Source organism: Papaver somniferum, chromosome 7 (assembly GCF_003573695.1).
Source record: "Papaver somniferum cultivar HN1 chromosome 7, ASM357369v1, whole genome shotgun sequence".
Lineage (NCBI taxonomy): Eukaryota > Viridiplantae > Streptophyta > Magnoliopsida > Ranunculales > Papaveraceae > Papaver > Papaver somniferum.
The window spans coordinates 959,223-1,031,311 of record NC_039364.1 but is presented as its reverse complement, the minus strand read 5'-3'; the positions used below and the strand labels follow the sequence as shown (position 1 = coordinate 1,031,311).

Sequence of the window (72,089 nt, the reverse complement as noted above, 5' to 3'; positions counted from 1 at the left end):
CGCTGACAAAGAAAAATTCCTTTGGAACTTCTAGCTACCTCAATGCCTAGAAAGTATTTTAATTTTCCCAAATTCTTCATGTGAAAGCATCTGCCTAGATATTCCTGAAATTTTCGAATAGCATCTGTGTTGTTACCAGCAATAACAAGATCATCCACATATACAAGAATATACATGATAATATTCCCATGACGATACAAAAATAACGAATGATCATAAGCACTAGTAGAAAACCCATAAGTACGCAAAGCAGCTGCTAGCTTAGCATACCAACACCGTGGAGCCTGGCGTAGACCATACAATGACTTACGAAGTCTAAACTTTGCCAGATAATCCCATACTAAAACCAGGAGGAAGTCGCATATAGACTTCTTCATTTAAATCCCATGAAGAAACGCATTATGCACATCCATCTGAACTAATTCCCAGTTATTTATTGCAGCAACTGCGAAAAGAGTTCTCACAGTAACCATCTTTAATGTGGAAGCAAAGTTTCAGTGAAATTAATTCCTTCCTTTGATGATTTCCAAAAACAACTAATCTGGCTTTGTAACGTTCAACAGAGCCATCAGACTTTCGCTTAATGCGAAAAACCCACATGCAACCAATTGCAGACTTGTTGGCAGGCAAATCTTCAATTGTCCATGTACCATTGGAAATAAGTGCAGCAATCTCATCCTGCATTGCCTGACGCCATCTTGGATCAGCCATTGCCTCTTTGAATGATTTGGGTTCAACATCAGTTGAAATAGCTGCAACAAAACAACGATGTGCAGTAGAAAATGCATCACAATTCACAAAATGAGTTATAGGATAGGGAGTACCTGAGGACTTGACTGGTATAGGTGAAGCTGCAAGGGAAACCAAGGTTGTGTTAGACTGCTTTGAGATACCCTGCCATTGGACAAAATCTTTGTGCCTAACATTCTCGAATTTTGTGCGTTTACCCCGGCCAAGTGCCTCATCTGAAACTGTAGTACAATGATCTCGACAATCCGTATCTTCTGTGAGAGAAGAAGTTACAACATCTGTACCAGACGCAGGCACAGTAGAAGAAGAAGTAGGCACTAAATCAATATGTGCATCATTCTCAGCAATGTGTGCTGTGTGATGTGCATCATCCAAGCAGACTGACGGAATATGAGAACTAATCTGTGGAGGTGTAGTATCAACAGGCGAGAGAGTAGCAGCGGAAGAAGAACCACCAGAAGCATGTGTATTATTGTAGTCAGTTGCAAAATGATCATCAGACAAATTGCTAGGAACTGAATCAGTGACCGCGTCAGAATACAGTGAGTGCAGTTTTTGAAGCTCATCATTATCCGCCAACGGGAAAGTATCTTCAATAAAATGTACGTCTCGAGACTGAAAGTAGTGACCTGTGTCAAGATCAAATAAATGCCAGGCCTTCTTTCCAAATGGATAGCCGAGAAATATGCAACGACGACTACGACTGCCAAATTTATCACCAGGATTGATATTTTTTGCGTAACAGAGACATCCAAACACCCTAAGAGAGTGAATAGATGGAGCCGAACCATACAGAAGATCATAGGGCGTCTTGAAGTGAAGAATACGAGAAGGGGTTCGATTAATTAAGTAGGCAGCAGTAAGAACACATTCTCCCCAAAAGTCAAGTGGTAAGGATGCTTGAAAACGTAGCGCACGAGCAACATTAAGAATGTGACGATGCTTTCTTTCCACCCTAGCATTTTGCTGTGGTGTCTTAACCACCGAGGTTTGATGAATAATGCCATTGTTTCGAAAATAAGAGGCAAGACCTTTGAACTCGGTTCCATTATCACTGCGGAAAGTCTTAACCTTTCGAGTAAACTGTCTGTCAACTAGTGCAAAGAAATTGGTTAACAAGGTAGGTACCTCATCTTTGGTTTTCATCAAATACACCCAAACACATCTAGAAAAATCATCGACAATGGTTAAAAAATATCTGGAGTTACAGGCACGATTTGGATGATAAGGACCCCAAACGTCGCAATGAATTAATTCAAATAAATCGACTGCCCTACTAGTGCTCAATGGAAAAGAAGTACGAGTTTGCTTGGCTCTATGACAGATATCACAAGCATGAAAATCTAACTGACTATCAACACAACCAATCTGAGGTAAAGACTTCAAAGCTTGGATAGAAGGATGACCAAGCCGTTTGTGCCATAATTCTGCTGCATTCTTCTCTAACACAACGTTGACACGAGCTGGTTTCCCCTTTATCAAGCAATACACAGCCCATCCATGAGCTTACCCATACCAATCCTCGTCCTCAAAGTATGGTCCTGTATAACACATTCAGAGTTAGTGAATTGGACACTTATATTATTCTTCTGTGCATGAGTAGCATGCGATGACGATAAAAGTTGAGAAACCGAGAGAAGATTGCATGTGAATTGAGGAACAAACAGCACATTGTGCAATATAAGAAAATCATTTAACTGCACAATGCCAATTTTGGTTGCTTGTATGCTGACACCATTAGGCAGACCAACCTGAAGAGGACTAATATTATAACAAGATGCAAACACAGTGTCATCACAACAAACATGGTTGGAGGCTCCTGTGTCAACAATCCAGATGTGACCACGCTTACCAGAGAGACGAATATGATTTGCAGTCTGCATCTCACCAACAATAGCGTTTGCCTTAGCCGCTGGTTGGTTACGGTGAGCTTGTGACTCGGTTTTGGGATAAGCTGTAGGTGGACGTCTGGGTTGACGACCATCTGGATACCCATGCTTCTCCCAACAGCGATCCTCAAGATGTCCATTATAACCACAATAGGTGCACTTCATTGCCGTGAGCAAGAAAAGCCATTGGAGAAACAATATCTTCCTTTGGCTGAGTATAAGAACGAACCTCTTCCTCTTGAATGAGACGAGAATACACAGTGTGCAGAGATGGAAGTGGTTCGGTGCCCAAAATACTAGAACGAACGTTAGCATAATAGGGTATAAGACCCATTAAAAACTCACGTACCTGATCATTGTTACGTCGAGTACGTAGAGTCAGATTAAGATCACAGGTACAACCTGAGCACTTGCAAGAAGGTAAGGCATCAAAGTCATTGATGTCATCCCAGAGTTTCTTCAACCTCCCATAATAGTCTTGGATAGACTCTCCATCTTTTTGTTTACAACAGGCGACATCAGATTTAAGCTGAAAAATTTTTATTCCATTGCCAAGAGAAAAACGAAGCCTGATATCTTCCCATAAATCAAAGGCCGTGTCACGATAAGAAATTGAGGAACGAAGAACTGGATCAATAGTGTTAAAGATCCAGGCAACAATCATGTAGTTTATAGTCCACCAGTCATCGAGGTCAGAAGAATCATCAGAAGGTTTTGAAAGCTTACCATCAATGAATCCGAGCTTGCGTTTCGCACCCAAAGAAATACGAAACCCTTTAGCCCATTCTTCATAGTTTGAACCTTTGAGAACTACATGTGTGATGATAGTCCCAGGTCCATCATTGGAGGCGAGAGTATATAAAGAAGACTGTTTGTTTGGTGGAGAGGAAGTTGAAGCTAGAATACGAGACATGTTACCGGACTCACGATACCATGAAGGTTTCAATAACCTAAAACAAGACAAGATAACCTAAGCAACGAGATAAGAAGGATAATTCCCTTGTGTTTTCATTGATAACAAAGACTCCTATATAAAGGAGTAGGGTTACAAGATATTCTAAAAGAGGTTACAAGATATTCTAAAAGAGGTTACAAGATGTTCTAAAAGAGGTGAATATCTTCTCAATACAAGTAAGTAGATATATACAAAGTATACAAGAATATACCCAATATTCACCTTTTTGAATCATGAGTTGAACCCCTTCCAAGGAATCACCAATATTTCTTACAACGGTTGGTGAATTTTCGTTGACTTTCTGCATCTTACGAGGATGATTCAAAAAACTCTTTAGCGACTGCATAACGCTCTCGTGAAAGGAAGACCCATGAGACTTCCCACTACTCGGAAATACGTGAACAAATTGGCCTTCTCACGTTCCAAGATCAATTCCTTCTCACGATTGAAATCCTTACTACTAGATTCGCCTAATTCACTGCCATCCTCATGATCCACATCAAAAAATTGTTCATGGGGCGAGAAATGAGAGAAAGAAGATTCCAATTGGGCAATTGGCATGGCATCAACGCAAAGAAACGAGTTTTCAAAATCTTGAGTTGTGCTAATCACCAATGCTGACTGATTTGTTTCCTCACACTCTGAATTTCTCATCAATCTTTTTGGAATATCGACGAGCACCTTGTGTACCAGAAATTGGCGGGGAAGGATGCAACTGAACAGACAACAAATTTGGAGATTTCTCACTATTATTAACCTTCCTCGACTCCAATGGGTTATCCTCGCAATTTTGAAAAATCTCACTTGATTCGTCAGCATGCTTTTCATTAAGAGTATAAGCTGGACCCTGCAGAACAAATCTTGTTTCACTATTGTGGGAATCCGCTTGCATAGCTATATTCCTGCTTGAGCTCTCAGCTTCCGGCAAGATAGCTGCGCCTTCAACCTCCTCAGGAATTGGTCCGTTGATAAACGGAAACATTACCAGATCAACTTGTTTTAATTTATTTTGAGCGTCAGTCGAATTGAGGATCCGGATATGCTTTTCTTTATTCTGGGGTTTACTATGTTAAAAATATAAGTTAATTTGGGGTCTTAAAGAGTGCATATGGGTTAAATATGAAAAGCCCAGAAGAATAGATTTATCCGGCCCAAAGGGAGAGCAAGAGTACGGGGCTTCCTTCTCCAGCATCTTCTCTAGTTTTCTAGAGATTTCTTTCTCTAGATTTTTCCAAGTTTTTAGGCACGTGTTTCTCTAGAGAATTTAGTCTCTAGACTGTTGCTGTAAAGACGGTCCACTTAGTCTAGAACCTTCAGTGCCTTCTCATGGTCGGTTAACTTAGCTATAAATAGGCAATGCTAGGTTCATTTGTAATCAATCCAAACCAAAGTGAGTGAAGTAAGAAAGCTAGAGTGAGAGTTAAGAGTGAGTGCTAGATAGCAAGAGCCAAAGTGCTACACTAAAACTTCTTGTAATATTTCATTTCCAAATTAATATAAGCCTCACCTTTCAATTAACCAACCTCTCTTCCTAAATTCGTTTCCATAAACCCATCACATTTCCGCATTGCGCCAACAAATTTGGTATCAGAGCCAACCTAGTAATCCTAAAACTCTACCCATGGCAATTAACCAAAGTATTCAAGGTTTCAATTATGCCCAAAGTATAATTCCAATTTTTGATGGTGAGAGTTATGATTATTGGAGTTTACAAATGAAAATATTATTCATTTCACAAGACTTATGGGATTTTGTAGAAGATGGTTATAAGATACCCGAGTCGGCAGAAGCTCTATCGTCATGGACGGATGCAGAGAAAAAGGAGTACAAGGAAAACAAGAAGAAGAATGCTAAAACACTACTATTTATACAACAAGGGGTAAGAAAAACTATTTTTCCTCGAATTTCGGTGGAGAAAACTTCGAAGGAGGCCTGGAATATTCTCAAAGTAGCATTCCAAGGATCAGAAAAGGTAATCTCCATTAAACTACAAAATTTATGGTGAGATTTTGATAATTTACTTATGAAAGAAAATGAAACTATCCAGAACTTCTTCTCAAGAGTTCTTGGCATAGTAAATCAAATCAGTAGTTTGGAGATACCATTGAAAATAAAAGAATGGTAGAAAAGATATTAAGAAGCTTATCATTCAAATTTGATCATATCGTCGCTGCAATTGAGGAGTCCAAAAATTTATCGACTCCTCGGTACACGAATTAATGGGTTCACTCGAGGCGCACGAGAAAAGGATAAATAGGTTCGCGGAGCAACCGTTGGAGCAGGCGTTTCAAACAAAAATAAATTTCAGTGAAAAGAAAAATACGGAAGCCAGAAAAGAAAGCTCCAGAGGGGGATCGTCATCAACATCACCTCACGAGAAAGGGTCGACATCAAATCAAGGGACCAAAAATTTCTACCGCGGACGTGGAAGAGGAAAAGGAGGTTACAGAAACAACAATCAAAGGTACGGAAAAAATTACTCCTCAAATCTCCGTTGCAATGTTTGCAAAAAGTTTGGCCATGCAACCGAAAATTGTAAATATAAGTGCACCAAATGTGATAAATTAAATCACATGGAAAAAGATTGTTGACTTAACGAAACTAACTATTCCGAGACAAATGATTCTCAAAATCAAGTATTTTATTCCTGCCTCACCTCGCAACAAGAAGCGCAAGGTATATGGTATGTCGACAGCGGATGCAGCACCCATATGACAGGAAACAAAGAATATTTCGTAAAATTGAAGGAGCAAGAGATTCCACCGGTCAAGCTCGGAGATGGAAAGTTTCAGAATGTTGAAGGAAGAGGAGTCATATCTGTACGTACAAGGTCAGGTAAAACTCGATACATATCTGATGTTCTTTATGTTCCTGGCCTAGCTCAAAATTTATTAAGTGTTGGACAACTTATAAGAAAAGGGTACTCACTACATTCCGAAGATGGAGAATGCACAATTTATGATAAAATTAACAAGCAATTGGTGGCAAAAGTAAAAATGTCAGGAAATTTTGTCTTTCCTTTATCTATGCCATCAATTGAAAATTGTGCAATGAGTACCAACCATATTGACGAAGGAAAGCTATGGAATTTGAGATACGGGCATCTCAATTACAGATCCTTAAAGGTTCTGAAATCAAAAGGCATGGTAATTGGTCTTCCCAATATCGACGGTGGAGATAAAGTATGTGAAGGTTGTATTGTTGGGAAGTTTCACAGACTTCCATTTACCAAGACATCGTGGAGAGCAAGAAGGCCCCTCGAATTGGTGCACGCTGATATCTGCGGTCCGACAAGAACAACTTCACTCAACAACAGAAGATATTTTCTCTTATTCGTGGACGATTATACCAGGATGATGTGGGTGTACATTCTCGAGAAAAAGTCCGAGGCATTCACTAAATGCCTAGAGTTCAAGGCGCTGACAGAGAAGCAAAGTGGCCATCAACTAAAGGTTTTCCGTACATACCGTGGTGGAGAATTTACTTCTAATGAATTTATCAACTATTGCAAAGAAAACGGTATTAAGAAGGAGCTTACCGTTCTATACACTCCACAGCAAAACGGCGTCGCGGAAAGGAAAAATCGTACGATCGTGGAAATGGCTCGGAGTATGCTAAAAGCAAGGAAGCTACCCAATAGCTACTGGGCAGAAGCAGTCAACACGACAATTTACATCCTTAACCGTTCTCCAACAAAGGCAGTTCTAAACAAGACTCCATATGAAGCGTGGCATAAGAAAAATCCCGAGGTAACTTCTTTCAGAATTTTTGGTTGCGTTGCATATTCACATATTCCATCTCAACACAGAGAAAAGTTTGATGAAAAAGGAGAAAAGCTAATATTCATCGGATATAGCGAGGAGTCTAAAGCCTATAGACTTCTAAAGCCTGATACAAAGGAACTGGTAATATCAAGAGATGTAATCTTTGATGAATTCAAAGATTGGGATTGGAATGATGAACCAGATAACCACGAGTATCCACTACTCATCGAAGAAGCGCCAACTCTGTCACACCAAGAAGAAAACACTCCACCAGCAAGCCAGAGATCTCCTAGTCCAACACAACAAAGTCCAAGTTCATCTGAATCAAGTGCCCCACCTAGAAAGGTGCGTTCCCTAAGAGATATTTATAATGTATCTAATTGTGCTTTTATAGCACTAGAACCTCAAAAATATGAGGAAGCGGCAAAAGAAGAAAAATGGAGAAACGCCATGGACGAAGAAATGCGAGTAATCGAGAAAAATAAGACATGGGAGCTCGTCAATCAGCCAATTGATAAAGAAATAATTGGTCTGAAATGGGTATACAAGACAAAATATAATGAAGATGGGTCAATCCAAAAGCACAAAGCAAGGCTAGTTGCAAAAGGATATTCCCAGCAACCAGGAATTGACTATAACGAGACATTCGCCCCAGTCGCTCGCATGGAAACAATTCGGATGGTGTTATTTTTGGCAACTCAACTCAAAATGAAAGTCTACCTATTAGACGTAAAGTCGGCGTTCCTAAACGGAGAACTTGAAGAAGAGGTGTGCGTTGAACAACCTCAAGGATATATCCGAAATGGAAAAGAAAAAATGGTATATCGTGTCCGCAAAGCACTATACGGTCTTAAGCAAGCACCGCGTGCATGGAACAGCAAAATCGACAAGTATTTCCGAGATAATGGATTTGAGAAAAGTCCAAGTGAGCCACCACTCTACATCAGAAAACAAGGTACGGACTTCCTAATTGTCTGTCTCTATGTTGATGATTTAATTTATGCCAGTACAAAACAAGAGATGACAGAAAAATTTAAGAAGGAGATGATGAAAGAATATGAGATGACAGACTTAGCACTTATGCGATATTTTCTTAGGATTCAAGTAAAACAATCTCCAGAAGAAATATTCATTTCTCAAGAAAAATATGCAGAAGACTTACTGAAAAGGTTCAACATGATGGATTGCAAACCAATTGCAACTCCAATGGGTACCAATGAGAAATTGGTAAAAAATGATGGAGCGAAAAAAGTTGATCCAACCTTATTCAGAAGTCTAGTCGGCTCACTGATCTACTTAACAAATACAAGGCCAGACATCGTCAATGCAACCAGTATTGTTTCTCGGTTTATGAGCGAGCCAAGTATACAAGAGAAAAAGATAATTATTTAACTGGCTTCACAGATAGCGATTGGGCAGGTTCTATTGAAGACCGAAAGAGCACATCTGGCTATGTTTTATGTATGGGAAAAAAAGTTATCTCTTGGAGTTCTAAAAAGCAAAGCACGGTGGCATTATCGTCAGCCGAAGCAGAGTACATAGCATCAACAAGTGCAGCATGTGAAGCAGTGTGGCTAAGAAGAATAATGACCGACCTACAACAAAGGAAAATGCAGCCGACGACTATCTACTGTGACAATATGTCTACAATTGCAATGACAAAAAATAAAGTCTTCCATGGAAGGACGAAGCACATAGAGCTACGACACCACTTCATCAGAGAGCTAGTAGAAGACAAGGAAATCGAGCTCCAATTCTGTCCAACACAAAAACAAAATGCGGACATTTTCACAAAAGCATTCACGGTGGATAAGTTCAATCATTTCAGAGAAAAGCTTAACATCACAAATTAAGAGGGGGTGTTAAAAATATAAGTTAATTTGTGGTGTTAAAGAGTGCATATGGGTTAAATATGAAAAGCCCAGAAGAATAGATTTATCCGGCCCAAAGGGAGAGCTAGAGTACGGGTTTCCTTCTCCAGCATCTTCTGTAGTTTTCTAGCGATTTCTTTCTCTAGATTTTTCCAAGTTTTTAGGCACGTGTTTCTTTAGAGAATTTAGTCTCTAGACTGTTGCTGTAAAGACGGTAGAATGACGGGAATAACTAAGGCAACATAAAATAAAGAACTTCTTCTTTGAATACAACCGTCCTCGGAAGATCTTTGATCAATAGAGAAGCTTTCAGTTTAACTTTAATCTCTTTAAGATCACTAAAATCCATATTTCCAACCGATCCAAACTTCATGAGTAGACCTTCAACGATTCCTGGTGATCAATGGTGAAAAGGAACCCCTACAAGAGAAATTCAAGCTATTTTATCAGATAAAATTGGGTTAGCAGCGTTAACGATGGCCACCACCGCATGAATTTAATTTCTCCGCTTAGGAACTCTATACTCTTCTGATTGATGATCATGTCATACTCTATTGGAGATGAGGTGATGAAGATTCCCATATCAGGACGATAAATCTGGATTTTGATTTTATCATGAGTATGAAAAGAGGCTTTAATTCGATCCTCCACCATTCTCCAATCTGTAGGTTCCTGATCCAGCTTGCATATAATACCATCAACCCACTTTCCGAAATTCCTAACTTGTCCTTTGAAGTTAATATCAATCCCATCTACTAACGGAGAAATAGAGTACTTCACCTGGTTATTAACGTGTGGTGGTATGTCCTTGTTAGAAATAGCCGAAGGCCAGGACTCTTTGGGAACATTAAATGCTCTCTTTTGATTCAGATGAATATTTGGTTGAATTGGATGGAGACATTTATCCCTAAAGTAATTTAGTAGAAGAACAAAATTACTCCACCCATAGGTTTTCTTTCCTTATGGAATCAAAATACGATGGATCTTTTCACCTTTGTTGCGAGTAAGCCAATTAAGAGAAAGATATATTCCCCTCGAGTTAGCACGACCAAGAATGAGGAAAGAAGCTTCATTGCCCAGTGATGTTCTCCAAAAAGGATAAGGTGTAGCCTTAAAACCAGCTCCGGCATCAGCAATGGAGTTAATAAGCCATTCTACTCTATCAAAAGGTACTGTACATCCATTGACATACCCATTAGACCTCTCGATAATTCTAAAAGGAGGTTTAGAATCTCTAGGGCAAACTTGAAACTCAAAGTTTTTATTATCAATTTTCAAGTACCTTGACTCCATATAACAGAAATGATCTACAACACTCGAAATGGAAAAGATTAACCCAAAACAGAGCCGAAATTTTACGAAGATTTCCACTGAGTCAATACCGGTTTAATCGCCCGATCTTCACCCTTATTATTTTAATTATGTATAATTCGAAAATACATATCTGGGGAGTTGGTGAAATCAGCTTCTAGAAACTTGAAATTTTATCTTCTTCTCATCGTTAAGAAAACAAATTAAGAAGTTAGGAAGAGACTGACTCTCTTGGATCTTCTATATAGTATTATAGGAGTAATGTATAAAATCTCCATCTCCATATCATTTGATGAAACTTCGAATTGAAGCAGCACTGTAAAGATTATATACTATTACGGCATAAGGAAGGGTGGGGGTAAGCCATGATTTCATAGAGTTCAACTGGTGAGGTACTTGATTAACAACGAGCGAAGGATACTGCTATTAAATTTTAATGGAGATGAAAGAATCAGCGAAGGATACTACCATTTAAAAAAAAAAAAAAAATTCCTGCTTGTGTTTAAATACAATAAGTACTAAAAGAGAAGAATAAAATATACAATTATTTGTGCCCAGAAATCACGTTCCAAAAGAAATGATCAGGAGAAAATCAATCAATAGAAACCTTTTTATGCTATTATTACTTTGATTGTTTTGTTTTCATTTGAAAAAAAGAGAAATAACTTTAATATGAGAAGAACACACAGATGCTTTGAAAATTCTTATCGAGGTGTAAGCTAGCAGTGTTCAGACTGATTTGTTTTCGGGTACTGGAAATCACCGTTTTCAATCCATCACATCCATATTGCAGATGAGATTACAGAGACGGAATTTTAGAAACCAGAATATATAGCTAAAGATCATGATGGAAAAAGTAATTATTGTTAAGTAATTTAGACCGTCTGATTTCATGGAAGAGCGCATTAATCAACATCTTTATGCCTCAAGTTCGGCGTATATCAAATTTCTATTAAAAATTATGATATTCGAACCAACACAAACTAGAGTTAAGTAGGAACCAATAATGATGGGAGGAACGTGCACCCCATGTTAAGAGCGAGTGCACATAGATGGACTCCACAAATACGCAGCGTCAGTCTCCTTATAAATTACTTAGCTAAGAAGGTTTCCTTTTAAAATGTATCTTGTTATAGGGACGGCAGTGTGATAATAGTGTGTCTCTAGTTGGTTAGGAGCAATGTAGTTAATATTGGATATCGGTTCATCTCAGCCGGGACCGATACACTGGTACGATTTTATATCGGGGATATTATCGTTGAAATATCGGTTCTAGATTTAGAGACTATAATTTTATGTTAAACATTTCTCCACACATTTTCGGATAAGATATAATAGATAACATCAATTTTATCAAAAAAACAAAAGAGTAACTTTAGTAGACTTGCTTCGAGAGCTAAATGCACCTCTACTACCACCTGGAAGACTTTCTTCGCCAAAATTACCCTTAAACTTTATAGAAAACGACCAATACCGTCTCATATCAGGAAATGTAGGAAAATTTCGTATCGACCGATACGGCCGATATTATCGGGCGAATATTGTATCCCCGATATCCTTCTTATCGTATCGTTCTGGGTCGATATCCGAAATATCCCCGATATATCGGCCGATACGGCCGATATTGACTACATTGGTTAGGAGGTGTCCAAATGGTTTTGTAAATTGTCTAGATTATCCTCCCATTTTTTAACCTAAATCAAAGTTAAATTGAAATTTTGTTTTCTTTCTTCTTCTCTTCTCCTCCCATCAACCGTAACCTCCATTAAAACTGAAAATTTCATCGTCTTCGATTAATCAGCGATTCGAAAATTAATCAAGTATAATGACTTATATGAGGTATGTTATGAAAAACTCAGTTAGGGTTTAGTTTATTTTGTTCAATTTAAGTTTAGTTTCTATCAGAAATTAGGGTTTTAGGTCAAAATTGAGATTCAAAATTCTGGGTTTATGTGAGTTACGGTTGATTTTAACTATATTACGAGCCGTAATTGGAGAATTTGATGTTGTTACTGTTCATAATAGTTCAATTACCAACCATATGTTCTTATATCTGAGAATTTCTTTAGTTACGGTTGGTAACCATTTTTATTTACCAACTGTAACTCAGTTACGGTTGGAATCGAGCATTTGGTTACCAACCGTAACTCAATTACAGTTGTGTTGATGGTGGTTGTTAGTTTAGAGTTAAAATCGTAAAACCCTAATCAGACAATAACGTCACAGAACTTGAGCAATAATGTCTCCACCAAGCACATTTATTGAACCCTTTAATATGTCTGCGAGAAAATTATTAAGATACCTTCTTTCAGTGTCCTATTAAAATGCCGCCCCTGTAATAAACCATATCGTCCCTGTAACGGGTTACTTGAAAATACTAATTCTTACGTATCTCTTACGTCCCTACGCGGCGTTGTTTTCCTTATAAACACCTGTTGAAGGAAACCACTAGAGTAGTGTGATGACTTTAGCTAGATGCCCCCCGTTAGTACTTCAAATATTGGAACCCCTAAGCTATAACCATCACACTTTTCGCTTACATTCATTGAATATATAATACATGCAATCTCTGCAGAATAGAGAAAATGCTGAACAAAGTTGTTGGTACCCAATAATAATATTATTGGGTATACAACTGTATTCAGAAATATTATTGTCCTGTTTTGAATCCAGTTCGGTAGTCAACGATGAACACAAACATTCCACCTAATGGGGAAGGTTTTTTGGGATTCCATATCCATTTCTCGTATTCTAGCCCCCAATTTTGAAAAACAAAAAACATTTGTCGTTTTTAGAAGCTGAAACTTACAAAGGTAAACTAGTAAGCCAATGGTACTAGAAATTTATTATTCACTCAGAGAAATTTTAACGGTGCACTACAGAATAATCAATACTGATCAAAGATGGAAGCACACAACAAAGCAGTAAAACAAGACGAATACACGGTGCACCAAGTTGCTAGCTAGTTATGTGATGATTAGTTAATAATCTGCAACTTAAAAGCAGTAAAACTACGGTGATGAAGATCTTCATAGTTTGTGTTCGCAGGGTGTCTGACCTAGATTTATCGATATCTGAATGTTGATCTCAGTATGACAACACGGCGGTGGCGGTGGGGGTGGCGGTGGTGGTGGTGTACAACAGCAACATTGTTCATACCAATTACTCATAATCTTATGTAAATTACTAGCATCAATACCGTCAGCTGCTACGCACTCTTCCCTTAGACTAGACAAGCCTTTTTCTTTACAGCTTTTCTCACATTTAGAGTTGTCAATGCAATCTTTTCCATCTGTACGCCTCAGCTTAAGAAATGTTTGTCCATAATTATATGGTACTTCTGTGCCATCGAAATCGGATCGAGGCGGGTGGTGATGGGGGGAGAGAAGCGTGACGTTGGTGATCTTTGACAGCAACACTTACATAGAAGAGATCCAGTAGTAGATATAAAGCACATGTTTTTATCTTTGACCATTGGAAGCCCCATGTCTGAATACTGTGCTGTACACCAGTTTGTACAAACACTGCAATCCACACTGGGGATGTTCTCGGTCTGTGAGTCCATGTACACATCTCCAGGTTTACATGTATTTGTCCACGCTGATGCCATCTCTAAAATTCACAGGCACCAATAGGATTAGATTAGAGTACTAATATATACGGACCGATTAAATATCAACCAACATTTAACTTAAAATGAAATAAAAGAAGCAGGAGTTTTGGAATCAAATCAGAAGAAATTAAAAAAAAAAAAGATCAACACTAACCTGTGGAGCAGACCAAGAGGTATATGAATATTGCAAACTAAAGCTAGCAAAGAACCCAAATGATCTTCTACCAATTACTATTTTCATCTTCACTGATTAGATCGAGTACTAAATATTTTTACAAAAAGGTTTTGGTTTTGATGTTTTTTGTGGATTCATAACTAGTATGCTATTTATAGCATGATTATAGAGGTGGGCGTAAATAAAATATGATTCATAAAAGTCTACTCTATACAGCTGTAGAATGTAATCTGGGATGTCGATCAGATCTCATTAACTTAGATAAAATGCTTAATTAGATTTTGATAGGTCAAACTAGAAAGAAAAATACTATTTAAATTATGGAAATTTTCAACAGATCTAGCATTAATTAAGTGAGGCTTTACTGTATCTGAGATATGATTCTTCTGTAATAATAACAATGGAAACCTAGCTAACTTAAAGCAACATAAGCCACATCCATGGTTTTAACGGCTTCTAACGGGGTATCATATTAATATATATTTTGGTATACCCTCAACCTAATTCGTATCCCAGTTTGAAGCTAATTAATTTGATTTTAGACACCAAGCATATGGTTATGAAGATTTTATCCAGAGTTTCAGACATAAAATCACACTTTTATACAGCTGAATTGGTTCCTGTCTTCCACTTGCTAAAAATTAATTAATACAGATCATCTATATGATTTTGAAAATCTTCCACCCCAGGAGTCATCAATTTATGATCTCAACAAAGAGTTTGGAAACTCCATTTGGTAAGTGCAAGCACTGTGGTGTACGCTGCTCTACATAGTAGATGAATGCAAATTGTAAAGTATCATGTCTTTGCATCCCATGTATAAAGGCGGATATTTTAATTTGAGTTGTTCCTGTAGCTACAAGTTATCCTACAACTACACCCAAATTTACTAAATCTAGTGAAGAAGATGAGATTCAACTCATTTTTATTAGTTTTTCACAAGATTCATACACAAAGGTTACAGCTAATGAACAAAAGAAAGAAAGAAGAAACACACTAGTACTGGAATTTGCAACCAAAACATCACCTACATAGTGATGCATGAGTGGACGATCATAATTAAGGCCGGGTGACCAGACGCATCCACAAAATGGCTATTGAGAATTTGCTATCGAATATCCTATTACCATCTAGAAGAACAAGAACAATATGTTTGGTGTGATTATGCATGACCCATTTATGAAGGGTGTTACTAAGGGCACACCAACGGATATTAATTTCAGATGCAAGCTTAGAGTCTCTTTGATGATTTCCTCCGCGAACAAGAACTTGAAACACAATGCATTTTGAGAAGTACATCTATCAATGTATTACTACAATAGAATACAAAAATCACTAATACCAGAAAAGCTAACATAAAAAAACAAGAGTGATTTTACTTTATTACAATCAATTTTCTCGAGTACAAAAAGCGATTATTCTAATCACAATAGAATCGATAATTCTCCAATATCCAAACCACCATTTGTCTTTTTTGAGGACCAGGACCAAGAACAAACCCCAAAATCCAACTCCGAACCCCAGAGAAATAACACCGTAAAACAGTATTCTCTCGTTTGCATCCTCTTTAACATCTTCTTGGACTTCAATTGTAGGATCAGTACTACATGGTTTTAAACCCCTAGAGTTATTTCCACACAATCCTTTGTTGTTCTCCAATGCATCAACAGGAGCATCCTTAAATGCATTCATATATGGAACAGGACCACTCAGTTCATTGTACGAAACATCGATGTTGGTCAAGCTAAGCATTTGATAAAACGATGATGGAATCGATCCGGAAAATTTGTTGTGGGATAAATTTAAACATTCTAGTTTGTTTAATTTACCGAAATCTGATGGTATCTCACCACTCAAATCATTATAACTAAGATCTAACAAAATCTGTAATGAATCCAAGTTTCCAATCTGGGGTGGGATGCTTTCATCAAAATGGTTTTTGCTCAAATTCAAATACAGTAACTTAGAACACTCCTCTAGTTGTTTGGGTATAGAACCAATAAGTTTATTTTTTGATAGATCGAGATACTGCAGGTTGGACAAAATTCCAATCGCAGAAGACAATCTACCAGAAAGCTTGTTATTACTTAAATTCAGCTCGATTAACGAAGACAGTTTCAATAACTCGGTAGGAATTTCTCCTACCAAGTTATTGGAATCAAGAAAAAGTTCACTTAAAATCTTCCACTTGCCAATCTCAGAGGGTATTCTACCAGTAATATTGTTCCTTGAGAAAGATAAGAAGGTCAACTTTTGACAATTCCCCCAGTTTTTTGAGAATTCACCATACAACATATTGTTTTCCACATTGAGCCAAAACAGATGTGAATGAATGTGAACCGCCTCTGTTATATTATCTACCAGTTTATTATTTCCAATCCCGAGAACTGTTAGGCTGGTGCAATTTTTAAGGCTTCTCGGTATAGGACCTGTGAAAGTGTTATCACCTGCCACAAATTGTTCAAGTGTTCCGCTTTGACAAATGTTTTGAGGCAAATAACCAGAAAACTTGTTGTGACTCAATAACAATACTTCTAGATGTGTTAGATTATTGATCAATCCTAGTGGACCAGTTAATTCATTTTCAAAAAGAGCTAACCAAGTCAAAATGTTCAAATTACCCACTGATGAAGGGACTGAACCAGTGAGTTTGTTCTGGGATACAGCTAAGGTATCTAAAGACCTTAGATTTCCAATATCTTGAGGGATAACACCAGTAAGCTGATTTCTACCAACTGATAAATAGGTGAGGTTGGCCAAGTGGCATATAGAAGTAGGGATTGAACCACTGAGCTTGTTGTCGGAAAATTTTAAGTCCATAAGAGAAATTAGCCTTCCTATATCTTGAGGAATGATGCCAGAAAGTTGGTTATCATTTAGGTAAAGAAAGTTCAAGCTAGTCAAATTGGTGAAGGAAGCAGGGATTGAACCAATGAGATTGTTGCTGGAAAAATCTAAGAGGGAAAGAGAACTTAGCCTTCCTATATCTTGAGGAATAGTGCCAGAAAGTTGGTTACCATACAGGTAAAGAGTGATCAGGCTAGTCAAATTGGTTAAAGAAGAAGGGATTGAACCAATGAGATTGTTGTCGGACAATTCTAAGTCGGTTAAAGAACTTAGCCTTCCTATATTTTGAGGAATGACGCCAGAAAGTTGGTTACCATATAGGTAAAGAATGCTCAGGCTAGCCAAATTGGTTAAAGAAGCTGGGATTGAACCAATGAGACTGTTTTTGTATAAAGATAACTTACTAAGAGAGCTTAGCCTACCAATTTCTCGAGGAATCATGTCAGAAAGGTTGTTTTCGAAAAATGATAAATAGGTCGACTTGGTTAAATTGCATATAGAAGTAGGGATTTTACCAGTGAGATTGTTAATGCCCAAATCTAAGGTTATAAGAGAGCGTAGCCTACCTATATCCCGAGGAATGATGCCAGAAAGCTGGTTCTTATATAGGATGAGAGTTTCCAGGCTAGTCAAATTGCATATAGAAGTAGGGATCGAACCAGTGAGATTGTTTGTGTACAACCATATACCATTGAGAGAATACATATTGCCACTATCATAAATGCGGTTGTTTTGTTCATACTGATGTACTCATCTGTAGAATTCGCTGGTAACCATATCATGTGTTGCCATTAGATGAAATTGGTTTCATTATGTGTTATCGTTGAATGAGATTGGTTTCATTATATATTATCATTTGATGAAATTAGTTTCATCATGCGTTGCAATCGGATGAGCCTAGATGTATCCAAGTTCATCATGTGTTGAACACATGGTGCCTTTTATCCGAAAATCCAAGCATTATGGTGCCCTTTATCCCTCATATGTAGGGAAAAAAATCAAAAACCATTTACTATGGTCTCCTATATCCCTAAACAAGTAGGGATATCCCTCCCTACTACTCAAATTGGATCAGATCTGATCAAGGTAGTAGGGAAGAAAAATCACACAGAAACTCGGTTTCTGTGTAAAATTCTGCTTTACGGATACCCGGTTTCTGTTTTTAGTAGAAACATACACTGAGTATCCGATTCTGGTTTTTTTGAGTTATATCTTAAAACTTTCATTTTTCACACTTTTTTTTTACTAAAACTTTGTGTTACCTATTATATCTATTTTTTACTCCAACTTATCTTTTTTACCTATACAAATATTTCAACGAAAAAAAATTAGGGAAAAAAGCGGATACTGAATTTCTGTTTGGCACTATTCGCGCTGAAACTAAGTTTCCGTGTCATATAGGGAAAAGATAAAAGCGCATCATCTTGAGACTTTCTTTTGACCCATATCCTTCCCCACATTTGAGGGATAGGGAAGGGATGCCCTGCACAATAATGCTGGGCCTTAGCCATCTAGTACCCTTTAAACAATATGCGGAGGAATCCGAAAAAGAGAGAAAGGAACAAATTAGAAAAAAATATTTTCTTTTTTGAAATGAATATAATATGTTCTTTTTTGAAGCACAAAATATAATTTATCAACAGAGTTACACGAATTATTGTGACAATAGACCTCCTAGTGTAATAGATCAAAAGGCTTAGCCTAAAAATAACCAATAATAAACAATTCATGGCATCCTTTCTTTTTTTTTTTTTGAACTGATGATTAACTAATCGTGTAAAGAGGTTCTAAGAGTGAAATATTGTTTTGTTTGATTAGGAAGACTTAGTTTTCAGTCAAGTAAATTAGAATTTTTATTTTAGAAAATTATGCAACCTTCAAGTAGCTATACGGGGGAAGATAGCTCATATCTTGGATGGGTACCGTATATAGTCTGCCCTGCTTCTGAGGTATCTTAGCTTCATTTTTGGTTTACAGACAGCCTACACGTCAAGGCTAAGTGGATAAAGACTTTGTTAAATATAGACGAAGACTTTAGATAAAAGTCCTCACTAATGACAAACGTCAAGGATCAATGGACCAAGTATGATGTATCTAGCTAATTTCTAAATTAAGCTTCAAACTTTCTCAGATAATTTCCGGAATATACATGGACCATGTATAATGTATGAAACTTTATAAATTCATCTCCCAACCAGATATGAACTTGATGAAACTAGCTAAACATAAAGCTTAAAACCCCCATAACAAGTCGATATCGGTTACCGTGTTAAAAAAAAAACCAGTGGATGAAATCCACAAACTTAAATTATTTAGAAGATTGATGAACACTTGCCTAGGTAAATAGCTCAAACTTTCCCTTGGTTAATTAAACGTTCTTTGTCGAATATCTCTTTCTGAAATGCTTTTGGATCCATGAGATAAACTTTCAGATAATGGAATATAAAATAAACTAGATTTTGTGTCCATGCTATGTGTTGGGTATTATTTTTCTTCTAATTTGGTGAGGAGGCTTTGTCTCGTCCCATGGTGAAGTATTTTTGATTTGGTGTGTGTATGTATGGCTTGTCCTGTTCCGTGGCGATGCATTTTGGATTTGGCGTGATCGGCGCTTCGCCCTGTCCCGTGGAGATGCAATTTTGATTTGGAATGCTCGGGGCTTATCCCCGCCCCATGGGGATGTATTTTTGATTTGGTGTGGCGGTGCAAATACATTAAATATGTGGAGAATATTTTATTTATTTTCTCATTTTATTTTCGCAGAAAATAGGTGTGAAATATCTGGATTTTTTTCCGAAAAAAGAGTCACAATATGGTAGGTACTTGAAATTCCAAACAAGGTAAGTTATGTTTTCCTTTTGAGTTTGTAATTTTTAAACCAACCAAACATTTCCAAGTGCCCTCACCTAAATATTGTCACGTCATGAATTCCAAATCGAATTCGGTTTCCTTTTTTTTATGTGTTTTTTTATATTTTTTTATATTTTTTTAAACCAATATTAAATAGGTGGAGAATATGTACATATTTTATTTATTTCTCCTTTTATTTTCGCAAAAAATATGTGTGAAATATGTGGATTTTTTTTCCGAAAAAAGAGTCTTAATATGATAGGTACTTGAAATTCCAAACACTGTAAGTTAAGCTTTACTTTTGAGTTTTTAATTGTTAAACCAATCATACATTGCCAAGTGTCCTCACCTAAATATTGTCACATCATGGATTTCAAATTGAATTTGGTTTCATTTTTTATTTTTTTTCTATTCTTTGTAAAACCAGTCATACGTTGTCAAGTGTCCTCACTAAAACGCTCGCTTCACAAAATTCAAATACGGTCTATTTCGGTCAACAGGAAACGAGAATTTCCTCACCGTTCAATGTGTGAGCTTTATTTGTCTAGGCCTTTAGATCTTTAGATGTATGTATCTCAAATGTCTTGTGCCTGTCGTCCCCTTATAAGTTCTGTTAATGGTGTATTTTTTCCCTTTTTCTTCTTCTTCTTTTGATATTAGGTTAACTATAATGTAACGGTCTGGCGACTGATCACTTTGACTAGAACAACTAATGGGTTAATTACCTAAGCAATAAATTGGACAAACTTAAGATACAAATACTAAAATTTTCAAACTAAAAATGATAAAAAGAACAAAGAGCTATTTCTCAGATGGAATATTTGTATAGAAACCTAATTGGCCGACCGAGCAAAATATAATACATAAGAGTTATTGGTTAATTCTATGATATGGTATAAGTAAGAGAGAGAGATTGCAAAGCAACAATTTGACTTAGTGTTGCTGAAGGCATTGATTGGTTAATCGTTGATGATGTAATAGTCACAAGAATTCCAAACACTTTGCACCGTAATGACTACGCTGCTGGCTTAACGTATTTGGTATCTCTGTCATACCACGTACGTTGAAGGTCACAGTGGCTTGAAAAGTTCAGATATTCAAGCTATAAATAAGATGCATGTTTCTGATTGACATATCATTTCCAAAAATCAAGATCATGGAAAAGTACATTACTATAATTCTCCTTACTCTTTTTTTCTTCTGCAGACATGCTGTGGCAAATGAAGCTGTATCCACAACCAAGGTACTATTTATATGTATAACCTGTGAACTCATGGATATTTTCCAAACATGAATTTGATTGGGTCAAATAAACAGAATTAAATATTGTATGTTTTCTTTTGTAAAACGTGCAGCACTACATAGTGTACATGGGAGAACACTCTTACTCCGACTCAAATTCAGTAACATCATCGAACCATGATTTGCTTGCATCAATTATCGGAAGGTACGTTAATACTTTGTCATTCAATCCGAAACAAAAATGAGAAACAATCTAGCTTTTTCTAATTTACCGGAAGGTACGTTAATACTTTGTGATGTTTAATGCTAATGAAAAACAATCTACTTTTTTCTAAAAATCATTATTAGTATCCGTGAAGCTGAAGAAGCGACAGTTTACCACTATCATAAGAGCTTTCGAGGCTTCTCAGCCAAACTCATGCCAGAACAAGCACAAAAGCTTCGCGGTAAGCTCGATTCTAGTCTGCATATCTCTATTATACAAAACAGAATCATTGACATTGTTTACATTATTTTGAATTACAGAAACAGAATCAGTCATTTCAGTTTTTGAAAGTAAAGCTTATGAACTACATACTACTCATTCCTGGGAATTCCTCCTCCATGATTTTCCGCAAGATAATAAATCAATCGAAATAGAATCGAAATCGGATGTGATCGTTGGTGTTTTTGATACAGGTAAGGACTACAAAGTATATTATTTGAGTCCTTGAAAATTAAGTCTATCTTTTTCTTGAGGGAGTGAATTTTTTTTTTATTATTATTTTATTTTAGGAATTTGGCCCGAGTCGGAAAGCTTTAATGATAAGGGACTAGGGCCTATTCCGGAGAGATTTAAAGGAAAATGTGTTGCTGGAGATCTGAATAATAACTTTACCTGCAACAGGTAATTATTGTTAATCGAATAGTCGTTATCGAAATATATTTTGACTTCTGTATTTGAAGTTACTTTTTGTGCATCTAATTGTACAGGAAAATAATTGGTGCTCAGTTTTACAAAGATGGATATGAAGCACAACGAGGATTACTTGACCCTCGCACTGTCTACCTATCACCTCGTGATAGCAATGGCCATGGAACTCATACTGCATCAACAATTGCTGGATCAGTGGTCAATAATGTGAGTTTATTCGGTATGGCTAGTGGTACCGCGAGAGGTGGCATGCCGAATGCCAGACTTGCTATATATAAAGTATGTTGGCCGGGACCTGGCGGATGTACTGATGCAGACATTCTTTCCGCTTATGATGATGCCATTCATGATGGAGTCGATATTATTTCAGAGTCTCTAGGGTATACTCCAGAAGTTGGAATCGAAAATCTCTTCACTGACGTGAACTCAATTGGCTCTTTTCACGCATTTCAGAAAGGAATTCTTGTCTCTGCATCCGCAGGGAATACCGGAACTCTTAGTACTGTAGCAAATGGTGCTCCTTGGATTTTTACAGTTGCTGCTAGCACTATCAATCGAGAATTTAACTCCTACGTTCATCTTGGAAATTCTACGATTTTGAAAGTAAGTTTCAAACATTTTTATCATAAACATTATATCAATATTACTCGTGGAATTCTGAAACAATCTAAAAGAGAACTTCAAAATTTCCAGGGTTCATCGATAAACCCACTAAAGATGGATAAACATTACGGTATTGTATTTGCAACTGATGTCCCTGCTTTTGGTGTTCAAGCGGAAACTGCTGGGTATGTTTTTTCATTGACATAAAATGTTGATATCTCAATATATTTTTGGCTTTTTGTTTCTTTCTAACATCCATCTTTATGTGTTTGCTTAAGTTATTGCTACCCCAACACTCTTGATCATAAATTGATTAAGGGGAAGATAGTGGTGTGTTCTTCGTCCATGAATGATCCTAGAACTTTAAAAAGCCAGGTCGTAGAAGATGGTGGTGGTGTTGGGATGATCCTTATTGATCCGTTTTATGGAAATGATATTGGCTTTGAGCATGGCATTCCAACTGCTAGACTTGAAGCAAAAGAAATAGAAATACTACAAAAACACTTAAAAATTAACAAGTAAGTTCTTAATTAGATCTTATCGATTTAAAAAAAAGAAGTTCTTAAATCGTAAGTTACATGATTCAAGATGCTCAAAGTTAGTTCTTGAACAAAGTTGATACTGGGGTGCGTAAATTTATCTTCTGTAAACAGGAATGCAACTGCAATAATATACCCAACAACAACAGAAGTTAGCAACATCATTGCAGCACCAAAGATGGCTTTCTTTTCTTCAATGGGACCAAATATTATCGCTCCAGACGTTATCAAAGTACTGTAGATATTTACAAATAATAAACGCCTGAATGACATCAATGAAACAGAGAAAATTAACTTGCTTTCTTTCTAAATGTTCAAGTTTTTTTCTGGTGCAGCCAGATATTACAGCACCTGGTGTGAACATATTGGCAGCATGGTCTCCAGCAGCACCAACACAATTCGGTTCGGTTAACTATAGGTTTGACTCAGGAACATCAATGTCCTGCCCACATGCTACGGGGGTTGCTGCTATTATAAAAAGTCACCGCCCTACTTGGAGTCCAGCAGCTATAAAATCAGCCATAATGACAACAGGCTAGTATATATTCACGTTAAAGATCACATCACAGTTGTTTAATGGTTAGCTTGAGACCTGTAAAAGTGACAGTAGAACCACTAGACTTGCCTCTATAACAAGTTTATGAAGTTTCGAATAGCTAACTATTTTAGTAAACCATTATATTCGTAGCTCTGATTAGAACATTTTGAACAAAGGTCTAAATTTGTCATTTTCGGTACCTCTTGGCTCCACCTGACATTTTTACTGACCCAAGCTTTATTTTGAACTAAACTTGCCAGATAGTCGATGAATTTTTCATCCTCCTGACGATTGTTTTTCTTCCAATTGTAATTATACACAGCTACTAGGACAATGCGTAATAATATGGAACTCATATCAAAAAATCCAAGTGGTTCTCCTGCAACACCATTCGACTATGGATCGGGACATATAAATCCTGCAGCAGCATTAGATCCTGGACTGATATACGATTACAATACCAGTGACATAATCGACTTCTTATGCAGTACTAGTGGTGCGTCAAAAATTTCAAATCTTGCAACTTGCAAAAAACCACCAATTCCTACGTATGATCTAAACTATCCATCAATTGGCGTTGCCAATTTTAGTGGGAATATATCGGTTTCACGAACAGTTACATACAACGGGGATGGCCCAGCAGAATTTACTGCCACTTGGGATACAATACCTGGCGTGAACGTCATTGTGGAACCGAGTGAACTTAAATTCAAAGAAGAGGGTGAGAAATTGTCGTTTAAGGTTCATTTTGTGCCCGAGAAGATAAGTTATGAGGGTTTGGTACTGTTTGGATCCATAACTTGGAGCTACGAAAACAAGTACAAAGTTACAAGTCCCATCGCGCTTAATATGGCTTCGGCAATCGCGTAAGTATAAGAAGTTAAACATCTCAGCTACAAGTGTACATCTACAACGGGATTAATGTGTGGTATGAGAAAAATGAGGCACTATATGTTGCTTACTCGAATAAAATAAATGCATTAGCATATTATTACATCATGACATATTGAAGTACTTTTCATATTGTAAATCGGGGATTAAAATTGCACTATATGTTGCTTACTCGAATTTAATAAATGCATTAGCATTTTATTACATCATGATATATTGAAGTACTTTTCTTATTGTTAACAAAACTAGTCATAATAATCCAAGGTTATCAAACTTGTGGTACAAAAACCGCACTCAAATGTTGAGATTCATTAAAACTCCATCGTAAACAAAATTAATACAAAAATCCCAAATTTTTAAAAATTGATACAAAAACCCCAAATTTAAATGTTGGTTTCATCAGATTTTATGATGAAACCAAAATAAAATTTGATGAAACCAACATTTAAATTTGGGATTTTTGTGTAAATTTTGTTTTGATGGGGTTTTTGTGTTACTTTTGTTTTGATGGGTTTTTTGTGGAAGGATGGTGACACCTCTGGAATTATAACTCACGGACCGTATTGTAAATCGAGAATTAAAATAATAATTCCTAGTCTATGTGGACGAAATCCCGTGGGAAATATGGGTACATATAGAACTTGTGGGACCCATGGTGGGTAATGCCCACCTATACGAATCCCTGGTGAGTCCTATGGGGCTGTTTCTATCGGGATTTTTCACGCTAGAAATCTTATGTCTACGTAGTATGGTTGGGGTTTTTTTAATGAAAGGAAGTATTGTTCAAAAACTAACTAACTGTGCTACAAAATATCCTTAGTGTGACACAAAGAAAGAGACGGAGAAAATATAGAAATAGGAATAATTGTTTTTAATGTGTGTATCAAGAAAGGAGAATACAATCTTTATTTGTATAGGCTAGACACAAGGGCATCTAAGTAAAATAAACGTGAAACCCCAGATATTCCCTAGATTACAACCTGTGCAATACACGTTGATAACACTCCCCCTGATAACCACTGTGAATAAGTCACAAAATATATCAGGAAAATCAAGAGAGAAAAAACTTGAAATGTGTGAGACTTAGAACAAGTGTATTGGTGTATCTCCATTGGTAAACAAATACCCAGTTTGTGATCGTCCTTTTTGTGGATCTGAAAGATAACCTGCATTTGCATACCCAATTAGTTTTGATTTAGATTCATAAGGGTTAAATAGACCTAAATCAATAGTGCTAGTAAGATAACATAATATGTGCTTGATTCAATTCCAGTGTCTTCGAGTTGGAGCAGAACTGTATCTAGCTAACAAATTAAAAGAAAATGCAATATCCGACCTTATGCAATTTGCAAGATACATAAGAGCACCAATCCCACTTAGATATGGCGCTTCCGGACCAAGAATTTCTTCATCATATTCTTTAGGTCGAAATGGGTCTTTATTCACATCAAGGGATCTCACAACCATGGGGGAACTCAGTGGATGTGCTTTGTCCATGTAAAATCGTTTTAAGATTTTCTTTGTGTAAGTAGATTGATGGACAAATATCCCATTTGAGACATGCTCAATTTGTAAAACAAGACAATACTTAGTTATACCAAGATCTTTCATCTCAAATTCCTTCTGCAAGTAAGAAGCAGTTTCAGTCAGTTCTTTTAGAGTTCCATCAAGATTTAGATCATAAACGTATACTGCAATAATAGCAAACCCAGCATTGGATTTCTTAATGAAAACACATGGGAAAATAGCATTATTAGTATATCCCTCTTTTGGTAAATATTCACTAAGGCGATTATACCACATTCTTCCGGATTTCTTTAGTCCATATAGAGATCTTTGAAATTTTATTAAGTATACAGTAAGATCTTTGGACTTGTCTGTTTCAGGCATACGAAATCCCTCGGGAAGTTTCATATAAATGTCACTATCAAGTGACCCATAAAGATAAGTTGTTACTACATCCATAAGCATTTCAAGCTTTTCTGAAGCTGCCAAACTAATAAGAAATCGAAATGTGATGGCATCTATCAATGGAGAATAAGTTTATTGATAATCAATACCTGGTCTTTATGAAACACCTTGTGCAACGAGTCGAGCTTTATATCTCACAATTTCATTTTTCTCGTTACGTTTCGTACGAACACCCATTTGTATCCGACAACTTTTACATTTTCTGGAGGTACAACAATTGGATCAAGAACTCCGCGTTTTACTAATGAGTTGTACTCTGCTTGGATTTCAACCTCCCACTTAGGACAATCTTTTCTATGACGACATTCTTCGATAGATTGTGGTCAGGATCATCAATATTTTCAATGACATCCAAAGCAACTGTAAAAGAAAATTTACTATCAGGAATAATTGTAATCCTATCCCAGTTTTTTCTTGTACCAACATAGTTTATAGAGATCTCATTGTTTTGAGGTACATGTGCCTCTTCAGGTGTATTAGTATTTGAATGATTAATCAATATTTCAGAGAAATGGCTTTTTCAAGAATACCAACTACTGATCTCTTTTTTCGCGGAACTAAATCCTTTGCATCAAGAGGTCTTTCACGCTTTAAGCGTATTGTGGACTGATTATCATGATGTCCTGGTGGGATACTTACTCTCGTAGGAGTATTTGGAGCAGGTATATGTGATTTTTTTACCTTACCTATATCAATAAATGCATCAGGCATTTGGTTTGAAATATTTGCAAATGTATGATTCTTTGAACCTCAAGTTCACATTGTTCGTTACGAGGACGAAAGTGGGCTAGTGCTGGTGTATTCCACAAAATTTGACGGCGTTCCTCAAGGTTTTGCTTATCTCCTCCTAAAGACGGGAAATTTGATTCATCAAATTGCCAATCAGCGAATCTTTCTTTAAAAAATCTCCTGTTTGAGGTTCTAAATACCGAATGATAGATGGAAAGTCATAGCCAACATATATACCAAGTCTACGTTTAGGACCCATTTTTGCTCTTTGTGGTGGAGCAATGGGAACATACACAGCATAACCAAAAGTTCGAAGACGAGAGATATTTGGTTTATTCCCATATACGAGTTGTACTAGTGAGTGTTTTTGATAGCTGGTTGGCCTTATACAGAACAGTGCTGCAACATGTAATATTGCATGACCATATGCTGAAAATGGCAAGTTAGACCTTAAGACTAAAGGTCAGACAATCAATTGTAAGCGCTTAATAAATGATTCAGCTAAGCCATTTTGAGTGCGCAGTGAGCAAGGAAGTGTTCGAAATCAATGCTAATTGACATGGAATAATCATTAAATATTTTAGAGGTAAATTCACCGGCATTATCAAGACGAATAGTTTTAATAGGAAAATTTGGAAACTGAGCTCATAGCTTAATAATTTGAGCAATAAGTCTTGCGAATGCAAAATTACGAGTCGAAAATAAGGAAACATGTGACCATCGTGTTGAAGCATCAATAAGAACCATTAAATAACGAAATGGTCTACACAAAGGGTGAATTGGTCCACATATATTACCTTGAATCCGTTGCAGAAAATTAGGTGATTCGATTCCAACTTTCATCAATGATGGCCTAATAATCATTTTTCCTTGATAGCAAGCGATGCATAGACAATCATTAAATGATAAGACTTTTTGTCGATTCAGAGGATGTCGATATGAGTTTCAATAACTCGACGCATCATATTTGATCAAGATGACCCAAACGGTCATACCAAAGTTCAAAAATATCGGGATCAAAAGTCTTAGGATGACTTACAACATCTGATTCTATTAGGATAGTGTGATATAATCCCGAAGACAGAGATGGAAGCTATTCTAGGACTTGTTTCTTACCTGAGATAATGGTAGTAATGCATATATACTCTTTGTTAGCGTCATTTTTTGTCTCATTATGATATCCATTAAGACGAATGTCTTTAAAACTCAACAAGTTGCGTTTAGATCTTGTTGAAAATATGGAATTTTGGGCATGGATTTTTGTACCATTAGGGAGAGTTATCAATGCTTTTCCATGTCCCTCAACAAGATTATAAGTCCCTGAAATTGTAGTCACATTGGCCGCATCTAACGTTAAATTGGAAAAAAAACCTTTTGCTACGAAAAATTGTGTGCGTTGTTGCGCCGTCAACAAGACATATATCTTCGTCACTTGTTTTCGTCTTTCCATTAGTAATATCCATATCCCCTTAGAAAAATAAAGACAATAATATAAGTTATAGAGAATAAATACTAAGAAAATAATTTCATTACTAAAGAGAATTTCTAATACATTAAAATCAACTGCCTAAAACAAAAAACAATCTCTACAAAATATGACGAAACATTGTCACTTATTCAAACCAAACTACTACTCAATCTACTAAAAAGAACTGATCTTAAAACAATAAACTCAGATATCCTTGAAGAAAGAATCCATGTCTTCAAACTCATTTCCATCATTCTTGAAGTCAGAAATATCAAGATGGGCAATATCCATAGGTATGTCATATTGGGAAAAATTGGTTTCAGCTTTCTTTTCCCTATCTTTAATAGACGCCTGATAAAGATCAACAAGGTGCCTTTCAGTACGACAAACATTTGTCCAGTGCCCTGGTGAACCACAATGGTGACAAACATATTCATGGTGCTTTAAATGGCTTTGCGAACTTTTTCCTTTGTGTTTTTGAAACACTTTTTTTCCCTTCTGATAATGGGAAATATTACCATCTTTCTTCTTGTTGTTGGACTTTTTAGGACCTAACCAACGTCAGTGTCCTTTTCCACGACTTTCAGTAGTATTGCCTTGACTTTATGTAGCATTCATCTGTGGAGCCACCATTGAACCTGTTGGGTGACTTTTTATGGTACTTTTGTAATAACTCATTATTCTACTGAGCTACTATAAGGAAAGAGATAAGCTCGGAATATTTCTGAAACTGCCTTTCACGATATTGTTGTTGAAGAAAAATGTTTGAAGCATGAAAGGTGGAGTAAGTCTTCTCCAAAAGATCAGCTTCAGTAATTGTTTCGTGGCATAGTTTTAAACGAGAGACAATTTGAAAAAAGTGCTGAATTGTATGCACTTACATTCTTGAAGTCTTGTAGGCGCAGATGCATCCACTCATACCTTGCACGAGGAAGAATCATTGTTTTCTGATGATCAAAACGATCTTTCAGCTCTGTCCACAAAGTGTACGGGTCTTTCACCGTAAGATATCAAATCCCCGTCAAAGTGATGACTGAGAAAAATCAAGTCTTTGGAGCGATCCTCAAGGGATTATTTGTTGTTGGGGTAATAGTGTTTTCCAAAGATTTGGCACTAAGATGCACTTCAGCGTCTAAAATCTATGACAAATTGTTCTTTCCAGTAATGTCAAGGACCATGAAGTCCTGGTTAGAGAATTTAGACACTGTTTGAGTATAAAATATTAAACGTGGTATAATAAATAATAAAATTAAATTAACGGTATAAAATAAATAATCATTGGTTAGACGGCATAGCCGGACATGACCAAAAAATATTTAACACACACTTCAAATATAAAGAAATACTGTTAATAAAATAATATAAAATTGATAACAGTACACAATAAAAAAATACATCACGAAACCAGAGGAACTAAAAAAACAAAACGATGTAAAATCAAAAACAAAAGAATATTGTGCTTTTCAATATTAGTGCTCTAATCGTTCCAAGTCAAAAGCTATAACAACTTCGTTCGACTTCATATGGCTGTAGCACGGTAGCATTAAAAATACAAAAGTGCTTGCAAGTTGGGAGTCTGCTATAGGTAAATAAATAATAATCTAATGATCTAATCATTGAATCATAAAGAGATTCATAAATATAAAGAGTACAGAGACTCACAAAAAAATCACAAAGAAAAGTGTTGAGATCTGTCACCTTCAGATGCCTAGCATCTGGTGTATGAGAGCAGCTCCAGTGGTGCTGAGTATAACCAAAGATCAAAAACCAAAAAAACGATCAAATTTGAGTTTGGTATGGTGTGTGACGTTACGGGTGGAAGATTAAATTTGATCGAGCGTACATTATACATTCGCCTAGTGTGGGGTGTGGGCTATACGTCCGCCTGATTGGGGAGACTTTGAAAAGAAAAAAAAAAGTGGGGCGGAGGTATAAATCCCGCCCCACTACAAATGTTTTGGAAAACAAAGAATGGGGTGGGGGTATAATGCCCGCCCCATACAAAATTAAAAAAAAAAATGGGGCGTAGACTTTACCTACGCATGGTGTGGAGCGTAGACTTTACGTACGGCTGGTGTGGGGCGTAGAATATATACCCGCCTGGTGGTGGGGCGGGGACTTTATGTACGCCTGGTGTGGGGCGTAGATTATATATCCGCCTGGTGGTGGGGCGTGAACTATACAACCGCTCGACTATATCTGGGTTTAGTCTTGGTCCCGGACCAAATATAATCTGGGATTTAGTCGATGGTCACGATTTAGTCGATAATACGTCCCTCTACGTCTCGTTAATTTACCAAATATTTGGGTTTACTCGCCCACTGTGGACGCTCTGAACATAGAAGAAAGCAAAGAAAAAATAAAATAATAAAGAAACGATTGATAAGTCATACAGTATCTACCAAACATAGTATACCGGTATAAGACTTTCACGGATTCCAATAATATTATTCTTGATCGTATTGTTTTATCTACAGAAGAGATAAACCAATAACGGTATAGAGATTATAAAAAAATAATAATAAATTGCTCAAATCAAATGAAGGAAAATAAATAAATAATAATAATTAGGTTTAGAAAAAAATATGTAATGCTCAGTTGTGGAGCTTCGTAGCTGACGTTGTTTGACACAAAAAAAGGGACACAGAAAATAGAGAAATAAGAAGAATTCTTATTAATGTGTGTATGAATAAAGGAGAATACAACCTTTATTTATATAGCCTAGGCACAAGGGATTCTAAGTAAAATAAACGTGAAACTCTAGATATTTCCTAGATTACAGCCCATGCAATAAACATTTATAACAATCATGTCGATTTATTATCCCTTATAATATTTTAGATTTCAAAATTAAATTACTAGAATAATTTTCATCAAAAGATTTATGCTTTTTCCCGCTCCATTTTGCTAATTTATACGCTTCTCAATTACCGTTCCGATTTACATATTTAATATTTACATTAGTATTATTATACAAAAGAGTTCAGAATCCTTCAAAATAGCTTCTATTCTCCGGTCACATGTTGATGGTTTGTTTTTCAAAAAATTTACTGCCTCCTTACAGTTTATCTGAATGTTATTTAGGTTCAACTTTTGCGCCCACTGGATCTCTCCTTGTATTTTTAAGCCTTCTGCTGCTGCTGGTCCTATTGTATGCCCTGAAAATTAACAAATAACGACTATTTTGTTATTCAACCAATATATCATCCCAATCCCATATGATCCATCTTCCATATCATAAGATTCATGTACATATATAATATCATGTTTGTATTCTGTAACAATCTCCTTTTTTGGTAATTTTCACATCTGGTTTTTGTTCTTTTATATATAGTCACTTCGGAATGTTTCTTCCAATCTTCTAAGAGAACTTGAATTTTTTAATGCACTAAATCGGATCCGGTTTCACCCTCTTAAACTTAACTTCAATCCTATGATTCCATATCTTCCGGCAAATAATACTAAAAATCTTTTTCTAATCCCATAAAGTAGGTGAGAACCAAGATTTAACCCAATTGAAGAAATCCCCGTTATATCTAGGCATTTGAAAACCAATAAAAAACCAAATAACTCTTGTGAAAATGCAAGCTGTAAATAGGTGATATGATGTTTCCGGTAGGTTTGTATTACACAACAGACACGAAGATTCCACATGTTCTAAAATTGCATTCATTTTATCTCTAGGAGGAAGTATATCAGTTACCATTATCCAAGTAAAAAGAGTAACTAAGGGAGTTTTTTTTCAATTTCTAAATATGTTTCCAAATGTTATCCCCATTGTTGTTTTCCTCATTAGACAAAATCTTATATGCCGACTTAGTCGAAAATTCCCCTTCCTTTGGGTTATTTAACAACCTCCGTGCCAACTTACTCAATAAATAAATATTAACATTATGTGGATTTTGAATCCGTAAGCCTCCGCACTATTTAGGTGTACCAATCCCATACCAAGCCTTAGGATAATAAGCCTTCATAGGGTTCTTCTTATTCCACCAAAAGTATCTTTGAATTTTGTCAAACGTTTCTAAAACATTGTTTGGAAACTCAAAATATTGCATCTAATAACATGGGTATGCAGATATAGTTGAGTTAATCAAAATTGTGCGCTCCGCTTGAGATAAAAGCTTGGTTCTATCCATGAAAGGTTTTGTAAGATTTCTCTAATGAAGGTTCAAAGTTTAAATCCCTTTGCCTGTTAAAAAACAGAGGTGTCCCCAGGTATTTTTCATCTTTCGAAATTCTCCGAACTTTTCACATTCTACCCAGTAAATTCATATGTTTATTGTGTACCTTTTTAATGTAAAACCCCCCCGATTTATGATAGTTTATATTATTCCCTGAAAATTTACTAAAAATATCCAAAATATGCATCAAATTTCTAACCTCTGAGATGAGATATAACTGGACAATTATTATTTAGCTGAATTCCTTAGGTTGTTCTGTTTTGCTCAGCATGCATGAGGAGTCCCGACAATCCTTCCAGAGATGTTATGAACAAATATGGAGACAATGGCTCTGTATGGACCAAATTCTCTGAACAGGAATACCAAGTGAATATGCGGGGGTACAACAACCGCACCTAACTATTTCGTTTGGCAATCTATATGGACCAAACTCTAATACGATTCGTGAGAGCACCAAGTTACTGAGCGCCATAAGAAAAAATATAAAAAAGATTTAAGTTTTTCCTAAAGAAGTTTGTAATTCTAATAGGTGGACTGATTGTTATGAGAATAACTTGGATGGTACCAACGACCAATATCCAAGTGTTAATCAAGTCATTATCCAACAAACAAGGTCGGACTGATGAATTGTGATTGAACTACGCACAACTTGTGATATTTCTAGTATATCATAAAAATATAATGCGAAAAATAAATAACACTGACACCAAAATTTTTGTTAACGAGGAAACTGTAAATGCAGAAAAACCCTTGGTCCTAGTCCAGAATTGAAAACTACATTGTATTAAGCCGCTACAGACTCTACCTACTACAAGTTAACTTCGGACTGGAATATAGTTGAGCCCTAGATAATCTAGGCTCTTGAATCTCGCAAGACCCTGAACACTTGATTCCCTTAGTTGATCTCACCCACAACTAAGAGTTGCTAGGACCCAAAGTCGATGACTGATAAACAAATTTTTCTCCGATATATATGTCCATCCTTTATTCTTTTTATTCCGTGTTTTGATTCAAAGATCAAGATGAGCATGAACTAACTAATAATCCGGTCTTACAACACCGGCTGCAGCCTAGAAAATTAGTCACCTCATAATGACTTATCCACATAGAGTAGAAGAAGTTATTGCGAAACTACAAAGTCTGAGACGAACAACTTTGTGATTTCTTGCATCTTACCTATCAGAGATAAATCTCGAGAAAACCTTAGAGAAGACTTAAATCAATACGATATTAAATATAAGATCAGGATAAGCAACTACAGAGTAAAATAGTGGTACCTGGATTCACGAATCCCTAATGAAGTCTTTAAGTCGTCAACCATAGTATGGTTTTTAAGAGAAGAGAAAACATGGGTTAATGGAGAATCGACTTTAGTATATTACTAGGACACGCAGAATGGGGATTAGTTTTCCCAATTGCTAGAGGCTCTTCTTATATAGTCTTTCAAATCAGGGTTACCTACAATCAATGCTAAGATAACTTAGTAACAAAGAAATTAATATTCACTGTTAGATGAACTCCTGATTTAAGAATCAAGCTAAGTCTGCTTAGAAATTAAGAAATCAATCTCCACCATTAGATGGTATTATCTTGATTCACACAAATGAAATATAGTTATTTAGATATGGTAACCGTACCTAAACATGTATAACGAGTTGGCTCAATTACAGTTAACCTAAGTTAGCCATATGCACACTTTCAATTTAGCCATATTCATGTAACACATCTAGATCAAATATGATATTTAATAAATTATGATAGACAATCAAATGAATCTAAATGTGTTTCAATAGATTTTTTGAAATGTTCACTATCTCATAGAAATATCCATGAACAATTTGAAGCAAAATCAGTTTGGTTTTTAATTGTACAATGTACTTATACAAGAACCAATTCATGAACATAATGCCACGGTTTTTAAAGTTAGTTCGCATACCTTAATTCATCAATGTTCTATGGACTTTAGTTTGCAAGCTGAGTTCACAAATGGATTTGAATTACCACTTCTCAGTTCGCACACTAGGTACGCATACTGTGTGTATCCAAACATTGGTAGTAGTTCTAAAACTCTTATTCAATCATTGAAAAATCCTTGGAAGTCGACAATGGTAATCTTACACATAACATTAACTTCAAGTTATTTTCAAGTGATTAATTGTTCAATACAAAACTTCCAGAATTAACATCAAATGACTGTCTCACTCAAATCATGCAAGATGTTCAAGGTAATTTTCACATGATCATCTTGACTAAATATTCAGTTTCCAACGAATAAATTATTTCCAACTAAACTTGTCAAGTAGACAATGAACTTAATCTAAGCTAAGAAAGCTTTCAGCTCGTATTTCTAGAAATAGATAAACGAGATAAACTCGTCTCAAAATTTCAAATGTGTAGAAACACAGTCTATATAGTTATACAACTTAGTCTCATTAGAAGATAGAATAGACTAGACTTCTGAGTGATAGATAAGTTTTATTCTCCACATACCTCTTTTTGATGAAGTTCCACAAAGATCTTCAGTAGATGTTCTTTTTCAAATGGTGAACGCCATGAAGTCTAATGCTCAAATACACATTATATCCTAATCCGACACATAGCTATAAGTAGACTAAAAATCAAGAATATAGTTTTGATCAACTAAACTTGACAACAAGCTTGAGATATCAACACTTGCGAGTTAGACCGAGCAATACTCCAACAATACTTGCGAGTTCTCCTCCTTTGTCAATTTTAGTGACAAAACTATCAATACAAATGGATTACAAAACTTACGGGTTCTCCCCTATATGTGAAATGCACAGGTTTTCTCGTAACTATATAATTTTCTAGCAGCGAATATACATACTTTTATATACATGGAGTGTTTAATTGTAACCCCATTCATAAATTTGGTATACTTAAGATATTAAAATATCTTAGTATCATTAAGAATGGTAGAAAATTTAGATGGTATAGGAACCGTAGATTAGTTTATCACAATAGATTAGTTTATCACAATAGATTCCTGTGAGTTTAGAACAGAGCCACAATGATTTAGGCCCCGTAAGTTGCATGCATGTATTTTCCTATGGGAAAATTAGACCAATGTTTGGCTTGAAAATTTAAAATCAAACAGTGATAACGCACCACCAAAACCTACGCCTCAAATGTTTGTTTTTTTTTTATCAGAAAAGAAGATATATTAAGGGAAAAGAATATACAGAAGGCTACCATAGGTAGACATAAAAGAAAAAGAAAAAATTTAGAAGAACAAAATACAGATTACATAAAAAGATTTTCCTAGTCATTGAGCACTGGACTAGAGAAGTTTAGGTGAACTCTTTTCCCAGTTGCATTTGCCCAAAGTAAAATCAAAGTTTTCGCCTCTGTACCTAGATCATCATCAGTTCTGAAGCTTGCTGTCAAAGGTGCGACTGTTGCGTTCCTTCCATAAACTCCAGAAAATGGCCGTAGGAATTAGGCTCCAAATGAAGTTCCCATTGAAAGAAAAGTCTGTACTATGCCAGCAGTGAGCTAGCGACATTACAGTCCTTGGAGTGACCCAAGCACAGCACGAACTAGGAAGCAAAATAGACCAAACCCTGGAAGAAACTCTACAATGTTAAAATAGATGATCTTGCGTCTCTGCATTATCACCACAAAAAGTGCAATAGTTATCGATCTGAATTCCTTTGCGCAGAAGTACATCCTTCGTATTTAATTTACCATGAATCAAACTCCATACAAAGAAGTTAATCTTTGGAGGTATTGCTGATTTTCATATGAAGCGAATTGGAAAATTATCTATTCATGTAGTCTCCACCAGTTTCGAATAAAGAGAACTAACTGAGAATACTCCCGAAGAATGCAAAACCCATCTCCTAGTATCTGGCAAACCAGTTATACATGTTGCCTACCCCTCTAATGTCACATGTTTCCGCTACACAGTTATACATTTTTTCGATTTCCAGTTTAATTGAGGAATGACCACCACTCACACTCATATAGATACACTGTCTGCAGTGAAAATAATTCAAAATATTAAAAAAAAAAAACAGAACACAATGAACGCTCTCCAAATAGTTCTCAGATTTTGTCTACGGAAGCGGTGGAACTGGGAAGACTTTTCCACTAATATCTCCAAAGTTAATCTAATCAGCTAAGTTGTAGATCTTCAAACTGAATAGATCAGACATAAAAAACATGAACTGAATCCAAACGTGGTGTATGAAAATCAGAACCAAAATCTACATAACAGTTTTTAACCGATCTCCATATCCATCATGCGCATCCCAAAAGAATTGCGGAAATTTCTATAGTTAAGAAAATATTGCTTCCAGTCCACAAAGCTCGATTAAAAATGTTAAAAAAAAAAAAAAACTGTACAATCCCAAATGAAAAAACCAGTGAAAGTTTTCAAAACAAAAAAAATATATACCGAAAATACCCGAAGGGTAAAGCCAAGATGCAAAACTAATAATTATTTTTAAAGTGTTAATGCATCTTGGGTAAGATACGGTATATTCTGGTCATACTTCAGATTGTTGAAAATTTCTTGATAGACTATGTTCCTCATTCGTCCTTCTGGTTCGCCCTCCCTCTTCTTTATGGCTATTTTTAGCCCTTGTCGACTAGTAGTTCTCGACACTGCAACATACAGCTGACCATGAGATAAAACAGGCTCATCCGAATAAATTCCAACATTCGGCAAACTCTGACCCTGACTCTTGTTCACCGTCATTGCAAAGCACACTTTTAGTGGATACTGTCTCCTGCGCAGAATGAATGGATGATCTGTCTCCGATAAAGTCATCACTATTCTCGGCATCAAAACTGTCCTTCCAGCGTCCTTTCCCGTCACCACAACTGCCTGAATTACATTCTTTCCAACTTCTTTAACGACCACCCTAATACCATTGCACAAATCTTCTGCCTGGTCAATGTTTCTGAGAAGCATTATAGGAACACCAACCTTTAAGAACAGATTATGGCTTGGCAATCCCGACACCTCCATTTCATTCAAAAATTCTTTCGGATAGAATACCACAGCTTCCTGGTAGTTATATGATTCTGGATCGATGGAATCAGCACTTAATAGTTCATACTCGTATCTGCGTATCATTGCTAGCACATGATCGTTTATCTCCTTTACACTTTTATTTGTTGGTGCTAATATACTCCTATTTTTCAGATATTCATGGACGTGCATGTTTGCAAGTAGATCTGAGTACATAGTTTCAACCATCTTATGCAGATGATCTTGTTCACATTCTATCAAAAGATCATCTGGAATTTGTATCCAGCTCTTCTCCTCTGATTCATTAATTGCAATAGCAGGTATCCTACCATTTCCAACATCAAGAACCCACTTGGCAAATTCTTTAATTTTCTGTTGCTCAACAGCATCTGCGTCAGTGTTAATTAATCGCATATTTCTACTAAGCTCATAAATCTTAAATTTCTCCCACAGTGGCGACCTGCTTATTGATGCATCTACTATCTGTTCTCTTGACCCTTTAGTAACCACCGGCAATATTTTCCTAAAGTCACCGCCCAACACAAGAGTTTTACCACCGAACGGGGGTGTATTAGCAACATTACCATCCGTTATCATTATATTAATCATAGTTTTATTAACTGCTTCAAATGCATGTCGATGCACCATCGGAGCTTCATCCCAAATAATTAGATCTGTCTTTTTGAGTAACATGGCAAGTTCTTGTTGCTTAATCACATTACAACTCGAAGTCTCGTTTGGTTTAAGTGGAATTTTGAACCTGGAGTGAGCTGTACGACCTCCTGGAAGCAATAAAGATGCTATACCTGCAAAGGTACAATAATTGATAAGATACACCTGATGATCAACAAAGGAATTAGACATAAATCTATTTTCATCCAATCAGAACTGTAAAATTAAAACCAAAGAGTATGATATTAACAAAATATTTATGGTACCATGATGGTTTGGAAAAGGATAGCATACCGAAGATGGTGACGACGATGCAAATTAATTTTGAAGCTTCTACTATCGCCATACGCCATTCATTGTCGTCTTAGAGCAAACGGCGTGCAATGCAAGCCTCCTTGATAGTCTCGCATATCTATCCGTTGAAGGTTAAAATGTCCCCATACGACTGCGGTCCTTTTACAATGTTCAAAAGTATGCGCAGATAATATCTTTCTCCGCAAGCAGGACTAACGTAGTAAACACCACCGATTTTGGATCCCCGTTGCCTTTCCCACCATTCCTTTTTCTTTTTACACCAAATGAAATCCTTTGGAAAATCCACGTACGTGAGATCTCTTGCCTTAGGATATTTTGTATTGGCTTCAAACCAACAAAGAAATTTTGTTGCATTAGGATCGACCTTCTTCATCGCAACTTTTAGGTCCTTTTTACCATTGTAGTAAATGTACTGTTCACCTTTTAAATGAAAAGGAAGCCTCTCAACACTTGGGTTCCTAAATTGGATAGGGAAATTGAGAACTCTCCACGATGACTCTGAACCCGAAACATATCGACAATCAAGGTATGTGTCCACTTCATCTGTTATAGGTCCTTCGTCTTCTTTGTCGGAATACTGGTCTTTGTTCTTCCTACCCTTTTTTCTTCCTCTCCGTTTCTTTGCTTGACCATCTTTACCACTACTCTGCGTCACATCTACAGTGTTCCAGACGATGGCCTTGGCCGAGCATTTGCATTGTTGTTTTGTGGATGCACTGTACTTGTCTCCATCGATGTTTGTTTAGGCTTTGATGTCTGCAATACAGCAGTTACTCGATCACTTCTTTTGTGGATGTACTTATATAGGTATTTAATACTCATGCCACGACTGTTACAACCTTCCACATTGATATGAGCATCATGCAGTATAACCAAGGCTCTATTGTGTGGTACAACCCATGAGTTAAATAAAATACAAAATTTGCTACCATCAAGATCAAATTAATAGTTTCATGTACCTCTTGTTATAAAGTTATAGTTTAATATTAAATACAATGTATTAAAAAAAAATTGGTACCATGAAGAAATTAATAGTTTCACGTACGTACACTCGTATTTTAAAGTTATAGTTTAATATTAATACTGACATCACACACACTAAAACCTATTCTGACATGAGTAGGTCTGTTAAAGTAATAGCTTCAAAGGACTTCGGCAAAGATGTGCTGCTTAGAGTTGATGATGATAGTTGTGCTGATATTTCTTCCATGGTTGGACGAGTAAGTGGATCTCCACGTAAACATGAAAATCCAACTTTCGCAATACACATTATTTCCTTCTGAACAACATCTGGTGGTGTTTCAATGCACTGATCCAAAATGTCTCATAATTTTGTGTTTTGCCCGACATTACTCGCAGATGAAGATTGCAAAAGAATTTGCGAGATTAATGTGATGAGTTCAGATGGATGCCCTCCCATTAGTACTTCAAATATGACCACCCCAAAGCTATAAATATCGCCCTTTTCTGTCACCTTCATTGTATATGCAAGCTCTGTAACAACACAAATAATGTAAATTTACTAGCTAATAATGGGAAATGGTACAACAACAACAAAAAATTGGTTCTACTAAGCGGATTAAATACCTGGAGCAACATATCCATAGGTTCCTGCAAGTGAAGTCCAATTGGATGAATCTGGCTTCAAAATCCTCGCGGTACCAAAATCAGAAACACGAGCTTCATACTCAGAATCCAATAAAATATTGTTGCTAGATATGTCCCTGTGAACTATTGCAGGAATGCAATCATGGTGCATGTAAGCAATTGCAGTAGTTGTTCTTTTGATGAATCTCACCCTCTTTATCCAATCGAACCCCATTGAACGTTCCCCATCACATAAAACATTTTTCAAACTTCCCCTTTCCACAAACTCATAGACCAAAAATGATATCCTCCTTTATACATTAGAACAAAAACCAAATAGTTTCACAATGTTTCGATGTCGGATTTCTGTCAATGCTTGAACTTCACTTTCAAATGACTTAAGATCAGATATCTCAAAATCTTCATCTGACGAGTGAAGTTTCTTCACAGCAACAACTTGACCTGTTGACAGCTCTGCTTTGTAAACGCTCCCATATCCTCCCGTTCCAATGCAGTATTTAGTATCAAAATCCTCGGTTGCTTCAATCATGTCTTCGAACACAATTTTTCCATCATAATTCCAAATCGAAAATAGATTTCTTCCAGTAATGGTTTTTCTTGCTGGATTCGAAGGCGCGTCATTTCTTACTGATCTTTTCCGAAAGCGAAACCAAATTCCAAAAAGTATAAATAAAAGAAACAACGAACCGAACAACGGAAGTAGTATTATCAACGCAAGTTTATTATCATTGCTGTCTTTTCTTCCAATAATAACAACCGAGGAATTACATGGTTTTAAACCTCTGGAATTATTACCACATAACCCTTTATTGTTCTTCAGTGCATCGGCTGGAGCATCCTTGAAGGCCTTGATATTTGGAATAGGACCACTCAACTCATTGTAAGAAATATTAACGGTGATCAAGCTAACCATTTGATCAAATGAAGATGGAATTGAGCCGGAAAGCCTGTTGTGGGATAAATTTAGTGTTTGCAGTTTGCTTAGTTTCCCGAAAGCTGATGGTATCTCTCCACTCAACTCATTGTAACTAAGATCTAACAAAATCTGTAGTGAATCCAAGTTTCTTATTTGGGGTGGGATGCTATCATTAAAATTGTTTGAGTTCAAATTCAAAGATAGTAACTTTGAACACTCCCCTAGTTGTTTGGGTATTGAACCGATGAGTTTATTGGTTGATAGATCGAGATGTTGTAGGTTGGATAACATTCCAATTGCAAAAGGAAACCTACTGTAAAGACGGTTATGACTCAAATCTAACATGATCAACGAAGACAGACTCAACAACTCCATAGGAATTTCCCCAATTAAGTTATTTGAATGAAGATAAAGTACCGTTAAAATCTTCAACTTTCCCATTTCAAATGGTATTGTACCAGTAATATTGTTCCGTGAGAAAGATAATCCTGTCAAATTTTGACAATCCCCCCAGTCTTTTGAGAGTTCACCGTACAACATTTTATTACTCGCACCAAATCTCTCCAAATGCGGATATACGTGAAATGCCTCTGTTATATTATCAACCAGTCCATTAACCTCAAGCTCCAGAACTCTAAGGCTGGTGCAATTTCTAAGGCTTCTTGGTATCCTACCCGTGAAATGGTTATATCCTACCGCAAACTTTTCAAGTGTTCCGCTTTGACAAACATTTTGGGGTAAAAAACCATTAAACTTGTTATCGTTCAAACACAACTTTTTCAATTGTGTTAGATTGTGGATTCCTATTGGTAATGAGCCACTTAGTTGATTATAAGAAAGATATAGATTATACAAAGTTTTCAAGTTACCCACAGAAGCAGGGATTGAACCAGAAAGGTTATTTGTTTGAAGGGAAAGAGTTTCCAACCTAGTCAGATTGGTTAAACAAGTTGGGATTGAGCCAGTGAGGTTATTTTCGTACAAACCTAAGAAGGTAAGAGAAATTAGCCTTCCTATATCTCGTGGTATGATGCCAGAAAAGTTATTTGTGTGAAGAGAAAGAGATTCCAACCTGGTCAGATTGGTTAAAGAATTGGGGATTGAACCACTGAGATTATTCTCGTACAAAGCTAAAAGGATAAGAGAGTTTAGCCTTTCCAAATCTTGAGGAATGATACCAGAAAGATGGTTATCCCTAGGGAAAGAATCTCCAGGCTAGTCAAATTGGTTAAAAAAGTCGGGATTGAACCATCGAGATTATTTTCGTACAAAGATAAGCTAGTAAGATTGGTTAAATTGCATATCGAAGTAGGGATTGAACCTCTGATACTGTTTGCGGACAAATCAAAGTCTGTTAGAGACTGTAACCTTCCTAAATCTTGAGGAATAATGCCAGAAAGTTGGTTATCATTTAGGTACAGTTCTTTTAGTCTAGTCAGATTGGTTAAAGAAGTGGGAATTGAACCACTGAGATTATTTTCGGGCAAAGCTAAGAGGGTAAGAAAACTCAGTCTTCCTATATTTCGAGGAATGATACTTGAGATTTGATTTCCATAAATTGATAATATACTCAATTTAGTCAAATTGCATATAGAAGTGGGGATTGAACCAGATAAATTGTTCATGTAAAAACTTAGAACAGTAAGAGAATGTAAATTCCCAATTTCTTGAGGGATGGATCCGTTGATTTGATTTTTAGAAATATCTAAGTATATCAGACTTGTGAGAGAGCCTATTTCTGGTGGGATATGTCCGGAAAATTTATTCATGGAAAGATCAAGATGGGTGAGTTTTGGAAGATTACTAATGTGGGAGGGAGTGGTCCCAAAGCGTTTGTTTTGGCTTAAATCAAGACTAACAAAGTTGGGGAAAGATGAGAAGTTGAAATTGTAGAGCGTACCTTGTAAACCCAAACCCGTTACCCTCAATTTCACAACACTTCCTTTGCTGTTACAAGTGATTCCGTACCACTTGCAAGGAGATGTTGTACTTGCAGTAGAATTCATCATCCAAGAAGAGAAGAGGGAATGATTTTGGTTCGCAAGGCTTGATGTCCATTCCAAAAGAGCATCTACTTCCTGTTGTACACCTACTACTTGATGAAAGTGTTGTTTATTATGAGCTGAAGAAAAAGAATAACCATACGCAACAAGGACAACACTGCAAGATGAAACTAACAGTATTACTAATAGTGCCAGTAAAGTATGAGTGGAAACTTTTACTCGTTGCGACATTTTTCAAGAACTAAGAGTTTTGGGTTTTAGGTGATGATTAAGTAATTAAAGTGGAAGGGTTCTTATAACAAGATATTGTTTTGTTTGATTCAGAAGACTTATTTAATTTCCAGTCAACTGAAAATAATTTTTTGGGTATATGCTTCATTTGGGTCTTATCTATTCAATTCTAAGAATTAATGGAAGGAGATAAGTAAATCCGTTACAACTCATTGTGTTGCTCAAAATAAGCGTGAGAGAAGGGCCAAATTAAGGCTATTAAGGACAACTACCAGGATTACTATTATTAGATGAGATGGTCCTGAATAGACCTTCCCGTCCAGTCAAGTTTTGTCACTTGCACATGACAATATTTCTAATGGTCGGGTATAATTTGGTGTGAACCCTGGCAGTGACAAACACTATATACTACAGCTATTACTTTCTTGACACTTCCTGTGTCCATGAAGCCTGAAGCACCATTTAAATCTGTGAGGGGAACGTTTCTGTGTAGTTTTCCGAGGCGGTCCATAAAGAAATTTTGCACAAATTATCATGACAATAACAGTCAATACGCCTCCTAGTTTAGTAGTTCCAAAAGGCTTAGCTTACGATGAATTGTTGTCACACGTACCAAGGTCCGAAGTGGTAACTCAAAATAAAGTCTAAAATACCAAAGCTCCTTAGTCCTTACGGTGAATTATATGGTCCAACAATAAACAAAAATTAAAACGGAAAATGGATCATATGCCCAAATATTTTTAAAACATGATTTAAATGGATGAGTAAAAATTATTATGAGTGAAATGGACACCAAAAAATAGCAAGGATGAAACTGGATTCATCCTGACTTACAGGGGTTTACTCAATACATATTTTTATTGATTTCCAAAGAGTTTAATAGATTTACAAAATATTGTGTTATTGGTTGTATACTTTTAAAATCTCTTTCAAAGTTTATGTTACTTGTTGTAGATTGTGAAAAGGTCTTCTAAATTTGTGTTACTTGTTGTAAACTTGAAAATTTAAAGACTTTGAATACTTATCTATTTTCAAGACTTTGAGTGACTTTTGTGTATATATTTTCCTTGATAGAAGTCTTGCAAAATATGTAAGATTTTGGAAGACTTCCAAATTTTTTATAAAGATGTTTTTTACTCTCTTTTATTTTATTTCATAAATACAGAATCTATATAACTCCTATTACAGATGAGTATAAATTATATGATAAGACTAAACATTTTTTTAATTTTAATTATTATGTACAAATGTACAATAATAATTTTTATAATTCATTGTTACACTTTCATGTATTCCATTGAACAAAAGAAATAAGTTATATATATATATATATAAATAATAATAATAATAATTTAGTTTAATTTACTTGAAGTTATCATAATAAATAAACTACAATAAATTGTGTATTTATGTCTATCATGCATATTTCCATATAAATTTGTTTTTACAACTCTACAAATGTCCGCAAGACATTAGACAACTCTGCATGACTCCGCAAAACTTTGCTCAATTCTGTATAACTCTCGCAAAGTTATTAATTTTCATGACTCTTTTTAAATCTCTACAAGCAAGGATGAAACTGGATGCATCTTGATGCAAATTAGAAATAAGAAAAGTATTTAAAAATGGGTAGGATGAAACTATTTACATCCTGGCTATATTTACATTTTTGTCCATTTAAACAGTATCAAAATCTAAATGTCCATTTCACCCAAGAATTGTTGATTTTGGTCTTCTTAACCAATTCTGTGAAATTAAAAAGTAATACTAGTATTTTTTGGGACACAGGAAGGTTCTGGTTCAAGATAATGGCTACTCATCGACAGCCCAGCTCTTATCGTAAAATCTTGTTTTGTTTGACTGGGAAGACTTAGTTTTCAGTCAACTTAATTAGTATTTTATTTTAGAAAAATACGGAACCTTCGACTAGCTAGATGGTCCTCATCAGTCTGCCCTGCTTCTCAGGTATCTAAGCTTCTGGTATGCAGACATACCCTACACGTCAAGACTAAGTGGATAAAGACTTTGTTAAATAAAGACGAAGACGTTAGACAAAAGTTTTCGCTAATGACAAGCGTCAACGATTAAGAGACCGTGTATGCGTCTAGTTTCCAATCTAATCTAATGTCTTAAAAGACCTAGCCAAATGAAATTTATCACGTTGAACCACCGAGAAATCCTCATTTTTTGTTGGTCGAAATAAATCGGTTTGAGTTTTGTGAAATGAGTGTTTTTTTTCTGGTGAGGGCACTTAACAACACATGATTTATTTAAAAAGAATAGAAAAAAGAAAAACCAAATTCAGTTTGGAATTCATGACGTGACAATATTTAAATGATGACACTTGGCAATGTAAAATTGGTTTTAAAATTACAAACTCAAAAGGAAAACTCAATTTACCGTGTTTGGAATTTCAAATACTTATATATTATGACTCTTTTTTTTTCCAAATTCAATATATAAAAAGGAAAAAAATCCACATTAATATATAAAGGGGAACAGGTCCACATATTTCACAAATATTTTTATCAAAAATAAATAAGTAAAACATGCACATATTCTCCACCTATTTAATGTATTTGTCTCGACACACCAAATCAAAAATACATCGTTACGGGACGAGGCAAAGCCTCCTCGAACACCAAATGGAAAATGCATCTCCACAGGCTGGGACGGAGCCCCGCGCACACCAAATCAAAAATACATCTCTACGGGGGGGCAAAGCCCTGCACACACTAAATCAAAAATACATCGTCATGGGGCGAGGCGCGCACACCAAATCAAAAATGCATCGCCCCGAGGTGGGGTTAAGCCCCGTGTATACCAGATCAAAAATACATCGCCAAGGGACGGTGAAAAACCCCGCGCTTACCATGCATAAGAAAAAAGATGCCCAGTGCGTAGCATGGGCACAAATCTGGTGCTCTTTATTATTAAAATCTTCTCATGTAATTTCCCGAATATACGTGAAGCATGTGTAACATGGGCGTGTATCTTCTGTGCCAATGTGAAGGTGAGCCACCTTTGCCAGCCCAATTGGGTTGCGACATTTGTACTCCCTTATTTGTAACAGAAGATCCAGTTATATTTTTCTTTTTTCACTCTTCTTAGTTGGGAAACATAATCCAAATTGATTATGTTTCCTAACTAATAAGAGTGAAAAAAGAAAATATAACTTCTGATACAAATAAGGGAGTACAAATATCGCAACCCTATTGGGCTGGCACAGGTGGCTTACCTTCACATTGGCACAGAAGACACGGACGCGTGTAACATATGCAACTTCCTAAAGTTAACTTTCTTCCAGTTATGAACTTGATGGAGCCATATTGACGTGTTTCAATTATTGAGTAAAATCTATTTTTCTATCGGTAAGATTATATTAATAGTAATAGTAAAAATTTATTTCTAGAAATTTTTGGCACTATTAATAGTAATTGATAGTGAGGTTGTAATATTGCTTCTTTTTTGTTTGGTGAATATATTTTTTCTATATTGCTTTCGGAACTATGAGTCTCAGATGTCTCGACATTCTGAAAATTTACCGAAAGTTGAGACATCCATGGTTCCAAATTTGTTGTTGCTTTTGCTAGAAAATTTGAGTTAGAGTATAGAGAGATTACTAGAGAGGTGTAATTTGGAATAGGTAAAATGATAAGTATTTATAGAGCATTCAAAGAGAACCGTTCGATCTAATTATTGAACTGCAGATGTAGTGTCTCGTGGTTGTACATTAGTTGGTCGATGAGCGACAAAAGATGGATTATCATGGAGCACAATCTGTCTGGAAACCCGTCATCTTGTGCGATAAATATTGCATCTCAATGTACAGATAGAAAACAAAATCAATTTTAAAGTGTGAATTTATTTTATAAATTATGAGGATAGGAAATATGAAAAATTGAGGTGGAAAATAGGTAAAAATTTAGGGAGAGATGTAAGAATATTTCTATTCGTAGAAATATCCTATTTGGCCATATAATAATATTGGTTAATTAAGAATATTGTTAAATATTACGGTCACAATTTTTTTGGGTTTATTTCCTATTATCTTTTTCTTCATGGGCGGTGATTTATTGCTTACTCTAAACCCTAGGAACCTTGGTCCTTCTTCTACCTATAAAAGGAACTCAATAGTCATTAGTGTTGATTCGTGAATTTTATTACTCATTACACAAAAAAGGTCAAGAAGGAGAAACCTAGAAACTCCAACTCAAGGTATGACATATAAAGTATCGCTTGTTTTCTTCACCAATGACATTGTCAGGTATTCTACTTTAACACCACTATGCGTATTGTGATTATCATTTTGTTCAAAGTTCCTACCATCATGTATATAATATAGATCCTATATTTGGCATCAAGAGCTAGGTTTAGAACTCCATGATTATCCATGTATATAATATAGATCCTATATTTGGCATCAAGAGCTAGGTTTAGAACTTCATGATTATCCATGATGTTATATGTAATTGTTGTGTTGATATGAATCTATCATCGTGTTTATTTAATTAACAATAATCATATTTATGGATCATGATTTATTACAAACAAACATGAAAATAACGTATATGTTGTTCCATTATGAGTATCATAATTTTTTAACCGACTCCTGTATAACATGTATGTTTGATTCATATGGGTTTGACAATAACATAATTTCTGAGTATTGTTGATTAACAAGATGTAACATGATGATGTGATTAACTGATGATTGAAAATATGTTTCGTTTGATTCATGCGTAAATACTCAAAAAGTATGTATAATATTAACGAAGTATGCGGTTAGGTTTATGAGAAAAATGGAACGTCTATGAAAGTGAAAGGTTTCTAATTCTAAAAATGTGTATATGAGCTCATTGTAATGTTATGAAAGTTTAATGGGCTTGATTTAATATGTTTAACAATAACAATAACATGAAAATGTACGGTTGGTTATGTTTTGGACAAGCCCATAATGCTTTAAAACCTTCTTTGTTTGACATTAAGAAAACAATTGACCATGATGTCTGACTTTGACTGTTTGACTATCTGACATAGACTATTTGACTTTCGTTGTTGACCATTTGACTATTTGACCATTGACTTTGATTGACTACTTGACCATTGACTTTGATTGTTGACTGTTAGTTGTTGATTTTGACTTTTGACTTTGGATTTTGAGTTTTAATATGATCCAATATGAACATGTATAGAACCTTATTGTATGGTAACGCCTATAACATGTTTTAAATCACCAAAATGTTTGAATTGTATGCTCTTTAGTTATCACCACTCTGATATTCAAATATTATGTTCTATTAACATGTCATTGTAAGTCTATATCGTTTTGTGCAATCACATGAGAATAACTATCATCCGCATGAGATGTTTTTTCAACTATTTGTATATATAAACATTAAAAAATGAATATTTAGTCATAAGTTACCCACATGTTACTCTAATTCACATATTTGAACTAATATATGATTATATATGTTACTATGAAAGACATAATGTCCACATATGTTTGTCTTTGCTTTGCACATATATATGTGAATGATTTTTATGACTTTATGACATAATTGTTTTTTTATTTAAGATTCTACCCACATGAGTTTCTTAATTTACATGTGTGTGAGTTTGATTTTGTGTATTATTGTCATGTTTTAAAACTTCTAATTCTAAGTCATTGCACTCATATACTTCATCGATCCCATTCTTCAATGGCATAAACTTCTCATAATGGAAAGAGACTGTTGAGTTCACTTTGAGTGTGCATGATATTGATCTTGCTTTCCAAATTGAAAAGCCAGTTATAGATGATAAGAAATCTGCCGAAGATAAGAGTCTCCTGAAAAGAAGTGATAGGCTGGGCATACAGTTGATGTGAATGCACATTGATGAAAATATTAAAGGGTCTCTTCCCGAACATAAAAATGCTAAGGACCTTATGGAAATCGTAAAAGACCGCTTTAAGACAGCGGATAAGTCTCTACCTGGGAAGTTGATGGCTGACCTGACCACCATGAAGTATACCGATGCACAGTCAATGCACCAGCATGTGATATAAATATGAAGCATTGTTTTTCATCTCACCGAGATGAAATTAACTGTGGATGAGAAATTTCTTGTCCAATTCATTCTCGATTCGCTTCCAACTCAATATGCACCTTTTTCAAGCGCATTGCAACACTATTAAGAAAAAGTGGACTGCACATAAACTGGAAAACATGCTGGTTCAAGAGGAAGATAGGTGGTAGGTCTTAGAATGTGATCCTACTTGTGATAACTGCAAGTGCACGGCGTTGTTGTAGAAAGTGCACAAGTACGGGTCGATCCACAGGGACAAGGGTGTGAGTTGAAGTTTTCCTACTCTCCTAAGCTAAGATTATCCTAAGCAGTAAACTAATGCAGAGAATTAAAGTGGCAGTGAGGAGTGACAGTGGCAAAGAAACAGTGGCAGTGAGCCAAAGGCAATGAGCAAAGAATCTGAGACAGCAAGACAAGTAACATACAATGGCAGTAAAGCAAAGAATAAAACACAATGAAACAAACAGTGAGAGTGTTAGAGCCTTGAGTTCACCACTCCACTCACTCTAGTCATTCCATTTTAAGCATATACTTGTCCCTAGCTTAGACAACAGCAAGCTTCTAGGGTTGCTGACTATCTAGATGGCAGTGAAGGTTCTATGCCTGCTGCTCATCAAAGGAATGGGTCTAGACAGCATGCTCAGGGTCATTAAGACAGTGATTTTCCTAGCATTTTAACTAACTTTCTCACTTAGGCAATTAACTACTGGTCAACTACTTAAGTGAATAAACAGCCTAATGGATTTCTATCCTACAGTTCTAGAATTACAAGTATGGTGTTTCAGCTGGAAGTGATCTAGCATGAGGTGAATGGTTTCATCTAGAATCCACCTTGTGACCTAAGCATCAGTTCTAGTTATCCACTTGTCCCTATTGAACCTAGGTTAAGGTTCAAGCCTGCCTATGGTTCAGGGTTACATTGATGAATGGTTGTGTCCCTAATTTCTCTAGTTCACCCCTAGCATTGGGTGTCTTCTTACAGCACACCCAATCACAGGTGCATTTGATCACCAAGAACATTATCATTCTAATTCAGTTCTTCCTACAAGAGTAATCACTAAGACTTACTACTCAGTAGTGTCTCAAAGCTTCATCTAAGCCCTAACAGGATATAGAAGCTAACAAAACATAGAGGTTAACATAACAATAACTACATTTAAGAGTACTAACATGAAACTAATATTGACAGTACACTAATATGAACATTAACTGGAATTGAACATGAAAATATACAAAACTTGAACAACACAACACATTTGTGACACTGGCTAGTCCAGTTCTCTAAAGAAGTGAAGCTGGCTAACCCAGCATGCCTACAACACACACCCAACACCCAATTTATAGTTATCATACATTTTCCCACAAAAATTAGGGTTTCTCAAAAAATTCCCAAAATAGCAGATGAATTAGGGTTTGGTAATTCCTACCTATACTCCACTGATTAGCTCCATAGCCTTTGACCCATGCTTTGTATGGCTCTCCTGCTCCTCTCCACGCCCTCTAATTGAATTTCTAACTCGAACAATTCCATTAATTTCTTGCCTAGGTTTTCAGAGAGAAATTAGGGAAGAAAACGATAGAAGAGATGGCTAGAAGTTTAGGGTAATAGTTATGGATTGAGTTTTGGTAAAAGGCTTCCACACCTGAACTGTGGAGTCTGTTTCTTATTTATATCAGAGAGTACAAAGTTTGTTATAGCTTCACGAGTTACAGACGCTAGATTCAACTGAAAACTAAAGACCCGTAAGACTCACCAAGATGCACAAAACTCGGTCATTCCTTCATATACGGAATGCTAGCTCATTTGGTTGAGAGTCTTCAGCAGATGACTCATTATTGCTAACATTCCCCCTCAAGTTGTACTCAAGTTTACGAATGTACAACTTGCCACGTAAAAATTGAAATCTAAGTGAAGGCAGCCCCTTAGTAAAAATGTCAGTTATTTGATCCCGTGAACTGATGAACTGTACTAACAGACGTTTGCTTGCCACCCTTTCTCTTACAAAATGATAATCTATCTCGATATGCTTTGTACGAGCATGAAACACAGAATTAGATGTTAGGTATGTAGCGCCCAAATTATCACACCACAGTACAGGAGGTGAGATAGGAATTCCAAGTTCATGAAGCAAAGACTCAATCCAGATAATTTCAGACGTTGCAATGGCAATGCCCCGATATTCAGCTTCAGTGCTGGATTTGCTTACCGTCTTTTGCTTTTTGGCACTCCATGAAATCAGATTGCCACCAAAGTAAATACCATAACCACTAGTTGATCTACGGTCATCTAAGCAACCAGCCCAATCAGCATCTGAGTAACCATGCAAAGAAAAATCACGTGAAGGACGAATATGTAGACCATAATCTACGGTATGCTTCAGATAACGAAGAATACGTTTTACTTGTTCCCAATGTTCAACATAAGGATTGTGCATATACTGGCAAACCTTATTTACAACAACAGAAATGTCAGGCCTTGTGAGATGGAGATATTGAAGAGCACCAACAACGCTGCGATATAAGGTGCAGTCTTGAAACTTTTCACTGCCCGTCTGCCTTAATTTTAAGCTAGAATACATTGGACTTGTCACCGGTTTAACCCATCCAATTTAGTACGTTTTAGGAGGTCTGTTATATACTTGCGTTGAGTAAGAATTATACCACCAGATTACTTGATAACCTCAACACCCAGAAAGAAATGAAGGTATCCCATGTCTTTTATTGCAAACTCCCTACTGAGGTCTTGAATGAGCTGAGCAACCCGTGAAGAGTCTGAACCTGTGAAAATAATGTCATCCACATAAATCAATACATAAGTAACTGAAAGCTTGGTTTTACAGACAAACAAGGACGTGTCTGCAACTGAACCTTTAAAACCAAGAGTCATCAGATAGTTACTGAGCCGTGAAAACCATGCACGTGGAGCCTGCTTTAACCCATATAATGACTTATGCAGTTTACACACATGAGTTGGAAGATTAGCATCTACATATCCTGCCGGTTGTTTCATATAAACTTCCTCATCCAGAGTACCATGGAGGAACGCATTCTCAACATCTAGCTGCTTCAAAGGCTACTTGTTCATGACAGCAATAGAAAGAACTAGACGTATTGTACATGGTTTTATAACAGGACTAAAGGTTTTTCCATAATCAACCCCTTCATGTTGATTAAAACCCTTTTCCACCAGCCGAGCTTTACGTTTATCAATTGTCCCATCAGAATTTTGTTTTACCCGATAAACCCACTTGGAGCCAACTACATTCATGCCAGGTTGAAAAGGAACTATCGAGTATGTGCCATTTCTGATGAGGGCATTAATCTGATTATCCATAGTTGTACGCCATTCTGGAATTTTGCATGCCTCTGAGTAACATGTAGGTTCCATGAAGTCTGAATCATTAAGGGGATGTTTAGAAGCAGATAAACACAATTTTTGAACATGCATGTTAATACCAGATTTTGCCCTTGTCTGCATAGGATGAGTAGAGGACACGACATTTGTAGTAGTTACTTCGGAGCAGTCCTGAAGAGGCACACTTGTGACAGAATCAGCAGCAGAGATACTTGGAGCCTGCAGATGAGAAGTAGAATTCGTAGGAGATGCCATGGAAGGTTCCAAAGCTACCATATCATTGCAGATACTCAGATGATGGTCTGCACTATTGGATACCACTTGTTGTTGCGTAGGAAGATAATTTCTACGCATAAAATGAGGAGAATATAGAAAAGAAGTATCCGAAGGCACATTACCTGGACCATGCAATGGTACACACTGCTGCTTTGTACTGAATGGAAACGACTGTTCTTCAAACCTTACATGGCGTGTAATGTAAATCCTACCAGACTCTTTATGTAGGCAGACATAACCCTTATGAGAACTACTATAACCTATAAAGACACATGGGAGTGATCTAGGCTCTAGCTTGTTCGAGTTATAATATCTGAGGCAAGGATAAGCAAGACAACCGAAAACCTTTAAAAACCTGTATCCTGGTTCTTTATGAAAAAGGAGTTATAGAGGAGTTTTAACTTCACATGATGATTTAGGCAGACGATTAATTAAATAACAAGCAGTGACAAACGCATCAGCCCAAAATGAAGAGGGCATATGTGCATGAAATAAAAGGGCAAGTCCAGATTCAGTGACATGGCGAATACGTCTTTCTGCAATGCCATTTTGTGGTGATGTATGAGGACATGAGAATCGGTGTTGAATACCAGAGTCATTTAAATACTTAGTGAACTTTTTGTACTCTAAGGTATTGTCAGACTGAAAAAAATTTATTCTATGATCTGTAAGATTTTCAATTTGTTTTCGAAAATTAACAAAAATACTCAAAGCATCAGAACGTTGCACTAAAGGAAACACCCAAGTGAAATGTGAATAAACATCCATTATGAGCATGTAATAACTAAAACCAGACCTGGAGAGTTTGGGGGAGACCCAGATATCAGAAACAACCAAAGATAACGGTTTATCATAAGAAGTACTGCTTAGTGAAAAAGAAAGTTTTCTGCTCTTACTAACATGACAAGAATCGCAGAAAGTAAACATTTTATTAGAAACTGGAAGTGAAAACCTATTGCAAATGCTAGAAACGGTACGGAGCATTGGATGACCAAGACGTTGATGCCTGGTCGGCATGGAAGACGCAACATGAGCTTGAGAAGATCCTTGTCTGCTGACTTGCGCAACGCCATCAAGAAAGTACAGTCCATTCCTATTCAGTCCGCACAGCAGCAGCTTTCCCGTTGTCTTGTCCTTCACAAAGAAATGAGATGAGTGAAACTCAAAGAAAACACCATTATCTTTGCAGAATTGAGAAACTGATAACAGATTCGTTTTTATACTTGGTACATGAAATATGTTATTCAAACAGAATAAACTTGAGTTATGGGTGAAAGATGCATTACCATTATGTGTGATATTAAGTGCATTACCATTTCCCACATACACTTGTTCAGTGCCTGAATATTCATGTGGAATTGTCAAGTTGCTCATATCTGCTGTAAGATGATTTGTAGCACCAGTATCTGTTACCCATTGATTGCCAATGGAAGCTTCAGGAAAAGCAATATATGCAGCTTGATTTTTTGCACATTAGTGCTAGGTTTGTAGCGGAACCAGCATTTGTCACCAAGGTGTCCTTTCTTTTTGCAGATTTGACACTTCTCAGCAGTGTTGTTGTTTTGCACAGGATTCTTGAAGCGAGGTTTAGACTGATTATGTTGATACTGAAAAGTTCGTTGACTTGGATTGTGGTTGTTGGATTGGTAAGGTTTTCCTCCTGACGAAGATGAAGCAGCAAGATGGGCAATTGGTTGTTGTATATCTTCAAGCTGACGTGTAATACGCATGTCAAAGTTCAGAAGATGCGAGTAAAACAGATCCATGCTCAGGTTTTCTAATGTGCCTAAGGTGGAGACAATTGAATCATATGCTTGATTCAACCCATTGCTGATGGATTGTTTCTTTTCATCATCACTGACTGTATATCCGGATGCTGCAAGCTGAAAAAATAGTTCTTTAGCCTCATTTAAAAAGACTCGTAAAGATTTATTACCTTTGTTCAAGTTGTGTAACTGTTTTTTGAGATTCATCTGGTGAAACTTTGTCTTTGGAGCATATTCTGCCTCCAGAGCATCCCATACCTCCTTAGATGTGTTAAGATCACGTACAACCCCAAGACATTCTGGAGTAAGAGTTGAGTTCAACCACCCAACCAAAAGAGATTCTTGTTCTTCATATGCAGTGAACTCTGGATTTTCTGCATCAGAATCTGGTAGCGTTCTAGGAGGTATAGGTTTTGAACCTTCAATGAAGCCAGTTAGTCCATGGCCCTTCAGAATTGGTTTAAACTGCGTCTTCCACAGTGGGTAATTGTTTTCTGTTAACTTAAGAGTTACCAGATGATGGATCTGTATGTTTCTCAATTGAGTTGTTGTCGACATTGTATGTATTGTATTTGGATTGGTTTTGGAAGCGTAGCTTGGATCAAGGCTGATACCAAGTTATGAATTGAGTTTTGGTGAAAGGCTTCCACACCTGAACTGTGGAGTCTGTTTCTTATTTATATCAGAGAGTACAAAGTTTGTTATAGCTTCACGAGTTACAGACGCTAGATTCAACTGAAAACTAAAGACCCGTAAGACTCGCCAAGATGCACAAAACTCGGTCATTCCTTCATACACGGAATGCTAGCTCATTTGGTTGAGAGTCTTCAGCAGATGACTCATTATTGCTAACAATAATTATGGTAGAAGATAGGGTGATGATGGTGGAGGTTGTGGCAGGTGGTAGAGGTGGTGGCGATGGCAGAGTAGGTGGTGGCAGGGAGTGGTGGTTCTGCAAACGGGGTGAGGGAGGTGAAGTCAATGGAGAAGAAGGAGGGGAGTGTTTGGTTGATGAGGGTATAGGTGTTTGGTACTATGGTGTTAGGCGGGTACAGCGAATCTTGATGTTTGGTGAAGATGAGTCGTGGGATGTGGAGATGATGACTCTATCTAACGGCGAGATGGAAGGAAGCAAGGAGCGACCGTTGGATGCGGAAGTACAACGAAACTAACGGCTCAAGATGGAGTTAGGTGCTGTAGTGTTAGACAGAAGCTTCAGATTTTGATGCACTATTATGAAGCGACCGTAGGATGCTGAGATGATCCAATTTGACGGCTGAAGATGAAGGCGGGTATGGATATTGGAAATGGGTTTGGGTGAGGGTTTTGGGCCTTGGGTATGCCAAGCTCATATCTTCTTTAAGAACAATTCTTCCTCTTCAAGCCCAGTTCTAGCCTTTTGGTCTTGCGCACAACATTCTTCGCGGCTTCTTTGCGTGATTCCTCTTGGCTTCCACCACTTTTCTGCTCTTTTTGCTCCGTAATTCATCCAAAATTTATTTAAAACCTAAAAAATGCAAAATTAATTAATAAAAATATTTATTCTTGAAAACAATGAAAATACAGAATATGGGATAAAATGTAGAATTAATGCACAAAAGATGAGTTAAATACCAATAAAAAGTGTGCAAATATATACAATATTTGGCACTCATCACTAGGCTAAACCAGCAAGGTCTTAATCACGCGTATTTCGTCAACCGAGAAGTGAGCAATAAGCGCAAGCCTATAAAGGGCAATAAGGGAGCACCACAGAATAACTCTGGTCAACCTGAAAAGAAGAAGGCAAAGCAAGATGACAATAAGTGTCGCTTCTGTAAGAAAACTCGTCATTTTTAGAAAAATTGCACTAAGCGTCAAAAATATTTTGAAAATAAAGGTAAGCAGTTGGGATTCATAAGCTATATTGAAACCAATTTGACTGTTAAAGAATCTTCTTTATCATAGTGATTTGATTTTGGTGATAATTTAAATGTTTCAAATTCGATACGGGGATACATTTCAACCCAAATCACAAACTAGAATGAAATTTCCTTTTTACGGGCAATGACAATAAAGCCCCAGTTAATGATATAGCCACCGATTGTCTGATTCTAGATCAAGGATACTTTATTGTTTTGGAAAACAAGAAAGATTGTTTAAAGATAGACAAGTTTTTCAATTTCAAATTGCCAATGGGTGTTTTAGTTTGTTTAAATATTTTAAAGTTATTGGTTGTGGTTATATTTCTGATGGTCTTTACAAGTTACATTTATCGTCATCATCAATACCAGGAATGTATTTAACCATGCATCATAATGATAGAACTGAACATGCTGAGGGTTATTCCTCATTCTTGTGGCATAAGAAGCTGGGAGATATATCTCGTGAAAAGATTCAAAGATTGGTAAAAGACGGGATCAAGGTAGTCAATATCGGGCGTACAGGCCGATATTACAGGTTTTTAACGGGTTTCGAAAAATACCAATACATTACCGAAAATTTCGGCGATACAAATACGGAATGATAGGTACAGACCGATATATCGGTTTTACTTGTATACCGATAATATCAGTTTCGTGAATAATTTTTTCATCAACATGCATGTAGTCTTTACAGACAAGTACAATGTCAATTGGAGAAGGTAAAAAACCCTAATATATTTATAATATAAAGTCAATGAGTATATTGTAGGATATAAGATGGAAACAATATTTTGATTGCAAGAAAGAGAAATATAAAATATAAATATGAATGATAATAAAAAAAGATTTACTGGCATAATGGGACAACAATCACAACGTTGGCTAATAAACCACCTTGTATTTTGAAAATTTGAGATATCTGTATGATTCTTATTATTTTTTATTATGGTTTTATAATGGTCTATTTAACGTTTAGTACCCAGTAAATGTCCAATACAAAGCCATTGACAAATCAGTTGAGGTTAAGTCTGGAGGCATAAAACGTGTCGTCCCGGCCCGGCACAACCACGAAGTGACGTGCTTAGCGTGATATGTGCTGGGATGGGTTGTGCCGAGATTCAGATGTGTTGTGATGTGTCATGCTACATGACGTGTTGTGCTGTGTTGTGCCAGAAAAATAATCGTGATGTGTCGTACTGTGATGTGCTAGCCTACTTATTTTATGTTTTCCAAAGTAATTATTTTTCCGATATTTTAGTGAGTATATATATATTATTATAGAAATTAAATAAAATGTCAAAAAATGGCTATAATTAAGATTTTTTTTTGTGAAATATGCATGAAATGTGATGCATCGCATTGTATTTTATGCATGATTTGGCGTGCTTTCTTTGCTTGTCGTGTTGTGTCGCATGCTTACACGTGCCACATGTTGTGTCGTGCTGGTGTGCCTATTTGTCTGGCACAACACAACACATTAATCTAACGTGTTGTGCCCGTTTTGCGTGGTGATGTGCTCGAATTTTAACATGTGGTGTTGTGGCATAAACGTGCTGGTCAGGCCCAATTAACACCTCTAGTTACGTCTTATCGGAAATATCATATCCGGTATCCGATAAAATCCGATTGAATCTAAAAATCCTAATGTGATTTTGTTAGGCTAAGTTATCGGATATCTGATTTTTTCCTTATAAAATCTGATTTCTGGGGAAAAACTTAAAACTGAAGAAAAACAGAGTCTTTGAGTTCAAAATGTTGTAAAATCCAAAGTGAAAAAAAAACTACAAAGCCACGCAAACAAAATGTTTACTGCTAGTCTCCCAGTCTCACACATCACACACGAAAAGAAAGTACAAACTATAAAGCCACATAAACAAATGAAAACTGAAGTACACAACAACAAAAAGAAAACAGGTTAGTGAGTAGTAATCTTTCTTGGCTGTCTGGTTGCATGTTGCATTATTGCATCAACTTCAGTCTGTGATTTCCATATCTGCATTATTAACCAAATGGTTTTCTAATAGAATGAGAACAACATATATGATTTTCCAATAAAGTCCACATTTACTTTGCAGGCATGTATCAATTATTGACACTGGCACATTGGGAAGAATCAAAGATATACGATACTGCTTTAGGATATATAATTCATCGCCATTGACATAAATGGTAGTTTTTGGACCTTTATTAACCCAAGGATCAAGAAGAAAATACGGTCTTACAAAAATTACAATCACTCTCCTATGTGTTTGCATATATACACACACATTAATCCACTATTACACCAAACCACAAAACTTACAATCACTCTCCTATTTCTCACCCCACCCACCCTCACTCAACTGACATCATGATAAATAACACAAAATTGAGTTCATCCAAATGTTTCAAATTCATATAGAAAGGTGCATAATTAGCAAGTGATTTTTTAAGAAAGGACAATCTCACTCTCAGCAATTCTTCGATGGAAAATATTTTTGTTCTTATAACCATGTCCACAAAGAGTTCTACTCTCCTCTATTAATCATATTTTCTTGTACTTTCCCTTCAGAAACTATTCTCTAGATTTGTCTATAAGAATAATAACACTCCCGTGAACAAACCCTTGATTACTAATCAATCAATTTAGCAAAACAAAACCCAAATCATGGGATTGAATATAATCAATCAAAAAACTCAAAACCCTAAATTTAAATCAAATAAAACCCATTAATCGTGATCTCTATTCAAATTTCAAACCCAACAATCAAAATAAAAATTGAAACCCTAATTTTATATGAATGCGGTTGTAATGAAAAACCTAAAAGAATAACAGAATTTATTCTAAAAGCTAAACACACAAATATTCAAACATCAAACATGCAAATACACAATAGCTTTGGGGAAAGAAAAAACCAAACTTCAAAACAATCGATTAGAATCATAATTAATGACTTACTTCTTGAGTGAGAGTCTCTGATCATCAAATATTCTTGATCAAATCATGGTCAATCGATCATTCAGTCCCTCTCTCTCAATCAAATCGATCTGTTTTTGTGTTTCTGTGTTGAGTTTTGTTAGAGAATGAGAAAATGATAAAGAGTAAGAGTAATGACTTATTTCTCCCGACAGATAATACCTAGGGGTAGGAAATTACAAGTACACTCCTAAGTTATCGTATGTCGGATATTAGTCTAAAGGAATGAGTCTTATCCGGTTCCGTTTAGGTTAAGAGGTAAATTCTGATAACATTTACGATTCTGAATTCAGAAAACTAACAAATCGAATTAAATCCTATATGATGTCGGATTTTCGGAAACGGATTTCAAACTTCGGAAATATATTGACAGTCCTACCTAGAAGGGGATTCACTCATGCATGCATTTTTGATATCTATATCTAAAATAGCTGCACCGTCGGAATTAATTACTCATGCATGCATTTATGATATATCAATGACAATCGTATCTAGCAATAAATATCGAAAAGGGGCTTGCATTGTTAAGCTAGTTGGTCAACAATAGTTCCGAGCCCAACCTACTTACAAACATAAAGCTGTAACTATTACTTCTTGAAATTAAAATTAAAATTCATAAGGCTATTCCTAGTTACAAACATCGGCGCCGGCTAAGGGGATTTGAGTAAAATAAGAATTTTGTCATCAAAACTAGTAGTAAAACACCAAGGTGATGAAATTTGGAGTACGAAAACTCCGTTCGAATGTTGAGATTCATTAAAACTCCATATTAAACAAAATTGATACAAAAACATTTTTAAGATTTGATACAAAAACCCCAAACAAAATTGATTTCATCATATTTTTGCCTATTTTTTTATCATGAAACCAAAGACTTTAATGATGAAACAACAAGTTTATGATGAAACCAAAATTTGGTGGTGGTTTTTCTGGTTAGCGGTGGTGTTGGTTGGTTGTGATGCTTTTTATGGTTATGGTAGCGCTAGTATTTTTTTGTAGATGTGTTGTTGGTTGCTAGTAGTGGTAGTTAGTGGTGGCAAAAACACGTTCGGGGTTTTTATGTTACTTTTGCAATTTGGGGTTTTTTTGTTACTTTTGTTTTGATGATTTTTTTGTGGCTGGATAGTGGTACCTTTGGGGTTACAACTCACGAAACCTTAGAAATCGAGTTCCAAAGTTCAGCATAAAAGGGGAAAAAAATTAGGCTTCAAAAAAGTGTTGTGAAACAGTTGAAAAAACGTTACGAAACCGTAAATAAATCGTTGCGAAAACAAAAGAAGAGGGTTGCAAAAATAGAAAAAAAGTAACAGATATAATGTTGCAATAACTGGCCAGTGTTTCATGTTCATCTAACCAAGCATCTAGTCGATCACGTGCGTCGGATCCATGATCCGGTTCAACACAGCCTAGCTTATCAAACACCGTCACGTGTTGCCACATGTGCAAACTGATGCAATCCATACCGACATGGTCCGGACCATTCGGGACTGACTAGGTGACACATCATCAACATGTCTAGTCATCACTCTCCGTTATCCGACACCTCAACCAACTACGTACAATCAGCGGTCGTTACTGAAAAATCGGGGGTACAACAACCACACCCAACAATTCGTTTGGCAATCTGATAGGATTTACTCCAACATACTTTCAAGAGAATAAACTAGAAAGTTAGACTCAATCTAGAGAAAAGTATATCAAAGAGGTTATATCTCTATCTCTCAATTCATTTGCAGTCAACAAATAGAAATTTGCAACCCGATTGAATATAAGAGAAGTAACTTCAAGGGTACTAAAGACCAATGTTCAAGGATCAATAAATTTCAATCAATAACCAAATGTTGGATTTCCCAATTGATCGATTCAACACACAACCCGTGATATATAAATTATATAACAAAATATAATGCGAAAAAGAAATAACATAGACACCAGAATTTTGTTACCCAAGAAAACCGCATATGCAGAATAACCCAAGGACCTAGTCCAGCTTTGAACACCACACTATATTAAGCCACTACAGACACTAGCCTACTATCAATGAACTTCATACTGGACTGTAGTTGAACCCTAATCAATCTCACACTGATTCAAGGTACAGTTGCGCTCCTTATGTCTTTTAATCCCAGCAGGATACTGCACATTTGATTCCCTTAGCTGATCTCACCAACAACCAAGAGTTCCTATGACCCAAAGTCGAAGACTTGATAAAAAAAATTGTCTCACAGAAAATTCTATTGAAATAGATGAATATATATCCCTTAAAAATACCTACGAGTTTTGTTCCGTCATTTTGATAAATCAAGGTGAACATGAACAAATTGATAAACCAGACTTATATTCCCGAACAACAACTGCAAGTATTATCAATCACCTCACAATAATCTTAATCGTATGGTAGTGAAACAAGATACTGTGGAATCACAAACGATGAGACGAAGGTGTTTGTGATTACTTTTTATCTTGCCTATCGGAGATCACTCTCGAGAAAATATTAGAGAAGATAGTACTGAATCACGATATAACAGGACAAGATCATAACATGCAACTGCAGAGAAAATAGTTGTGTCTGTCTTCACAATCCCAATGAAGGCTTTAAGTTCTTAACCTACATGGTTTCGTGAAAAACCTAAGGTTAAAGGAGAATCGAGTCTATCTTATACAACTAATATCAAACATGAGGTGTTGGGATTAGGTTTCTCAGGTTCTAGAGTTCTCCTTTATATAGTTTTCAAATCAGGATTTGCAATATAAGTTACCTTGGTAACAAAGCATTCAATAGTCACAGTTAGATGAAAACCTGATTAGATTTAAGCTGATATCTTTCAATGTTAGATCGAACTTAGATTGTTACACACAAATAAAATGTACCTTGATTTAGGTTTGAGTAACCGTACCTAAACGTGTACACCATGTTGGCTCAACAATAGTTACTCGAGGTTAGCCATATACACATTCTTATATCAACCTTATTCATCTTAACCATAACTAGTTCAAGTGACTCAAATGAAACTAGTTAAAGAGTTGTTCAATTGCTATATTCTTATAAAAGTATACAAGAAAACAATTGAAGCAAAATCGGTTTGATTCACTCGAATCAATTCATGAACATTATACCTACGGTTTGCAAAGATTGCATTCCTTATTATATAAATGTATTAGTTCATGTACACAACTGATTTTAGAACTTTAACCTTCAAGTATGCAAACAGGTACGCATACTTGAAATATCCGGACCAAGATTGGGTTTTTCGCCAATACGCAAACGGGTACGCGTACTTCCAATCCCAACAGAAATTCTCGGTCATAAACCTTACACCAGTACTCATACGGGTACGCGTACTTAGATTCCCGAATTTCTCAAACCAACAGGTACACATACGAGTACGCATACTATGATTCTCGGACATGGATTACATATATGGAATAGTACACAAGTAATGGTTAAGTGTTCTAAACTCTTATTTCAATCATTGAAACTTTCTTGGAGGATGGCAAAAGTCGTTTTCACACACTATTAGCATCAAAGCAATTTTCAAGTTATTGAAATAATCATAACAAAACACTCCAAGTCTATACCAAATGATTGTATCACGCAAACCATGTAAGATGTTACTCGGCGATTTTTACATGATCATCTTTTGACTTGCGTCAAGAATATAAGATGAAATTGGTCGAAGCGAAAGCTTACCAAAACATATTTCAAGAAATATGTAAGAGAGTTAATCTCAGCTCGAAATCTCAAATGTGTATAATCGACAACTATATAGTAGTACGACTTTTGTCTCAATATAGAAGATAGAGTAGAAATAGACTTTCCAAGTGATAGATGAGTTTTTAGTCTCCACATACCTTTTGTTGATGAAGTTCCACAAGCTCTCCTTATTAGTTCTTCATCTTCAATTGATGAACGCCGTGAAGTCTAATGTTTACATAATCTATATCCTAGTCCGAGACATCTATAAGTAGACTAAAAATCAAGACTTATAGTTTTGATCACTAAGATTGACAAACATGCTTGAGATAGCAATGCATGCGAGTTTGACCGAACAGTGCTCTAACAACTACGTCAGCAGTTTTCGGCTAGTTAGTGGACATCGCTCTTCTACCACGTCAGAACTCTGGTCTAATCAGAAACTGCTACATCAGCAGTCAAGGTCCAATCATCACCACATTAGCGGACTGTGCATTGTCGTCGTTGCCACTTTAGTATTTGTATGCTCGGTTCGTGAAAATCTTGTTTGGTCAATAACTTCTTCGTTTTAAGTCTGAATTGAGTGATCTTTGGCTCGTTCAAATCGTTTTTCAATTCCATACGATATGGAAGCAAAAATTCCCGTGTTCGTGAGACTTATATGCGCTCATATTATTTTTACTGAAAATAGTCTTCAACAAATTATTGATACTTCTTGCATAGTTGATAAATTTTATTGAAGACTATTGTTATGTTGTGGAGACGCCAAGTTGAAACTCTTCAAATGCTAAATGATGTGGCTACTGACAACCTATTATTTTGTACTAATGACAATAATATTTAGAGGCCAACCTCCTTGTAGCTTAAATATACATAAGATATATATACTAATGACAATTGAAACGCAAAAAACAAAAGGGATTGATTACACAAATTCATCAGACAATATCAGCAGGTCTGCCAGTTTCCAAAGGCTTTGCAAAAGATGTCCTACTCTTGGCTGACAATGATAGCTCGACCGATACTTCTTGCATAGTTGGCCGAGTACTTGGATCCCCTGTAAGCATGAAATTCTGACCTTGGTAATGTACATTATTTCCTTCTGAACACCATTCCCTGGAGCTCCGATGCGTTGGTCTAAGATGTCTCTCAACTTTTGATCAGTCTCCGTTGGAATCAAAGACGAAGACGGAAGAAGTAAATCAGAGAGCAGTGTGATGACTTCAGATGGATGCCTACCCATTAGCACTTCAAATATTAGAACCCCAAAGCTATAAACATCACAATTTTCGGTTACCTTCATTTTATAAGCAAGCTCTGCAACAACATTATTAGAAAGAAAAAAAAAGGATGTTTACTTACAAGCTACGGAATACGGTAGAAACAGGAATGGTTTTTAAGTTTAGACTGAATTGTACCTGGAGCAATATATCCGAAGGTTCCTGCAAGTGATGTCCAATTTGATGAATCTGGTTTTAACATTCTCGCAGTACCAAAATCAGACACACGAGCACCATATTCTGAATCTAACAAGACATTGTTGCTCGTTAAGTCCCTATGTACTAATGCAGGTACGCAATCATGGTGCATGTAAGCAAGTGCATTAGCTGTTCCATTGATGAACCTAATCCGCTTTATCCAATCGAACTCCACTGCTCGTTCTCCATCAGATAAAACAGTTTTCAAGCTTCCCCTCTCCATGAACTCATCCACCAAAAATGATATCCGTCGTTCTGGATTAGAACAGAAACCAAAAAGCTTCACGATGTTCCTGTGACGAGTTTCTGTCAATGCAGTCACTTCGCTTTCAAAAGAGTTCATGACAAATAACTCGGAATCTTCATCTGGCAAGTGAAATTTCTTCACGGCAACAACCTGGCCATTTGACAGCTCTGCTTTGTAAACACTCCCATATCCTCCCGTCCCAATGCAATACTTTGTATCAAAATTCTCTGTTGCTTCAATTATGTCTTCAAACACTAATGTGCCATCGTAATCCCATACCGAGAACAAGTTTCTCCCCACATTGGTAGATCCAGTTTTGGCTGAATCCTCAACATTGCTTGCAGATTTTTTCCGGCAATGAAACAAAATGGCAAACAACAGAAGTAGAAGAAACAATGAACTGAACACAGAGACAAGGATTATCACCAGATGCTTCTTGTTGAACTCTTTTCTTCTAATTAACACATCCGGAGAATTGCATGGCTTTAGACCTCTAGAGATATTACCACACAAACCTTTGTTTTTCTTCGTTGCATCAACTGACGCATTCTGAAAGGCCTTGATGTTTGGAACAGGTCCACTCAACTCATTGTAAGAAAAATCCACAACAGTCAAGCTAACAATTTGAAAAAATGAAGATGGAATTGATCCAAAAAGTTTGTTGTCCTTTAAATTTAACTTTTCTAGTTTGTTTAATTTTCCGAAGTCTGACGGTATCTCTCCACTCAACTTGTTCTGACTAAAATCCAGCAGAATTGATAACGAGTCCAATCTTCCAATTTGGATCGGAATGCTTCCATTAAAATTGTTGTTTCTCAAATCCAAGGACAATAACTTTGAACACTCCCCAAGTTGGTTGGGTATTGATCCAATAAGTTCATTTCTTGATAAGTAAATATACTGTAAGTTGAACAACATTCCGACAGATGGTGACAACCTACCAGAAAGTTTGTTACTAGACAGATATAAAGTGATTAAAGAAGACAATTCAAACAGCTCCTCTGGAATTTCCCCTACTAAATGACTTGTATGAAGATAAAGTTCACTTAAAATCTTCAGTTTTCCAAGTTCACGCGGTATTCTGCCAGTGATATTGTTCGCTGAGAGGGACATTCCTGTTAACTTCTGACAATCCCCCCAGTTTTTAGAAATATCACCGTATAACATATTGAAACCCAAATTAATCCGCTATAGATTTGGATACATGTGAAACGCCTCCGTTATATTATCAACTAGTTCATTCTCTGACATCCCGACTACTCTTAGGCTTGTGCAGTTTCTAAGGCTTTTTGGTATAGAACCCGTGAAATGGTTACTGTCAACTATAAACTGTTTTAGTATTCCACTTTGAAATACATCTTGAGGTAAATGCCCAACAAAATTGTTGGTACCAAATAATAATATTGTCAATTGTGTTAAATTGTTGATACCTGTTTGCAGTGAACCACTAAAATTGTTCCGATAAAGAGACAACTCAGTTAAACTGCTTAAATTACCTATCGAAGCAGGAATTGAACCTGTGAGTTTGTTCAGGCCAAGATGCAAGACAGTAAGAGAGCTTAGTTTTCCTATATCTTGAGGGAGTGCACCAGAGAGTTGGTTTTCATAAATTGTGAATGTATCCAAATTGCTTAAATTGCCTAAGGAGATAGGGATTGAACCAGTGAAATTGTTGCTAAACAAATTAGAGATAGTAAGAGACGTTAGCCTTCCTATATCTCGAGGGATTGGACCAGAGAGCTGATTTTTAAAAAGTTCTAGAGTGTTGATATTACACAGATTACATACTGAAGTAGGGATTGAACCAATGAGATTTTTGTACGGAAAAACAATTGCTTTAAGAGAACTTAGCCTTCCGATATCTTGAGGAATGGTACCAGAGAATTGGTTTTCCTCAAGGGAAATTGTGCCCAAGTTAGACAAAGTGGTTAAAGAAGCAGGAATTGAACCACTGAGATGGTTCATATACAAATCTAAGATAGTAAGAGATTTTAGCCTTCCTATATCCCGAGGGATCACTACAAGAAAACAAGGCTTAAGCGACTAAAATCTTAGCAAGCACCAGATAGTTTGCTTGCTGTAAATTTATTTCCACTATTTCTTAGCGACCAAAAAAGATGTTAGGTTGGTACATCACTTTTTCAAGTTATCCAAAGCAACTATAAAAGTCTTTGAGTCGCTCTTTAGTTTGAGGCGCAATGGGGCAGCAATTCATAAAATATTTGGTGGGTATAATTCTGTCTCAGCAAAAAAGTCTTAGCTACCGCCGTAACAAAGAAAAGTCAGATTGTAAAATTTGTGATTTGTGTACTATGTTTTTTTGGCCGGCCATACTTAGTTTGTTGTGAGTAAGATTTATTTTAAGGATACATAAATATGCCCAAACTATAATTTGTACCATTCTTGGCAACGATTTTAAAAAATGAACGGTAGATTTTCTAAAATATAAGGATGAGCAACTGCTATGACTCGATCATAACCAAATATCAAAAACAAAAAACAAAAAATCAAAATTTTGGTTTACTCCGTGGTGACACGTTAGGGTGAAAGAGCAAATTTGGTCGAGCGCATCTAAAATGTTCGTCTTAAGATTAAACGGAGGTATAAAGATCGTTTGAGCTGGGCGTAGATTATATTAACATATGTTGTGGGACGCAGATTTTATTAATTACGGTGCAGTTGTATGAAAAACAAAAGTAAATAAATTCAAAGTTCCAAAACTACCCGGCGTAAGTATAAATCCAGCCTCACTCCAAGCTTTTGTACTATGTACTCCTGGTATGGGGCAAATTTGTAAGTTATGCCAGCTTGGAACGTATCTATAATGTACGCCTAAACCAAGCGAAGCTTTAAAGTTCGCCTGTTGTGGGGCGAGCATTATACCTACGCCCTACCAAGCGCACTTTATACTGTCGCCTCAAGCAAACATAAGTTAAATATCCGTCTACTTATGGCACAAGACCTATACCTACGCCTCATATCAAACATAGTTTATATGTACGTCTGATATCGAACGTACTTTAAACTTTCGTGCGACCAAATATGGTTTTGCCGTACCATATTTGGTATGATATTTAGTTTTAGTCTAAAATTTAATCTTTATTCCGGCTCACTGTAATTCATTTGCGAACCAAAATTTTGGTAATGGTCGTTCATTGTGGATGCTCTAAGGATATCATCTCAATGATCTCCTAGAAACATTGTTAGTTGTTACTTTGCAGTTTGCACTATTGTCACATTTGGCCCCAGTTCAGTAAACAGTAAACACTCTTTTTAAGCAAACACGTAAAGGATGAGCAGTCAACTAGACACCTATCGAGTATTTGTTTGACCAAAAAAGGATAAGCAAAGAAGCAAACCTCGTGGCTCTAAGTTTCTTCACAGAAAGTAGTGGGAAATTTTGCCACGGAAAAAGGACCTTTAATTCAAAACAATTGATTTTTTCCGCCTAAAAAGTTTCCTTATTCAAAACCAACTTGTGGTCATTGGATAATGTGGCAATCCATATGAGCTTTCTTTTTGAGTTAATATCGGTAGATTATACATTTTCGCTTCATATTGGTCAGATTAGTATGTCGTTATAAGTTCATTATTTGTATGTTGTTATACCACATTTTAAGTTTCTAAGTTCATGATTTGTATGTCGTTATACCACATTTTAAGTTTGAATCAACACTGAGCTTTATCAATTTGGACGATGTATCATGCTAAGTTTGAAGTCAGAACCCTCCGGGAGCTTCTTGGCTCATAGTTTGTATGTTGTTATACCACATTTGAAGTTCGAATCAACACTGAGCTTCATATTTATCGATTTTTATGATGTATCCAGCTAAGTTTGAAGTCAGAACCATCATGAATTTCGTGGTCCATCTCTAGTAATCTTATAACCAGAGTTTACCAATGTGAACTAAATCTACTTCATGACCTGTATGACTTGTCAAAATTACTTCATGACCTACGCAACTAGTCGAAATTCAAACCGGAAGCACAAAGAAAAAGCACAAAAACACAAAGAAACACACCAATTATCGAATTCACTTTTCATTTTCCCGATTCATTCTTATACATTTTTTGGATTTTTTTATATCATAATTTCGATAACAATGTCCTAAACTTATTAATATTTTTTTTGGATTTTATTCATGTCAAAGGTTGATAATTAAACCGAAAACATGAGTTCGTATTAACAAAAATAGAAAGCACAAAGAAAGCACACTTGTCTTGATCCGTATGACACTCTTAACTTAAATCTATACCGTCCAGATATTTACATAATCCGTATGACCCCATCCTACCACATCTTATCCGTTCAAATTCTTTTAGATAAAACGATGTTTTCTCACTCTCACTTATCTTCATTCACTCACTTTTCTCTCGTCTCTCATCTTCCCCTCACTCAGAAAAAAAAACCCTAACTCAAGTTGCGCGTCCCTCGGATAAAAAAACCCAACTCAATTCCCTGATTTCCCAAATCCCTGATTCTCTTTTTGATTTCATACTGAATCCTCACAAACCCTAGCTTTAGTTCAAGTGGAAATCCTTAATTTAATCAATGATTTCTCTATTTTACTTCATCTTGAACTCATCCCCAAAACCCTAATTTATATCATTGGATTTACATGTTCTTCTGGTTCTGAATCAAATCACGTACTCGTATTAACACCACCTCTAACAGATACACTTAGATAATTCACTACCTCTCTTGATCTAAAAAGATCTCTATTTCATATTCCGATAATGTTTGTGCTGCTACTGATCGAGAAAAGAGGGAAGAACTGATGCTCGAATTCAAGAAGGAATTTGTGGTTGCTGTGATGGATCTATGAAGTGGTTTTTCCTTGAATTAGTGATTGAACCGAGAAAGAAGCAGATCTCGTTGATGTTATAGAAGATGAATCTGTAATGGAAGTAGGGAATTGATGTCTGCAAGATTTCAAGAAACAAGGGTTTGAGGTGAATTTGAGATGAATTGAAGATTTAAGGGTTTGATAGTGTTGCAGTGAAGCTTTGAACAAGAAGGTACTTGTGGTGGTGATTGTACTGGATGAACTGTTGGTCTGGTATTGCTGAAAGTTATGTGCTAAACTGGTAAAAAAAATATTTGTGAAAGTTAGGTGCTGGTAATGAATTTGAGACAAATTACATAGATGGAGTTTGCTAGCCTAGGGTTCATTCAAGGTCAAATGGAACTCTGGTGGTGCTAGAATGGAGCTGTTGGTGGATGATTGCAGGTGTCTGTACTGTGTGTAATCTATTAAAGTTGAGGATTTTCAAGATCCCATAATTTTGACTTGGAAGTCTGTTCCGTAGGCGATAGGCCCCAATTTCTTTACAAAAATTTGTGATTTTGCTAGTTTCAGTTTATGTACAGTTTTATGATGTTGGTTGTCTCAATTCTTTCGCCGTTTTTCCTTTTCTCTTCTTTTTATGTTGGTTGTTGAGCCGAAGTGATTTTGATTGAGAAACATCCATATTTGAGCTTGCAGGCTTCTCTAGAAGTGGACATTGTTGCATATGGAGGTACTTGTTCCTAGCACAGTTTCCTAAAAATATTGCCTGCCAGTTACTTCTTTCTAAGATTTCGTTCTCTTTTTATAACTATGCATATTTTGTCTCTCGACTGCTTTTGAGAGTTATGTGTCTTTTTGTTACTGTTGATTAGATGAATCAATTGAACTTATTCCCCACTTCCTTGATTAAAATGGTTTAATTTTTAACTGAGTTTGTGACTTATTGCACTGGCCGCTGATATTGTTGTCAAGATTCCAAGAATATATCATAGTTACTTTTGACTGCATTATCTAAATCAAACTTGAACTTAATATTCATATTCAAGTTCAACTGCTCTGTCTAGATTCATTATCTTTCAGGTTTTTCTTATTGACTTATATACATGAAACTTTAGGCATGTATTACACAGTAGAGAAGATTAGTTTTGAAGATTGAGATTTCCAGTAGAGAATAACTGAAATTGTATCCTGTTAAGTTGGTGGATGGTTTAATGTTGAATGCCTTATCGTCATTTTCAATATTTTGTTTAACTTCTTTGTTTATTTGTTATTCTATCGACTCTGTAGGTATTGCACGCTGGAAATTCAAACAAAAATGCCTTCAAGGCACTTATTGTTGGAGAGTACTCTGGGATCATCGGATTTACATGTTCTTCTGGTTCTGAATCAAATCACGTACTCGTATTCTAAGTTTCTAACTTCTCAAAATATAGGAGTAGGAGCAGAACTTTATTTACTTTGAATAGCTAAGCAGTTGTAGGCTTGAATAGTAGGCAGTCCTCTTGCAGATAGTTATATCTGAATTCTTAAGTTCTTTAACCTGTGCTCCTTGGGGTTATACAAAATATGTTTTGTTGAAGTCAAGCTGACTGGTCACTTTCTCTTCACATAGGCATCTGCTTCTTTGGAGCCAAACTACCAGCCACCTGTTACATTTGTTGTGGTCCAAAAACGTCAACACACAAGGTTGTTTGCAAATAACTA

The 72,089-nt window shown here is 36.2% G+C and overlaps 6 protein-coding genes and 1 pseudogene across 6 annotated transcripts; 2 read left to right on the top strand and 5 right to left on the bottom strand.

Moving 5' to 3' along the window:
- Positions 1 to 15,677: 15,677 nt before the first annotated feature.
- Positions 15,678 to 17,887, bottom strand: LOC113300545 (probable leucine-rich repeat receptor-like protein kinase At1g35710). The gene has a single exon (XM_026549752.1). It carries the CDS (start codon positions 17,878 to 17,880, stop codon positions 15,718 to 15,720), a length of 2,163 nt encoding a protein of 720 aa, XP_026405537.1. The 5' UTR covers positions 17,881 to 17,887; the 3' UTR covers positions 15,678 to 15,717.
- A 3,291-nt stretch (positions 17,888 to 21,178) lies between these two features.
- LOC113294138 (subtilisin-like protease SBT5.3) lies at positions 21,179 to 24,960 on the top strand. The gene is made up of 11 exons (XM_026542557.1): positions 21,179 to 21,268; positions 21,381 to 21,472; positions 21,616 to 21,713; positions 21,793 to 21,945; positions 22,042 to 22,153; positions 22,240 to 22,783; positions 22,874 to 22,968; positions 23,062 to 23,301; positions 23,437 to 23,554; positions 23,658 to 23,856; positions 24,183 to 24,960. The coding sequence occupies exons 1-11, from the start codon at positions 21,182 to 21,184 to the stop codon at positions 24,728 to 24,730; spliced, it is 2,286 nt and encodes a 761-aa protein (XP_026398342.1). The 5' UTR covers positions 21,179 to 21,181; the 3' UTR covers positions 24,731 to 24,960.
- A 12,611-nt stretch (positions 24,961 to 37,571) lies between these two features.
- LOC113292606 (ATP-dependent DNA helicase PIF6-like) lies at positions 37,572 to 39,127 on the bottom strand. Its single transcript, XM_026541488.1, has 2 exons — positions 39,041 to 39,127; positions 37,572 to 38,939 (listed from the first exon to the last, which is right to left on the bottom strand). The coding sequence occupies exons 1-2, from the start codon at positions 39,125 to 39,127 to the stop codon at positions 37,572 to 37,574; spliced, it is 1,455 nt and encodes a 484-aa protein (XP_026397273.1).
- Positions 39,128 to 39,186: 59 nt separating this feature from the next.
- Positions 39,187 to 40,911, bottom strand: LOC113292602 (probable serine/threonine-protein kinase CA_C1728). Its single transcript, XM_026541485.1, has 3 exons — positions 40,677 to 40,911; positions 40,443 to 40,583; positions 39,187 to 39,746 (listed from the first exon to the last, which is right to left on the bottom strand). Exons 1-3 carry the CDS (start codon positions 40,909 to 40,911, stop codon positions 39,187 to 39,189), a joined length of 936 nt encoding a protein of 311 aa, XP_026397270.1.
- Positions 40,261 to 43,847, bottom strand: LOC113292600 (MDIS1-interacting receptor like kinase 2-like). The gene is made up of 3 exons (XM_026541482.1): positions 43,536 to 43,847; positions 40,677 to 42,828; positions 40,261 to 40,583 (listed from the first exon to the last, which is right to left on the bottom strand). Exons 1-2 carry the CDS (start codon positions 43,845 to 43,847, stop codon positions 40,990 to 40,992), a joined length of 2,151 nt encoding a protein of 716 aa, XP_026397267.1. The 3' UTR covers positions 40,261 to 40,583; positions 40,677 to 40,989.
- A 20,948-nt stretch (positions 43,848 to 64,795) lies between these two features.
- On the bottom strand, positions 64,796 to 66,708 carry LOC113292595 (MDIS1-interacting receptor like kinase 2-like). The gene is made up of 2 exons (XM_026541479.1): positions 65,289 to 66,708; positions 64,796 to 65,187 (listed from the first exon to the last, which is right to left on the bottom strand). The coding sequence occupies exons 1-2, from the start codon at positions 66,706 to 66,708 to the stop codon at positions 64,796 to 64,798; spliced, it is 1,812 nt and encodes a 603-aa protein (XP_026397264.1).
- A 3,284-nt stretch (positions 66,709 to 69,992) lies between these two features.
- The window catches only part of LOC113300462, a 3,085-nt pseudogene continuing 988 nt past the window's right edge, over positions 69,993 to 72,089 (top strand).

What these genes read in the sequence shown, in the direction of transcription:
- LOC113300545 (XM_026549752.1), bottom strand. Translation starts at nt 17,880, where the DNA reads ATGTATTCTCTCAATGGTATATGGTTGTACACAAACAATCTCACTGGT.
- LOC113294138 (XM_026542557.1), top strand. Translation starts at nt 21,182, where the DNA reads ATGGAAAAGTACATTACTATAATTCTCCTTACTCTTTTTTTCTTCTGC. An exon ending in AAGCTGTATCCACAACCAAG is followed by an intron (nt 21,269 to 21,380) that starts GTACTATTTATA and finishes TAAAACGTGCAG; the next exon opens with CACTACATAGTGTACATGGG. An exon ending in GAAATTCTACGATTTTGAAA is followed by an intron (nt 22,784 to 22,873) that starts GTAAGTTTCAAA and finishes CAAAATTTCCAG; the next exon opens with GGTTCATCGATAAACCCACT.
- LOC113292606 (XM_026541488.1), bottom strand. Translation starts at nt 39,127, where the DNA reads ATGGCGTATGGCGATAGTAGAAGCTTCAAAATTAATTTGCATCGTCGT. An exon ending in TCCTTTTCCAAACCATCATG is followed by an intron (nt 38,940 to 39,040) that starts GTACCATAAATA and finishes GTTGATCATCAG; the next exon opens with GTGTATCTTATCAATTATTG.
- LOC113292602 (XM_026541485.1), bottom strand. Translation starts at nt 40,911, where the DNA reads ATGGGGTTCGATTGGATAAAGAGGGTGAGATTCATCAAAAGAACAACT. An exon ending in CTATGGATATGTTGCTCCAG is followed by an intron (nt 40,584 to 40,676) that starts GTATTTAATCCG and finishes GTGTTGTTACAG; the next exon opens with AGCTTGCATATACAATGAAG. An exon ending in TTTGCAATCTTCATCTGCGA is followed by an intron (nt 39,747 to 40,442) that starts GTAATGTCGGGC and finishes GGAACACTGTAG; the next exon opens with ATGTGACGCAGAGTAGTGGT.
- LOC113292600 (XM_026541482.1), bottom strand. Translation starts at nt 43,847, where the DNA reads ATGTCGCAACGAGTAAAAGTTTCCACTCATACTTTACTGGCACTATTA. An exon ending in GAAGTGTTGTGAAATTGAGG is followed by an intron (nt 42,829 to 43,535) that starts GTAACGGGTTTG and finishes CAATTTGACTAG; the next exon opens with CCTGGAGATTCTTTCCCTAG.
- LOC113292595 (XM_026541479.1), bottom strand. Translation starts at nt 66,708, where the DNA reads ATGTCCCTCTCAGCGAACAATATCACTGGCAGAATACCGCGTGAACTT. An exon ending in CTTCGGATATATTGCTCCAG is followed by an intron (nt 65,188 to 65,288) that starts GTACAATTCAGT and finishes ATGTTGTTGCAG; the next exon opens with AGCTTGCTTATAAAATGAAG.